This window comes from Schistocerca nitens, chromosome 3 (assembly GCF_023898315.1).
Source record: "Schistocerca nitens isolate TAMUIC-IGC-003100 chromosome 3, iqSchNite1.1, whole genome shotgun sequence".
Classification (NCBI taxonomy): Eukaryota; Metazoa; Arthropoda; class Insecta; order Orthoptera; family Acrididae; genus Schistocerca; species Schistocerca nitens.
This window is the reverse complement of record NC_064616.1, coordinates 676,635,862-676,707,950: the sequence shown is the minus strand read 5'-3', so window position 1 is coordinate 676,707,950 and position 72,089 is coordinate 676,635,862.

Genomic DNA, 72,089 nt, shown 5'->3' with positions numbered 1-72,089 from the left:
CAAGCTTTTTTTTTTTTTTTTTTTTTTTTTAAGTAGCAAGTCACTGTACCTTGTGCAATGGGGGAACAGATGGTAATAATAGCAGTTCGCTCCTTCATATTCCGTTTGCAGATGGAGCGACAGAAGAAATACTGTTGGTAGTTCTCTGTATGAGACAGAATTTCTCTAATTTTAGCGTTACCAGATGTATATTTCAGGAATAATGTATTTAATTTCCGATCATTTTGAATACGAGTCTAACGTCATAATCTTTGCTCTTTGCTCCATGGTAAAATTGGAGAAAATGGGATTTACTTGGAGGCGTAACAACAGCTATTCCTTTACTATATTATCTACGAATGGAACAAGCAAGACGAAAAATAAAGCTGGTACATGCACTATTCGTCGCTCATCATATTTTGGTTTACAGTACACAGATGTAAATGTAAATGAAATTAGTATAACAGACTTTTGAACAGTGCTTATATTGCCATGAATATTAAGATGTTGAAAACATTGTCGATGATGCATCTCTCTAACGAAAAAGAATACCATACTCCATTTTTCTACAGAAATCTGATTTGTTATAGGTAACATTTACATGTGACCTCAGCTTTCCTTCGATTTCGGAAATTTTGTTTGTATGAGTTTGTTTGCTTGGAGCCACACAATTTGATAGCGGAATTCTGGTTCTTTACTGCTGCTGCCAAACGTTATTGAATAGGTGTACACACTGCTGAGCGAGAGAACATAACTTGAGGCAGCTGAGTGGGGGAACACCAGGAAGTGAGTACTGGCGGTGTTTGGCGGCTGGGATCGGCTGGCCGAGGCGTCTTCACACGTGCTGCCCCTCTCATGTTTTATTCAGCATCCCTTTTACAATTTAATTCTCAGTCAGCCACAACAAAATGTAACTATGCAAAACCTTGGCGAAATTGATTTTTTCGGCTAATACATTCTTTTTACGCCTCTTGCACCGTTTGCCTGTTGAAGGGAGCTGTTATTACAAAAGAATACTGAGATATTAGAACTCACTGCTGGCCGTGGTATCCATGAAACACATTTCATTATATCCTTCAGAGGGCAGTAAAGTTAAAAGCTGTCGTACATTTCGATAACAAGATGCTTCGTGGACAGAAACTCAACGTTATAAAAATAAACTGTTGGACATTAAAAAAAAAAACATACGCATCCTTTATACATCGTGTGCCAGTTGTTTTGCCCAGGAGATGTCACGAGGAAAATGATAATACCTATTTATTTATGTACTTGCAGCTATTCTTATATCGCATAAGCAGAATGTTAGACACGTGGGTGCGTCTGAAATGATAATAACTGGTATATTTTATTCTTCTCCATATGATGAACAAAGCAATGAAACTAACAGATGATGAATCTGTTGTGGGCTGGCAGGAGAGCCAACCCGTATAAATAGAGAAAGCCGAAAGGCACGCGTTTTAGCTCACGCAGGCTGGCGTGAGGTCTGGAACAGGACAAGGAAATTAGAATATAGAAAAACGGACGTAGCTGGTGGACTACTTAACTTTAATCCGTTAAAGGTGAACGTCGGTCTGACGGTACATGATTAACAAGATCAATAGCAACTGATAATGGCGCCTTGCTAGGTCGTAGCAAATGACGTAGCTGAAGGCTATGCTAACTATCGTCTCGGCAAATGAGAGCGTATTTCGTCAGTGAACCATCGCTAGCAAAGTCGGTTGTACAACTGGGGCGAGTGCTAAGAAGTCTCTCTAGACCTGCCGTGTGGCGGCGCTCGGTCTGCAATCACTGATAGTGGCGACACGCGAGTCCGACGTATACTAACGGACCGCGGCCGATTTAAAGGCTACCACCTAGCAAGTGTGGTGTCTGGCGGTGACACCACAGAATCTTCGTAGCTGAAAGTATGTTGTACTTGCTCATCCGTTACTAGCTGAGTGGTGACTAATGTCTGTGTTTTTTAATACTAGTCCTGCCGAATAGGCAACTGGTAGACGTCGATTGCCAGTAGGCAGCATCTACGAACTCAATTCATCATTAGTGATAGGCCAGTCACATAACAGCTGCCGTCTACTATTATCTCCGTTCTTAAAATACCACACAAAACGATTCAAGCACTGTAAATGTATCAAGCGCCACACTTGTATCAATATCTTGGAGTGTTGAAATTCTTGTACAGCTTCTCGATGGCCAGCATTTAGTAGCTAGACGAATGGTCTCTTCGTTACTTACCCTACGTTGGACCTGTCTCCCCGGCGCAATACAAATTCTGGGAACATGCATACACTCGCCAGCGTGCCTAACAGATTGGAAATCGTTGTTCAGTGATACATTTGCCACTCAGAAATCGTCGTTGGTATTCTTAAAAGGAAGCCGTATTATTCCCATTGCAGTCACCGTCGGTGGACATCATGTCAACACACACTGCACGTACACTGAAGAGCCAAAGAAACTATTACACCTTCATAATTATAGTGTATGGCCCCTGCGAGCACACAGAAGTTCCGTAACACGTCGTGACATGGACTCGACTAATGTCTGAAGAAGTGTTGTATGGAACTGACACCGTGAATCCTGCAGGGCTGTCCATAAATCCGTAAAAGTACGAGATGGTGGAGATCTCTTCTGAACATCACATTGCAAGGCATCCCAAATATACTCAATAATGTTCATGTCTGGGTAGTATGGTAGAGAGCGGAAGTGTTTAAATTTAGAAGAGTGTTCCTGGAGCAACTCTGCAGCAGTTCTGGATGTGTGGTGGTGTCGCATTGTCCTGCTGGGATTGCCCAAGTCCGTCGGAATGCGCAATGGACCTGAATGGATGCAGGCGTCATCTGTCAGAGTCATATCTAGACGTATGAGGGGTCCCACCTCACTCCCAACTCCACACGCCCCAGACAATTACAGAGCCTCCACCATCTTGAACAGACCCCTGCTGACATGCAGGGTCCATGGATTCATGGGGTTGTCTCCATATCCGTGCACGTCCATTCGCTCGATACAATTTGAAACGAGACTCGTCCGACCAGGCAACATGTCTCCAATATCAACAATACAGTGTCGGTGTTGTCGGGCCCAGGTGAGGCCATCATCAAGGTTATACGAGTGGGACTTCGGCTCCAGAAGCCGATAGCTATGATGTTTCGTTGACTGGTTCGCACAATGACACTTGTTGATGGCACGGCATCGAAATCTGCAGCAATCTGTGGAAGGGTTGCACTTCTGTCACTTTGAATCATTCTCTTCAGTCATCATTGGCCTCGTGCTTGCAGGATCTTTCACCGGCCGCAGCAATGTCGGATATTTGATGTTTTACCGGATTCCTGATATTCACGGTACACCCGTGGAATGGTCGTACGAAAAAATACCCACTTCATTGCTCCCTCGGAGATGTTGTGTCCCATCGCTCGTGCGCCGATTATAACACCACGTTCAAACACACTCCAATTGTGATAACCTGTCATTATAGCAGCAGTAACCGATCTACCAACTGCGCCAGACACTCTTCTTATACAGGCGTTGCCGACCGCAGTGCCCTATTCTGCCTGTATTTGAATACGTATGCCTATAGCAATTTCTTTGGCGCTTCTGTGTATAAAGACCTTCACAACTTCCGACTTACTTTCTTCCACATCCAACTGAAATCGAACGCTTTCTGCTTAGAAATGACACAGTTAGACATTGATGTGCGCCAGTGGCAACTGTTCATATCATTTGGGCTTCTCTGGTATTCATTCGTATGTCGAATACAGAATGAGGACAGTACAATTCAGTATCACTGCATTTCCCAATTTTGATCAGTTTAAATGAGGATTATCGAACTGCGACAGAAAGGAATTAAATTTTCTTGTGGGTAGATAAAATGCCGCATTGCATATCAGCTAGGAACTTACAGCAGAGTAATGCTTCTCCAGTCTTCGGTACTAGACGGTGAATTTTTTCCTTTCTGAAACATAGGAAGTGTGACCGACGGTTCATTAATAGCTACACCCAACGTAAGGTTTTGTCAGACATAACTGATGATACCATATAATTTCACAAACCTGAAGTTCTCATTATCTTCCTTTGGTATTATTATCAGTTATACTCTTTTTCAAGACTGACAACCATATTAGCAACTCATCTCTTTTGTTGTAGCTACTGCTTTACTACTCCCTTTGTTTCCTCTGTATTTGTCGGTCGTGATGCTCATTATCAGTGGCCTGGAGCACATGGTGAAAATTTTTTGTGCTCTACCTGAATCATAACATGTCGTTATTGTTTGTCAGTGAAGTTGTCTTAGGCAACAGGACCGCAGGTCTTGTATCCACTATTAATTAACGGCTTTAAAAATCATAGTTTGCGAATTTTCAATTTTTTCTTTTCACAGGAATCGTAACTTCTTATGTTACAACGGAAATGGCTTTGGTGAATGCTCTCGACGGAATATTCGTATCTTAAGGCTGGAAAGCTGCATTGATCTCATAAACAAACAAGAAATTAAACAGAAGTTATTCGCTGAATCATAACATTGACATCTATTTGTAATATTTTGGAACATAAACTGTTTTCAAAAATAGTAAATAGCTCGATGAACACGATCTATTGACACAGAACGAGCAAAGATTCAGAAAGTATCGTTCCTGCGAAATGAAACTAGCTCTCACTGCAATTGAAAGGACGTCATTGAGTGAAACAGAAGTAATATCTGGGGTTGCACAAGGACGTGTCATTGCTCTTTTGCCGTTTTTAATCTACATAAACGATATGGGAGACAATCAAACCAGTCCTATAAGATTATTAGCACATGACGCATGTGTTTACAGCCTACTAAAATCACCAGACGATCAAAACAAATTACAAAACGCTGCAGACAAGATACCTGCGTGACACAAAAAATGGTAACTGGCCATGAACAATAAAAAGTTTGACGTCCTCCACATGAGTACGTAGACAATTTTGTTAAATTTAGATTACAAGATAAGTTTTAAATACATTTAAAGGTTATCATTTCAACTAACAACAATTACAAGCAACTTAAATTAATACCATTAAAACGAAAATATTTTGGGGAAGGTGGACCAAGGAGTGCGTTTCATTGGCAGAACATTAACAAACACCAATCTACTAAAAAATCCACTTACACTACGTTTTTGCGTCCTTCCCTGTATGCTAAAATACACTACTGGCCATTAAAATTGCTATACCATGAAGATGACGTGCTACAGACGCGAAATTTAACCGACAGGAAGAATATGCTGTAATATGATTAGCTTTTCAGAGGTTGGCGCCGGTGGCGACACCTATAACGTGCTGACATGAGGAAAGTTTCCAACCGATTTCTCATACACAAACAGCAGTTGACAAGCGTTGCCTGGTGAAACGTTGTTGTGATGCCTCGTGTAAGGAGGAGAAATGCGTACCATCACGTTTCCGACTTTGATAAAGGTCGGATTGTAGCCTATCGCGATTGCGGTTTATCGTATCGCGACATTGCTGCTCGCGTTGGTCGAGATCCAATGACGGTTAGCAGAATATGGAATCGGTGGGTTCAGGGGGGTAATGCGGAGCGCCGTGCTGGTTCCCAACGGCCTCGTATCACTAGCAGTCGAGATGACTGGCATCTTATCCGCATGGCTGTAACGGATCGTGCAGCCACGGCTCGATCCCTGAGTCAACAGATGGGGACGTTTGCAATACAACAACCATCTGCACGAACAGTTCGACGACGTGAGCAGCAGCATGGACTATCAGTTCGGAGATCATGGCTGCGGTTACCCTTGACGCTGCATCACAGACAGGAGCGCCAGCGATGGTGTACTCAAAGACGAACCTGGGTGCACGAATTGCAAAACGTCATTTTTTGATATGAATCCAGGTTCTCTTTACAGCATCATGATGGTCGCGTCGGTGTTTGGCGACATCGCGGTGAACGCACATTCGAAGCGTGTATTCGTCATCGCCATACTGGCGTATCACCCGGCGTGGTGGTATGGGGTGCCATTGGTTACACGTCTCGGTCACCTCTTGTTCGCATTGACGGCACTTTGAACAGTGGACGTTACATTTCAGATGTGTTACGACCCATGGCTCTAACCTTCATTCGATCCCTGCGAAACCCTACATTTCAGCAGGATAATGCACGACCGCATGTTGCAGCTCCTGTACGGGCCTTTCTGGATTCAGAAAATGTTCGACTGCTGCCCTGGCCAGCACATTCTCCAGATCTATCACCTATTGAAAACGTCTAGTCAATGGTGGCCGAGCAACTGGCTCGTCACAATACGCCAGTCAGTACTCTTGATGAACTGTGGTATCGTGTTGAAGCTGCATGGGCAGCTGTACCTGTATACAACATGCAAGCTCTGTTTGACTCAATGCCCAGGCGTATCAAGGCCGTTATTACGGCCAGAGGTGGTTGTTCTAGGTACCGATTTCTCAGGATCTATGCACCCAAATTGCGTGAAAACGTAATCACATGTCAGTTCTAGTATAATATATTTGTCCAATGAATACCCGTTTATCATCTGCATTTCTTCTTGGAGTAGCAATTTTAATGGCCAGTAGTGTATTTTGTGGACTGTCAACTATATAGGACGAAATAACAGTGTAGCAAGAGCAACCGTTCGCTTTCGCCTGCCCCAGCCATTAACGAGTTGGGAGATGGAGGACGAAACTAGTAACATTAGCACCTGGCCGTCAACAGCAAAAGTTATTAATACTGCATAGGAGCATCTGTATCACTTTTATGATTGTGATGGTTGTGTGATATGTATCAGCGTCCCATAAGATACTAAACTAAGAGGACGTGCTGAAAATTAATGCCTCCAAATTTTTTATGTGAGAACTGTTAAAGATTTTGAAATAAAATTAACGTTATTAACATTCTACATATTTATTCTTCGTGTCTATATATTTATTTCTCGGTGTAGTTATCGTGACAATGAACATATTTCTCCTAATGAGAGACCAGTTTGTTAATATCCGCAATGTAGGATGTTTGAGTTTGTTTACTGAGCCACATCATCATCTCCTCTTGCACCGCTTCATCACTTTCAGAGTGAAGTCCTCGAAGGCGTCTTTTTAAGTTTTGGAAACAGATTAAAATCGGATGGGGCCAAATTGGGAGTGCATTGAGGATGGCCGATGACAGTGAACCCGAGGAGACCGACTACTGCAAGTGTCGTAGCGCTCCTGTGTGGTCTGGCATTGTCGTGCTGAAGGAGAGGGTGCTCCATGTGTGGACGAACTCTTCGAATTCGAAACTCGATTACAGCATACTGTCTCTCACGCACCGACATAGTTACGTTGCAAACCGCCATGTTGCACGCTACATTTTGGAGCTCTCTAGCGACAGAGGGGTACAAGTATGTAGGTATGAAGTACAAAGATGTAGAATACTAATAGCATAAAAAATCGGAGGCATTAGTTTTCTTCACGCCCTCGTATATCAACAAATTTAGATTTGTTAAGCAGTTCACCTGGCAACCTACGACAAATTCGTCGATGGCGAACTTAAGACAGTAAGCTCTTGCCTCAAAATCAGTTCGTAGCTATATAAAACACACTGTATTCACAGTTCAGCAAGTATGAAAAAATTAACGTATCAAACTACTAATTCTTGCAGGATGTTTCGTCTTATTAGCAATACAAGACAACTTCGGAGGATCCAAAGCGCAAACGCGTCCCGAATTCTGTCATAAATAAATACAGCAATCCTACAATCAGTGGCTAAAAACTGCTTCGCAAAAGGTTAGGTAGTTGTGTCAAATTTTTCTATACGTTTTTCGGTTTTCTTTGTGTAACCTCAGAACTTACTCACTACCATTTCTGAAGCTGTGTCTGTGGTAGCCCTTTCTTCCTCCCGCCCCTGTTGTACAGTCCTTTACTGAGGATAGATACCTGCACATCTTCTTTTCATGTACAGCATGTTTGGAGCCCAAATGGGAACGAGCTCGACACGCTCCAAAATAGGCGCGCATCCTAAAAGCCTCTCACGTGCCGCGGCTGTGGCGGACCATCGTTAATGCAGCGAGGCGATTCGATCCGTAACAGGGGCAACATGCCTGCGTCTCAGGCTATACACTCAAAGTGCTGCTTCTGGAATGAGCATTCGTTTCGAGTTCTGGATATTTTAGAAAGAATATTACATACAGGAGAAGGATGCTGAACACCGGTTTGCTGGACGGCGAAGGTATGGCAGAAACTGAAGTGCCCCACGTGAATGTTAAGGGGCGCAGATTGCTCATTTACGATACGATACTGTTGTCTACAAGAAACAAGCGTCACTCGGTAATCGTTAGGAAGTGCTGGACGACTTAAACGTTACAGATACGCCAAGTACTAAATAACAGTTGTTCTTAAGTAAGGATATTTCACTACATCCACTTTTGGATGACAAACTGTAACTGATTTTGTGTTTACTGTATTACAGAGTTCACCCAAATAATCTCTCTGTCTCTCTCTCTCTGTGTATGTTTGTGCGCGCATGTGTTTGTGCGCGTGTGTGTGAAACCTGGTGAAAAGCAAAAATCTACGTTATCGGGATAACCTTGTCAGAAATATTACGAGGCAGTGCAATCACCATACCCTAGCGTCTAACTCCACATGATCCATAAAATAGTGCACATGTAACACTTTGGTCTGAAGATGAGACTACAGTGGATGGAAAACTTCTTAATGGTACAATAAATCGTATCAGATTCAAAAAGCGATTGGTTGCATATTATATCTACATAAAATGTCAATTTAAATGGGGATTAATTACAATGTAATGCGCGTAACAAGAAAGAAACATCAGTAGAAATCTTCGGAATCCTTGTTGAACACGTTATTACGCGATTTGAACTGGAACTGGCTTGTGAAATTACTAGTGGCGAGAGCGAATGGAACACAGGTTCAGAGGCAATACTTGTACCCTTACACAGAAAATGCATGCAAGACGGTAGTGAAACCTGTTATATGATACACTGTTTGGTGTTGTTGTCTTAGGTAATGAATCGGCATCCGAGGTAAAATATAAAACAATTTTTCTGCCAATGACGTAGAGATAATGAAAATAAGAAAAGAGTGCGTACGAATGCATACAGTCATTAAATCTTTCGTTCCAAATACGAATCGAACTGAAGATGGTGTCTAATGATAGCACGAGCACCCTTCGTCATTCACTGGAAATTGAGAGATTGAGTATATCAATGAAATCAATGGTAGATTAAGGGAAACAGGCAGATTCCATACTCTTACATTTCCGGAAAACGTTTGACACGGTGCCCCGCTGTAGACTGTTAACGAAAGTACGAGCATACGGAAGAGGTTCCCAGATATTTGAGGGACTCGAAGACTTCTTACGTAATAGATTTCAGTGCGTTGTCTCGACGGCGAGTGTTCATCAGAGGTCAGGAGTGGCCCAGGAAAGTGTGATATGACCGCTCTTATTCTCTGTACACAAAATTGATCTGACGGAAATTGTGAGCAACAATCTGCGACTGTATGGTGATGTTGCTGTGGTGTACGGGAATGTATCGTCGCTGAGCAACTGCAGGAGGTACGAGACGACTTAGGCAAAATTTCTAGTTAGTGCGATGAGCAGCTTGATCTAAATGTAAGAAATTCTAGGTTAATGCAGATGAGAAAAAAAAAAAAAACAAAAAAAAAAAAAAAAAAAAAAAAAACAAAGCCCGTGATATTCAAATACAGCATTAGTAGTGAGCTTCTTCACAAAGTCGAGTCGATTAAACATCTAGACGTTACGTTGCAGACCTATATGAAAGGGAACGAACATGTAAGTACGGTAGTAAAGATGGCGAATGGTCGACTTCCGTTTAGTGGGCGAATTTTAGGAAAGTGTAGCTCATCTATAAAGGAGATCGCTAGTGTGACCCATTCTCGATTACTGCTCTAATGGATGGGATTCCCGCAAGGTCAGATAAAGGAAGACACAGAAGAAATTCAAAGCTTTCTGCTATATTTGTTACTGGAAGGTTCGATCAGCACATAACTATTACGGAGATGCTTCGTGAACTCAAATGGGAACTCCCGGTGGGAAAACTATGTTCTTTTCGCGCGGCACTATTAAGAGAATTTACAGAACCGGCATTTATGGCTGACTGCAGAACGATTCTGCTGCCTCCAACACACATTTCGCTCAAGGACGAGGAATATAAGAGTACATCAAAAAGGTGTATCGTGTTTCTGCGTGTATTTACACAAAAGATCAACATGCAAATTTTTCGGTATGCCCGACGCTTATGAGTCCACTGGATCTGCACACCTCGTTGTGTAGTCTGTGGGAGATGAAATGGCACAGTACGATTACCCATTTCTTCCGAACGGACCAGTCTGTATGTTTCGCACTTACGAACATGGTTATATTTTTGCTTTTGGTAGCGATAAGACATAATTACACTTGCTTTCTCGTTACCACTTAATATGACGGCCCTTTAATGAATACGGCTGTCATACTTTCCGCCAACGGCATTGCCGCAGCGATAACACCGTTTTCCGTCAAATAAACGAAGTAAAGTACCGTCGGGATTGTTTAGCACTTGGATAGGTGACCGTCCAGGTCTGCTTAGCGGTGTGCAATCACACCTGTGAGGCCCATTGAGGAGCTACTTGAATGTGAATCAAGGGCTCTGGTCGCGAAAACTGATAACGGCTTGTGCTGACCACATTCCCCACCACGTACGCATTCAGTGTCGCCTATCAGCTGAGGATGAAATGATGATTGGTCGGTAACGTTGGGCCTTCTGTCCTGTTCGGACGGAGTTTAGTTTTACAAGTAATTATACGTTTCAGTTTTCTTATTCGCGTTTACTCTGTACGTTCCTTCTTCCGTATGATTTGGACCAAAATTTTCTCTGATTACTTTTAGTTAATTATTTAAGTAATATATCACCTTGCACATTTATTATCACACAGAAAACGAAGCCAAATACAAAAAAACTGCTACACGTACAAACGATTCGAAGATAAAGGGTGTGTGTTTCTTGTGAAAACCAACTCTGACGTAAGTAGGTCATGTATCGTATCCAAATTAAAAATACAGAAGGAAATTCAGACTGCTTACAATGCTAGTATGCTATTAACTTTATGCTTCAGGCAAAGAGTTCCAACTGCAACTGAGTTGACACACAAAGGCTAGTTTCTGCTCGATTCGACGAAGCAAACGGCGATTGTGGCTGGGATATCTGGCGCTACTTTCATTAGATGGGCGGGTGGGGCGGACGGACTGCGGGGAGATGAGCACATATTGAAGGACGGGCGCTGAATCGCCGGCTGACGAATGGGCCGTATGTGCCGCGCCTCCGGACAACTTTCACCTTCTTTCCCTCGCAGTCTGCTCCCAGCCGTCCCATTCTGCTATCCTGATGTATTGCCGAAACATCGCGGGCCTGCCAAGTGTTACAGTAAAACAAAAACGGGAAATCTCATCTCATATCATCTCGCGTCGGCACCCACGAGGAGGCTGCTGCGTTTCAAGAATTTGTATTTCGGTTGTATTGTAGCACATGCCAGTTGATGTTTGTAGAGGATGCTTATAATGGAAGTACCTAATCTGCTCCCGTTGATCGTTCTATAACTGCAAGGATTCCTTTTTACCGTAACATGCCAAACATAATTATTTCCTGTGACGCTTTCCGGTTACCGTAAACCGGAGGACTTCGGCCGTTTTTTATTTAAATATTATTATCGTGACTTTTTTTAACTTCTGTGCTATTTATGTTAGTGAACATAGCTACTTGTATGAAATATTACATACTAATTCGTACGATATATTTTATAAAATGCAGAGGAAGTAATGGAAAAAGATGGGGCCAACGTTAACTTGAATTTGGTGATACATCGACCGGCCTATACTTCAATCTGTCAACTACCATTCCATTTGTGGTCAATGTTTCAGAAACACAACAAAACTTTGACCAACCCAAAATAAATACATTGATCTAAAGTTTGTGAAGTGTTTTATTTTGCCTCATAAAAGAAGAAACGCCTAGTGTGGCACATAAATTAAACAATGTGATCTATCACAAAAATTGTATATCTAATAAAAGGTATCGAGATTGAGTATCACACATAGTTCCAAATGTAACTGAGCGTAATACCTTCAGTATCGTCCACGCTATGCAAGTTACTGTAGGTCCTTGCGTTGTATAGTTAAATTTCTTTGCTTAACTGTCAAAAGAAAGTTGTTAATGTGAACAAATTGCTAAAGTAAGTTTGTTGTAATGACGTGGCATGACAAAAGTTAAAAAATTCCAAGCCATTGAGTAATATCATCTGTACAAACGTTCCTAAGTTCAGTCCGTCCCCGAGAGTATCGTAAATATAGAAACACAACGAGCAAGTAAATCATTTGGGGGTACAGAAGTGTCCGCTATTAGTTTTCGTGTAGTACAGGTATGTTCGACGACCGAGGCTGGATAGAAAGGATGCGCATAGCTACTGACGTGTGCTTATGCTGAAGTGAGTAGGGTTCGCTTATTTATATGGACTAAGAACAGCGGCACCGATACGGGCAACATCGACACATCAATCACCGCTATACTGACGCAATCAATAGCTAAGCCTGGTTTAGAGTTGAATATGCCTGGAACTTCTGACTTAAAATCATCTGGAAATTTAAATATAATTTAACCATAACAGTTTAATTCTCCCATCTAACTGTCTCAGTTCTCCATTGTGTGAAAATTTTGATTGTTATAGTGCGGTAACTCTGTTATAGTATCAACTAGACAAGCAACAGCACAATTGAAAGTCACTATATTCAGCTGCTGTTTCTGAAAATTTTTACATTATTTCAAATTTACAGTGTCGACAGCACTGCACCACATTGTCAGTCATGTAGCCAAAAACGTAAACTATTTATGGATTTGTTTATTGTTGCAATATGACAATTTTTTGTTCTGTTGGCTAGCACTGCATGACTGTATGGAAAACAAACGACATTTGCGCTGCTATAACAACAGCATTGTCCAAATTCGTTTGGGGAATAATAATAATAATAATAATAATAATAATAATAATAATGATACTGCAATCACGTTCATGTTTAAAGATTGGGCGGTAAAAATGAAAAGGACTTACTTCACAGTTACCCATGGGAAAGCTTAAATAGATACGTGAATGAAGGCAAGAGTACAGTGTGCTGACCACAATTTGCGTTGTGGGTTTATTTAAAATTGGACAGCGTAAACGTAACTATTAAAAGTTACTAACGAAATTCTGTTATTCTAATTCCAAAACTTTGCCGTATCGGCCATATGCTCAGAGCATTATTACCTTAGTCCTACAAGCAACGGCTGAGTCAATTATAATATGTGTCAACTGCATCGCAAATAAAAATGGCAGATAATGTATTTCGGATGGTTAGTGCTGGCTGAAAAACTGCAGCGTTCGCGAGTGTCAGAAAGTCTGCTTTCGTAATTACACTCTTGTCATGTGACATACTGAATCATCCAATTACAAAATAAATCATACGCTAATTAGAAGTCGAACTGAGAAAATTTCTTTCTACAAACCGTGTTTACGTGTATCACAGATGTAGCTCTCTACCTTAACAAACTGCATGTAGGAGATACTGGACACCTTATACAGAGAGGTTAACTGATTATATGAATCACAAGGTTTAAAACGTGTCTAATGAAATCAGTATTGACGTAGACTGCGGAGTGTATGTGGTCATATATTGTCAATAATGTTTTGAGAAATCTGTTTCTTCGATGACGGGGTTCATTTCAAATGGAACTTGGAAGAGCGTGCTAATTAATGCAAGAAGTACTCTCTTCCATTATCTTTCGGAATATATGTATACCTATAGACGAAATAATTGTGTACAAGATGCGGGGACTTCTACGGTGTTGCTATAAGCCCTAAAACGAATTAGATACCTACCAAGTATTTCCTAGAGGCGGTGAAAATTTGATTATCGGAAGAAAGCTTTAGAATACGAATCCAGGAAATTACTGTCAACAAACATTCGATTCAGAATGAATATTAGGAATGTGTGTCAGGTACAAAATGCTTAGCAAATTTGAACTAGTTTGTTCATGAAAGTCTTATGATCATATGTGTTCTAAGCTTCTAGTAAAATTCTTAATGATTAAATTGTTTGAATTCTTTCCATACGATATTATGCTATAAGGAACACGATAACTTTGAAGAAATATGTTGATAAAGCAACGTTTTTTAAAATGTGAATTGTTGCGATGTTCGCACTCTGTGAGTCACGCTGTGATTACACAAACTCCACCCGTAACAATCAATAACAAGAGTTACATTTTTTCATAATTTTTGTTTTGAAGCATCTTAACGAATTGACTGGATAGTTCTAAACGTTGAATAAAAACAATCACGATCAGATCCTTAAATGAGTGCAAATATTTAACAATCTGATAATAATGTTTTGTCAGATTCACAGGTCGATATGATGAATTCCAATTCAATGTGCTACTGATACGTAATACATAGTGATATTATAAATTAATAATGTTATAAAGTGCATTTTACGCTGTTACCCTGTGCACTCAGTTGTCAGTGGACATGGAAAACCATACTTACGTCATCGAAAACCCGTTTAGACAGTTTAAATCTGTTAAATCATCAATTTCCACTACGCTGGAACAGTTAATTTTATTATTTTTGACATCTGAATTTTACCTCCGCGAGTGCGCTCTTAATGCTGGGAAATTTTGAAGAATCACATCAAATACACTGTTCATCATTGAAAGTGCAACACAATGAGCGCTGCAAGTAAGAAAATGGGCGTTCAAGAGTACGAGGGAATAAATTAACTTTTGATCATTTTTGGCTTATTCTACTTTTAAATACTCTTTATGCTTTCAGATACTATAAATAAATGCTATGGAATTGGCAACACTTTTGAGTACGGAGGGCAGCAGGCTTTTGTTCAGAGCACAATGGAAACATGTCCATTGTCATAGTTTGCATGGTTTATTTTGTCACTGCGTGAGCTCTAAATGGAGTGAACTGATGATTATGAGTGATTAGTCTGAAGATATGGAAGATAACGCATCGTAATATCAGTATTCTAGCTCAGTAAGCTAATAATTGCGTTCTAAATTTGATAAATAAGAATTAACTAACGAGTTCATGATCAGAGTGAACTGTTGACCTTAAATGTATGATAACAGCATTTTATGGTACTCTCATAGTCATTGTATGTTGTACCAGGACATTTATCTTTTAAGGCAGGAGACAATACAGCTGCTCAGGAAGGTTGAGTTTCTCCATCAGCCGACAATACTGTCTGGAATAGATATGGAGCAGAGAGCGGAGGAAAAGACGTTCTCGATATCCTGAGAAGTGGTAGAGTTATATTAGGCAACGGCAGTGAAACTGTGGGCGGAAATGTACTACAAGGAAGGACATAAGAGTTCCAGCTAAAGGCCTTCCTGCTAACTCCCCCTGCTGCAAGCTGCTATGCCACAATCAACTTAAAAAAGAAGAGAGAGAAAACATATTCCATTCCTTTTGGAAATTTAGTGACTACAGTTGGCAAAATGTGTACCTTCGGGGACTTGTTTAGTCAGGTCCGACTATAAGGTCTCGAAAAGAGCTGGTTCCGGAAATCCTAAAGGCGTTAGCTTGAAACATTTCTGAAGGATTGGAATGAGATCTGTAAGGATGTCTATCCACAACAACAATATAATAATCTTATATTCAGACTATTTTACCGACCAAAACAAGATATCAAAGTGTCGTTGTCTCTTAAGAAGTTACGCCAAGATCCCAGCGTGAAGTTCCAGCCATTGATCACAAATTATTAGTATAAGGAAATTCTTACTTACTTAATGAGAGTGGTTTTGGTCTAATGGAGAAAGCCTGTACGAAAACGTCTCAAATTTACCATCAAATGACTGAATGGATGTCGTTAGACAAGCAAAGAAAACATCCCCCAGATTTAAGGCCACTGAAATGGAAGCCTCTATTATACTCCAGAAACTTGGAGAATTCAGTAACGAAAAATAAAAGAAATAAAGTAAAAATGATGGTTATTGCATAAAATGCCTAACTATGATATGGTTACAGTGTTCAAAAGAGCCTGCTTGTATGCTGTTGTTTAAATGGACTCTGAGCCCTGATGTACAGTTCGAGGAAGCTGATTCAAAAGAGAAGCAGCACCGCCATCTTATGACATAAGAACATGGATGATTTACTGCTATACATTCCACCTGTGTATCACCATTCTCTCAAGAGCCTACTGTGTGGAACTGCCAAGAGAGCTTACATAGCTTTCCAAGAGGAAGTCGACGACGGTAAGTACAATTATCTTCGAATCTGAATTGCATGACAGACGTCTCTCTTGACTGCACATTCACAAAGTGTTGATGTTCATCATCACTGATAATGTCTACTACAGCTGCAAAATGTTTTATATCTTAAAACGAAAGTACATATCAGTTTCGGGATCTGTGTCATATCTTCAGGTGCATCTGCAAAGTTTTAAATAAATAATGACACGTATCAAAATTGTTAGCATAAAGAACTTCTCCTAAAATTCTTTGAAAAAAAAAACCTCCATATACGTAGACAAAATATGAGTCCATAAAAGTCGAACAATAGAAGTTAAATGAAGTTAAAATAATTCATCCCTGGTATACGACATAAAACGGGAGACCCTCGCAATTCCTAGGCCTGCCGGAAAGCTTCTCGCAGAACAGGACCTATTTACAAAGACATAGGTCCAAAAATTAAACGAGTGGATCCACCGTAAACAAAATCAAAATAGAAACTATTACACAACCCAACATCCCATAATCCCCATTCGAAATCTTACAAGGGTGGTCCGGGCTAAAGGGCATGCCAGACAAGGATTTGCATAAAGTTAGGTAAGTGGTCGTTCAAACACTGAAACAAACAAAAAAGATGGTATATAGGCTGTGCACATGCAGCCAAGTGTGAATACACAATGTGATCCCTGAGTAAAGGTTGCTTACAGAGTGACAATTATTGAACTATGTGAGATAAAATCGTCAGAAACTCTGAACAGTTCGCGTTACGACGTTCAAACTACACGGTTGACCGCGGGGCATTATTGGAATTAGAATGCGCTGTATGATTTGATTTAGCGACGAATCCCACTTTCATTTGTATGGGTTCGTCAATAAGCAAAACTGACGCATTTGGGGGGGGGGGGGGGGCAGAGAATCCGCATTTCAAGATCGAGAAGTCTCTTCACCTTCAACGGGTGACTGTATGGTGTGGAATGTCCAGTCACGGAATAATCGGTACGATATTCCTTGATGGCACGGTGACTACCGAACGATACGTGAAGGTTTTGGAAGATTATTTCATCCCCATTATCCAAAGTGATCCTGATTTCGACAAAATGTGGTTCATGAAAGACGGAGCTACAAACCATCGAAGCAGGAGAGTATTTGATGTCCTGGAGGAGCACTTTGGGGACCGCATTCTGGGTCTAGGTTACCCCGAGACCACTGGCTAGACCTCGATTGGCCGCCACATTCTCCGGATCTCAACACATGCGGCTCCTTTTTGTCGGGCTATATTAAAGACAAAGTGTACAGCAATAGCCCCAGAATCACTAATGAGCTGAAAACCGCCGTTCAGGAGGTCATCGACAGCATCGATATTCCGACACTTCAGCGGGTCATGCAGAATTTCCCTATTCGTCTGAGCTTCATGATCGACAATGATGGCAGGCATATCGAACATATCATAACCTAAATCCAAATATCTGTAGTGACCTTTACAAGTTGAATAAAGTGTGTGCTCGCCGTAGTTTGTAACTAATTTACTTTTTTTCGTATAGTTCAGTAATTGTCACCCCGTAGCAGTGCTACTTACACACCCATGAGGCCCGTGCCAAATACACACCAAAATTGAAATGCCGACGGCGGAGGCCATGTAGACGCGACGTAAGCGAGTGCACTCCTCGCACAAACTGATGGTCAAAATCTGAGATATTATACCGTTATCGTCAAGTGATGGGGTTGATGCTAGTCTGTTAGTTCTTAGACCTGATTTTATTAATGGTGGTTTCTCTCTTTTAATGTGGGGATCTTTTTATGTAGGTTCTGCTCTGCGAGAGGCTCTGCGGGAGCCATAGGAATTGAGAGGGTCTCCCTTTTTATGCAATGTGCGAGGTATTCACTATTTTAACCTGATTTAACCTCTGTTATTTGACTTTCATGGACTCAAATTTTATGTATTTACGTGGGGTTTTTCCTTAAGAATTTTATATAAGTTCTATTTAGTTTTTTTTATTTTTATATTAAAATTGGATGAGTACAATTATTTATTTATAACTTTGTAGATGCGTCTGAAGATGAAACACGGATCCCGAAAATGGGTTGTGCTTTCGTTTAGGAAACAAAAAATTTTACAGCTGTAGCGGATCTTATCATTGATGATGATTTGCGTAAATTTCTGTTTACTGAGTAAGATGGAGCAGTGGCTAGCACACTGGACTCGCATTCTGTCGGACGACGATTCAAACCTGCGTCCGGCCTTTCTGATTTAGGTTTTCCATGATATCCCTAAAATGCTTCAGGCAAATGCTGGGATGGTCCCTGTGAAAGGGCGCGGCCTATTTCCTTCCATATCCTTCCGTAATCCTTTCCATCTCTAATGACCTCGTTATCGACGGAACGTTAAATACTAATCTCTTCCTCTCCTCTACTTCAAAATTGGAAATATTAGTTATAAGCACACACACATAATGAATTTATAATTGTATATTCAAGAAGATTATTTTTATTCCCGGTTCCTTAATAAAACCTGGCTGCTAGAATAAAGAGAAAGACACAAGTGCAATACAATCAGTGCACAAAAGAATCAATACCAAAATTTTACCTTTCTATTGAAATTAGTACGTAACAGCAGTTAAATTTACTCTTCTTAAAAAAAATGGCTCTGATCGTAACGGCCGCGCGGTTCCAGACTGTAGCGCCTAGAACCGCTCGGCCACTCCGGCCGGCCTACTCTTCTTAAGTGTGTGAATACATTATATAAAACATCTATCATTCAAACATTTTAAAATCGTGTCAACTTTTTCTTTTTTTCTCAAAACTCTCTTATTGTGACTTGAGTCCTTTGTGCGCTGAACGCCCCAAATGTCAAACTGGCATGAAATTACATGTTTGGATATGCAACTGATAAGGTTATCAAAGCAACCATACAAAGACGCAAGGATTAACACTGTCTACTTTCTGTTAATACGGAAAGAATGTGCGTCGGCTTTATCATTTAGAAAACACATTTGAATGTTGTTTGTTCGTGAGAAAACCGTTTTATGCCTTGTGTGTTAGAGAGAAACGTCTGCGACTACCAACACGTGCCGGTGTTCGGCAGCTGCAGGATCGTTGCCTAGGTTGACTGCAGTTAATTTTTCTGGGACAATGCTGCTAGCGCTGGCCGGGATCCGATGACTTTAACGCGAATAACGCCACACTAGATCTAAGCAGCCCCTGACGTCTGGCGACCTAGAGGACAGACATATTGTTTGCTCAGCCGTGTCACGTCACGTAAATTGAGTCAGGTAATGGGCTTGTTTGTAGCAAGAACAATATCCACACGGTCAGTGGGACGGCGCCTGGAGTATCACGGCCTTTCAGCTCGGCCCCCATTGTTAGGGCTTCGCTTGATGTGACAGCAGAAATAGAGACGCCGGCAGTAGTGCGGAAAACAACAACACTGAATGCGAACGATACCAGGTCATCTTTTCAGAAGACTCATGCTTCTGCGATCAGTATCAAGATGGACTTACCAGTCTGAGGAGGCTTCGAGCAGAACAAAACGTCGCCATCGTCATCGTCATACGGGTCCAGCATCTGGCATAATGGTAGAGCGTGCCATTGGGTACACAACACGAGCACCCCTGGCCGGTTGTTTGTGACGCAATAAGGCTCTATTTTCGGGGACTACCTGACGTTATCACTCAACAAGATGACGTAAGACCGCATGTTGTGCACCTCAGTCTACATACATACTCTGCGAGCCAACGAACGGTGGGTGATGGAGGGTGCCCTTAACCACTACTAGTCATTACCTTTCCGGTTCCAAATTCAAAAATTCAAATGGCTCTGAGCACTACGGGAGTTAACTTCTGAGGTCATCAATCCCCTAGAAATTAGAACTATTTAAACCTACTAACCTAAGGATATCACACATATCCATGCCCCAGGCAGGATTCGAACCTGCGACCGTAGCGGTCGCGCGGTTCCAGACTGTAGCGCCTAGAACCGCTCGGTCAGCCCGGCCGGCTTTCCACTTCCATTTGCAAATAGATGCGAGGGAAAAAACCACTGTCTGTATTCCTCGGTAAGACCCTAATTTCTCTTACCTTACCTTGGTGATACTTACGTGAAATGTCGTTGGCGGAGGTAGAATCGTTCTGCAGTCACTTTCAAATTCTGGTTCTCTCGCCAGCCACTGTAACTAATAAACTCTGACGTGGTGTGGAATGACGTGCCCGTATCTATCATATAAGCTCAGTTAGACTCGATTAGAGCCATTGTTGCTGTCAGAACTCTACTTAATTTCCTCCCTGCACCTCCCCCTCCCCCCCACCCCCAAAAAATTCAACAAATTTGAATATGTATTATACCTGGTATGCGGTATACTCACAAAAAGTGTAACTCCATTCTTTGTTATGCTTCTTGATGTGTGAATGCTAATAGGCAGCAGTGCGGTAACCTAAAGGAGTAAAGGTGCGGTATGGTCCGCTTTCGTGCATTCTCGTATTTATCCCATTAATGGATCCAAAATGTTCAAATGTGTGTGAGTTCCTAAGGGACCAAACTGCTTAGGTCATTGGGCCCTAGACTTACACACTACTTAAAGTAGTGGGACTCGAACCTTCGTCGGGAGGGGCCGCGTAGTCTGTGACATAATGCCTCAAACTGTGCAGCCACACCGAGAGGCATTAATGGATCCCTCAAACGTATTCTAACATCAGCGTTTTACCAAGATGAAGTATGTAGTATTTTTTTATCTACAGTTTAGAAGTCCGTGTACAGTGTTATACCAAGGTGAAGTATGTAGTATTTTTTATCTACAGTTTAGAAGTCCGTGTACAGTGTTATACCAAGGTGAAGTATGTAGTATTTTTTATCTACAATCCGTGTAATATTTGACTCTTGTGTCTACAATTTAGAAGTCCGAATAGTATTTAACACAGCACCCAGCGGTTCCTATATGGTACAGCAAATAAGTGGCCCGGATTATTGGATATGATTGGACGTGAATGCATTCATATAACCATACCCCATTACTTCCAACAGGATAGAGCAACTGACTATACAGCCGGCCGAACATTGGAGCACATTTAAATAATCTTCACGCGTGACAGATTTGTTAGCAGAAGTCAGTCTGGTCGCTGCCCTAGCTGGCAACTCAGATCACCTGATCCGTCTGTGTGCGATTACTCGTGTGTGGGGAGCCCTCAAGTCTAAGGTGTGTTGCAAAAACCCTCATAGTCTTCAAGAACTGCAGCAGAACATTTCGGATGAGACTGCAGCAATTTCAGCAGTCCAGCCTAGATCCACCTTCAGCAACTTGCTGACCAGGGTTCAGAAGTGTCAAGAGATGAATGGTGGTTACTTTTAAAATCTGCTATAGGCAGGTTAGTACTATAGTTCCTGCTGCATTTCTTTGTACCCTGGAAGTCAGTTCTCTGGGCATCCCTATTATCCCCACGAGAGAATCAATATCTGGGTTAAAACTGGTTAATTTTGCCTCAGATAATTGTCTACACTCAGTCTACACCTGTACTTACTTTTCATAAAATTAAGTAAGTACATTATTTATCAAACAAAGCATTACTCATTACTTTTGCTGCGGTTGTAATACGTCCTTCGCCCATGGTGTGAGGTCTCCCCTTTTTTGCAATTAGCTGAGAAAGCTCGTAAGAAACTCTGGTGCTTGGTATGTTGTATTCTGAAGACTTTTCGATGGTGGATTTACTAGCAAGGAAATTTCATGTCTTGATTTGAAACAAATCGTGAAGCTTTTTTATTCATTAAGAATATTTAGTTCCTTGATGTATTCAAGTTTTAATAGTTTCATATATTCATTGGGTAACGTTTCGAAACAAAACACTCATTAAAGCATAGGTTCTTCCTCGGCACCAGGAAACACAAGCCAGAGTTTTAAAAAATCGGTGTTATATTTACGAAAATTTGTTTTAGTCTTCTTTGCTATTTTGATACTACTTAGACTGACATTGACTTCTTAACAATCTCACTACTTACAGAATATGATATGGAAGTTCCTTTATTACTTGACTGCTTCGCCTTACGGCAAGACCCCATCCGAAACCAAACATCCGTATTGCTGCAAAGCAGTAATAACCAACAGCAGGCGCAACGCTAAAATATAACACACAGTCACAGACTAAAGGTGGATTTACGCAAGTAAGTTACGGAACAGCGCCGTGACTGGCATATTTAAGACAATTAACAAAGAAAGTAGTATTTACAGATCACTAGAACGTCAATCATTACATTCATCCACAAAGTTTCTATTCATTATATCTCTGCATTTTTCAAGTCTCATTAAGTCCGCATCTGCATACAAAATAAGACAGCGTTAATGATTCCTCTGTTGCAGTTTTGTATAAAACTGTCGAAGACAATGAACGATACATGTAGGTGTGGATGTCAACTATAACAATGTATAAGTAATATACAAACTGACTTTTCGATGTACTCTGAACTTTTACCTACGAAAATTACAGGCAATACACAGTAAAAATTTTCTCTTATTTATCTGTGTTTGTCTTGTAAAGACTTAGCTATAAAAATTATTGTTCATGGCGAAATACCAGTATCTCAATATCAGTTTGCAAACCTGCACAAATGCAATTTCTATTAGCAGCTACATACGAAAAACACTCAGTGCATACTAACGCAGCACTAGCTCGACGGGGACTGAGCGAGGTGACATAGTGGCTGACTCCCTCAACTCGTATTCGCGAGACCCGCGTTCAGTTCTCGAGTCAACCATCCAGATATCGGTTTTCTTCCGTCACTCAGATAATTCCATGAAAATGGCGGAATGGTTCGTTAAACGATCCATGGCCGTTACCGTCTCCTCTAATCGTAATAAATTCGAGCAAAGCTTCATCTCTAATAATCTTAGCAATGGACGGGGCGTAAAACACCAATCTTCGTTCCTTCTTTCTTGTTGTGTCTGCACATTAAATGAGCAAGTTTAAGCAAGTCGTCCTACTGAGCAATTGTGTCCGAGAAACTACCAGCTCTACAAGCTACGATCGCATTGTAGCGTGTTACGTGTTTGGGCCATAATCAGGGAGCCAAGGCCGCGCCAGCACTGTAGTGCAATCCATAGGGGTATAGACTTGCAGCCGCTCCCAGCATTAAAAAAAAAAATACTTTTGGCCCGTCTTAGCAGCTTCTTTTGATGTGTTATTTCTGTGTAGAAAAAGAAATAGAATGGACCATTCCAGTGGTACAGAATAACGAAAGGAGGGTTCAGCTCTTATTTCATTCTGTATTCAGTAACCTTGACAAATGACGAGTGCAATCCCTCAATGTACCGATAATTTTTATCTTGACTCCGACTTCCCACCGGCGCTCACGGCACTGTGCCACGCTGCCCGCGACCCTCAAGTGGACCGCGGGCGCGGCCTATGGGTTGGGAACCGCTGCTGTAGGCCATTAGTACCCAGAATTTTTAAGTTCAGATTTTATACCTGAAAATAGCTGTAGGAAGTTGTTTTATAACAGGTTTACAGAAAGAAGGTGATTCAAATTTAATTTTTACTTATACACGCCGGACGGAGTGGCCGAGCGGTTCTAGGCACTACAGTCTGGAACCGCGCAACCGATACGGTCGCAGGTTCGAATCCTGCTTCGGGAATGGATGTGTGTGATGTCCGTAGGTTAGTTAGGTTTAAGTAGTTCTAAGTTCTAGGGGACTGATGACCTTAGAAGTTAAGTCCCAAAGTGCTCACAGCCATTTGAACCAACACTCCTGAGAATTGATGCCGAGAGAAGAGAACAGAAAACATGAAAATTGGTGCTGGTATAACAGTTGCATTATTATTGAAATCCGTGATGGGTAAATATACACTATGTGATCAAAAGTATCCGGACACCTGGCTGAAAATGACTTACAAGTTCGCGGCGCTCTCCATCAATGTTGGAATTCAATATGGTGTTGGCCCACCCTTAACCTTGACGACAGCATCCACTATCGCAGGAGCCTGAAGGTTTCTTGGGGAATGACAGCCCATTATTCACGGAGTGCTGCGCTGAGGAGAGGTATCGATGTCGGTTGGTGAGGCCTCGCACGGAGTTGGTGTTCTAAAACATCCCAAAGGTGTTCTATAGTATTCAGGTCAGGACTCTGTGTAGGCCAGTTCATTACAGGGATGTTATTGTCTTGTAACCATTCCGCCACAAGCCGTGCATTACGAACAGGTCATCGATTGTGTTGAAAGATGCAATCGCCATCCCCGAATTGCTCTTTAAGTGTGGGAAGGAAAATGGTGGTTAAAACATCAATGTATGCCTGTGCTGTGATAGTGCCACGCAAAACAACGAGGGGTGCAAGCCCCCCCCCCCCCCCCCACGAAAAACATGACTACACCATAACACAACTGCCTCCGAATTTTACTGTTGGCTCTACACACGCTGGCAGATGACGTTGCATGGGGGCTTAATTATGAAATGAAAATAATTCTAATTTTAGTAGCTGACTGTCCGGTTACGCAGTCTCGTAACCGGTTGGCCCTGACTAGTATTACTCCGCAATCTGTCTGCATAGAATAACAACAAAGAATGAAACGAAATTTCCGTTAACACAATTAATTAATTAAGTCCCCAGCAACTATAGAAGCTACGAAACAACAAGCACAAGTGTAACTGTTCTGTGTGTAGAAGTGTGATTCAACGTACACATCTGGCACGGTTCTTCCTAAATACGACAAGATGCTTTACACGCCATTTACAATGAAGTAATTAAAAAAAACCAGAAATACTATGATTGCACATAGAAACCAGAATTACACTCTAATACATGAACACAAGCCAGATGCTTTGTTGACTGAACCTGTGACCAAGAGACATTGTTAGTTAGGAAATTTGAAATAAAAAAAATGTTTTTTTACCTTCATATATATTGACGAAATATACACTCTGATCATTACAACATCCCCATTCGAACAGCATCGGCTGTCTAGCCCATCAGAACAACTGCACACGACATTCTCACAACTAGTACTGCTATCGACATCCTCTCAACAACCACTGACTACGCCAACCTCAGAACTCCTACTGCCCACAGCAACTTCTGAACAAGCACTGCCAGTGGAGGCGGCGGAATAAAACTCTATGGCGCAATCTCTGGCGCTGTGACTCAGTGTAGCCACCTTTCATATGCCCCTTCTCCACGGGCTAGAATTTGATGGTATTTTTGCCAGCATTGGTGGTGAAAATACCACTAAATTCGTCAAAACAAAATACAGACAAAAATAAAAGATAATATTAATAAGTAAATATCACATAACTAGAAAAATTTTGGCTTTGCACTGGCCCTTCAATAACCTAACATATAAAATAGAGTAAGGAATACAAATGAATTCATACATGTGATTTTACATAATAGTTTACACAAGTATCCTGTGGTGAAACAATTCAATCAATAGCATCAGTAATGACGAATATGTGCAGATAAGAGTCTCATAACATTTCATAAGCAGTAAATACACAAAAAATCAGTTTATACAAGTATTCACATAAAATCTTGTCAATAGTTCAATAAACAAGTAGCACTCCTAAGAGTAGTTGACAGTTCCAACAGTAGCACCCAGCAATGGTCAACAGCTGGAAATAGCAGTCTCATAACATTTCATCAGCAGTATTTAAACAGCTCCAACAGTGGCACCCAGCAATGTTGAACAGGTGCAGACACCAACAAGTGATATCATTTCAGTAGAAGCAGTTCCATCAGTGGCACCCAGCAATGTTGAACAGGTGCAGACACCAACAGGTGACATCATTTCAGTAGAAGCAGTTCCATCAGTGGCACCCAGTAATGTTGAACAGGTGCAGACAGTAACAAGTGACATCATTTCAGTAGAATCAGTTGCAACAGTGGCACCCAGCAATGTTGAGCAGGTGCAGACACCAACAAGTGACATCATTTCTGTAGAAGAAGTTCCATTAGTGGCACCCAGCAATGTTGAACAGGTGGAGACACCAACAAGTGACATTATGTCAGTAGAAGCAGTTCCATCAGTGGCACCCAGCAATGTTGAGCAGGTGCAGACAGCAACAAGTGACATTATTTCAGTAGAAGCAGTTCCAACAGTGGCACCCAGCAATGTTGAACAGGTGCAGAAACCAACAAGTGACATTATGTCAGTAGAAGCAGTTCCATCAGTGGCACCCAGCAATGTTGAACAGGTGCAGACAGCAACAAGTGACCTCATCAATAGTAGCAGTTCCATCAGTGGCACCCAGTAATGTTGAACAGGTGCAGACAGTAACAAGTGACATAATTTCAGTAGAATCAGTTCCAACAGTGGCACCCAGCAATGTTGAGCAGGTGCAGACACCAACAAGTGACATCATTTCTGTAGAAGAAGTTCCATTAGTGGCACCCAGCAATGTTGAACAGGTGGAGACACCAACAAGTGACATTATGTCAGTAGAAGCAGTTCCATCGGTGGCACCCAGCAATGTTGATCAGGTGCAGACAGCAACAAGTGACATTATTTCAGTAGAAGCAGTTCCAACAGTGGCACCCAGCAATGTTGAACAGGTGCAGAAACCAACAAGTGACATTATGTCAGTAGACTCAGTTCCATCAGTGGCATCCAGTAATGTTGAACAGGTGCAGACAGCAACAAGTGACATTATGTCAGTAGAAGCAGTTCCATCAGTGGCACCCAGCAATGTTGAACAGGTGCAGACAGCAACAAGTGACCTCATCAATAGTAGCAGTTCCATCAGTGGCACCCAGTAATGTTGAACAGGTGCAGACAGTAACAAGTGACATCATTTCAGTAGAATCAGTTCCAACAGTGGCACCCAGCAATGTTGAGCAGGTGCAGACACCAACAAGTGACATCATTTCAGTAGAAGAAGTTCCATTAGTGGCACCCAGCAATGTTGAACAGGTGCAGACACCAACAAGTGACATTATGTCAGTAGAAGCAGTTCCATCAGTGGCACCCAGCAATGTTGAGCAGGTGCAGACAGCAACAAGTGACATTATTTCAGTAGAAGCAGTTCCATCGGTGGCACCCAGAAATGTTGAGCAGGTGCAGACACCAACAAGTGACATTATGTCGGTAGAAGCAGTTCCATCGGTGGCACCCAGCAATGTTGATCAGGTGCAGACAGCAACAAGTGACATTATTTCAGTAGAAGCAGTTCCAACAGTGGCACCCAGCAATGTTGAACAGGTGCAGAAACCAACAAGTGACATTATGTCAGTAGACTCAGTTCCATCAGTGGCATCCAGTAATGTTGAACAGGTGCAGACAGCAACAAGTGACATTATGTCAGTAGAAGCAGTTCCATCAGTGGCACCCAGCAATGTTGAACAGGTGCAGACAGCAACAAGTGACCTCATCAATAGTAGCAGTTCCATCAGTGGCACCCAGTAATGTTGAACAGGTGCAGACAGTAACAAGTGACATCATTTCAGTAGAATCAGTTCCAACAGTGGCACCCAGCAATGTTGAGCAGGTGCAGACACCAACAAGTGACATCATTTCAGTAGAAGAAGTTCCATTAGTGGCACCCAGCAATGTTGAACAGGTGCAGACACCAACAAGTGACATTATGTCAGTAGAAGCAGTTCCATCAGTGGCACCCAGCAATGTTGAGCAGGTGCGGACAGCAACAAGTGACATTATTTCAGTAGAAGCAGTTCCAAAAGTCGCACCCAGCAATGTTGAACAGGTGCAGAAACCAACAAGTGACATTATGTCAGTAGAAGCAGTTCCATCAGTGGCACCCAGTAATGTTGAACAGGTGCAGACAGCAACAAGTGACCTCATCAATAGTAGCAGTTCTATCAGTGGCACCCAATAATGTTGACAGGTGCAGACAGCAACAAGTGACATTATGTCAGTAGAAGCAGTTCCATCAGTGGCACCCAGCAATGTTGAATAGGTGCAGACAGCAACAAGTGACCTCATCAATAGTAGCAGTTCCATCAGTGGCACCCAGTAATGTTGACAGGTGCAGACTGCAACAAGTGACATTATTTCAGTAAAAGCAGTTCCACCAGTGGCACCCAGCAATGTTGAACAGGTGCAGGTAACAGCCCATAATATTCACTATCACTAATTAGACAGTTCATCAGAGTTTATCAGCAGAAATTAAACATTTCTAAGTGGCACACATCATGTTGAACAAGTGCAGGTAACAGTCCATAATATTCACTATCACTAATCAGACAGTTCATCAGAATTCATTAGCACAAATTAAACATTTCCAAGTGGCAGCCGTCAGTGTTAATACGTGTAAGCACGAACAACAGTTTGAACGCACACACAATTGCTTTTACAAAATTATCAATGCCCTTACACTACACATACAAATTATAACAAACACACAAATGATATCAGATAATTGTCATATTAACTATTACAATACACATATAATAGTAAACCTATAATATTTGTGGGTGTCAGTGCAAGCCACAACAAACACGTAAAATAATATTTAGGAGATAGGTCGGTACCAATTATTTGGGATTAGGAAAGGAAAACACACAAAACACACTCACTCATCTATCATCCACATTAAGTGCTAATATGTAATTGAATAGTGTTAACTGTGTAAATGCAATTCTGTCAAAGATTTGATGTTCGACATGTGTATCAAGTAGTAGTGGCAGCGATGTATAACAGTCAATAATAGTTAGTCAACGTCATAGTCATCATGTCAAGACCAATGTTTGCCAAGCCAAATCAAATGTACGGTTGCTGAACAACTGTCAGTGTGCCAAGATATGCAAATACTTTCCCTCTCAAAAAAAAAAAAAAAAGTATATACTGCTTATTGATTTAAAAAAAGTGTGTGTGTAGACAATCTTCCTTCTACTTGAGTGTTCTAGTCTGCCATCTTCATCCTCCTTGTTCCATATAAACAAAAAAAAAAAAAAATGCTCCTCACTTACTTTATCTCTTATCCACCAAAACTCCAATAATCATCAGCAACACATAATCTTAAAACTTCAATAATACCTCTTACGTCGATATATATAAACCTTATCATCAAAATCATTTACCTTACCTCTTGTCCACCAAAACTCAAATAATCATGAACTTCACACAATCTCAATACCTCAATAATACCTCTTCAATACGTCGACACATATAAACCTTATCGCCAATATCATTTCACTTCCATAACAACTCTTTCCTCTAGTCAGTCTCCTCGAACAAGTACAGATAAAATTCTAGTGCAAACTTCAATTCATCATCCCATACAATCCGAAGACATAATGTCCACACACAACTTCTGTGTAATCCATCTGACCCAAATCTTCTGCTCATTATGAATTATAAAATACATTTTGGTTACCTTGTCCATCATTAAATAAAAGAAATGCATACATGACCTCTAACAGCCTTTAGTTTGAATAACTTTCAGTAAGCAAGTACGAGTACGGAGTGTGAATGATCATAATATTTCACAGTGTGTACACCACTTCAAGAATCATGGCAAAACAGAAGCAAACATGTGGAGTATTTCTTGTGTCAAGTGTCACTTGCTATTTCAATTGCTCACGAAGAATGCAGTGTAATAGCTGTCAATGGTCTAAACCTAGTGTTGGTATGTCATGTCGTTAGCTTCCTTCCTATTAGCATAAATTTATACAGCTTCCATAAAACCTCCAGCTCATGTGACTTCAATGAAGTTTCTTGTACCAATATCGTTCGTAGAATTATAGCAGTTCATTTTCTTACCTTAAAATATAAGGCACTGAGCGTAAGCAAAACATGCAATAGCGAGTAAATATACCGGTAGAGAACAGAATGTTAGGAAGTGGATGTAGCACAATTCCTATAACGAGGCTCTGTCAAGCGAACAATCTATAATTAATACCATAGTGTGACCTAAACTCCATGTTTGTACACCGTATATCAGCATTTCTATATACCAAATTAAAGAATAGTTATGACAACAAAACAGAAATGTGTAAATATGCAATCCATACGCAAAGCGGCAAATATATATCTTACATAATAAACAGGTCATTAGCATCATATCAACACAAGCAAATAAATGTTCATATGTAATCTTAATAAGTAAACATGAAGGCGCAAGCAGATACATCACAAAGTATAACCTAAATACATAACCATATCAACACAACTAATTAGGTGACAATTATAATTTAAATAAATTGGCACAGCAGGCACATAATAAAAAAATATAACATCAGTGAAAAAGCAGAGCAGCCAAGCGATGCATAATATACATAAGTAACAACCCTGTTCATTAATCAATCATTGTCAAAATCAGTTAACACAAAGTATAAATCACGTAATCGCGAGCAGCAAATTACGTATAAAGTACATACCTAAGTAAAAATATGTTACCTGAAAAATAAACTCAATTAATAGTTACCTTTTTAGTTTACTAGTTTCTTCTTCGAAATTACATTCTTCCTGAAATTTTCTCGATAGCAAGTCCTCTTAACGTCGGACACATATAGAATTTACCTGAAGTTCTTAAATATTTTATACAACTGTATCCTGAAAAAAACTGAACGTTAATAACATAATTTATCAAGTCACTATAGCTTTATACTGAATTTATTCGGAGAAATTAGACTGTGTATTTGTTTACGGCTGTCAGTGCATTCGCACTGAGCGCTCAATCAGCTGTAGGTACGCGTGACGTAGGAAGTAATTGTTTGCGGTCAACGACTGCCTTGTGCGGCGCGCAGACTTGCTGTTGCTTCGAGTATGTGCCGCCGCCAGAACACGGCGCGGTATCCTTGCCTTCTCTGTGTGTTTACGTATAACTGTTAGTTTCTCAAAAGTATGTCATTCCATAAAAATTTTAACGTTCGATATATGATGTATTCCCTTAGAGCGTCGAGATTTAAGAGTTTCTACTTCGACAGTGTTATCACGAATAATTTTGCGAACTCTATATGGACCGTTATAAAGCAGAAACAAATTACAACACAAGCCCTTTCCTTTGTGAGACAAACGATGAGACTTAATTACCACCTTTTGACCAACTGACAAGGTTTTTAAATGACCAGGACGTTTAGCTGATTTCTCTCTTCTAGCAGCCGCAGATGCAATATTTTGTGGAGCCAGGTTAACAACTTCAGAATGCCGCAGTTTCCGTGAAGGCGGAAAAGGAACGATTTCAGAAATGCGATTTGTCGGTGCTTTATTTTTTAATATCAATATAGGGGGTAAAGAAGTTGAATCATTAGGGAGTTCATTCAGAATGTTTTGAAAAATATGAAGATACTGATCCCACGTTCTAGATTCTGATGACAATAAAGTCTACACAGTTTATTGATTTCCTTCATCCATCTCTCTGAAGCGTTAGATTGAGGGTGAAAAAGTGAAATGAAAATTGGTTTAATCTTACGACGCCGTAGAGTACGAAGCCAAATTTTAGAGCGAAACTGTGATCCATTATCTGATATAACCTCATCAACATGACCCACTTCTTTAAGAAAATGTTTGATGAAAGCATTGGATACTGAACGAGATGTTGCTTTGCGTAAAGGTGTAAAACACACATATTTTGATGTCAATTCCACTGCTACCAAAATGTACGCAAAACCATTAGTGGAACGAACCACTGGACCGAACAAATCGACTGCAGCCATGTCCTTTAATTTCGCTGGAATGATAGGAAACAACGGTGCTCTGTGAGAAATAGTTGGCGGCTTAGCCTTTTGACATAATTTGCATTTGGCAAGAACAGATCGAATACGTTTTTCCATATTACTGAAGTAGCAATTTTCTCGTAATTTATGAAAGCATTTTCTGGGACCAAAGTGTGCATAACTGAAATGTGTGTACCAAATCAATTTATTAACCCACTCATCAGGAATGCAAACTAACAAAACAGAGTTGTCGACCGATTTTCGTTCAAAAAGAATATCATTGCGAACTAAATAATACTGTCTAATCGCTACGCTTTCCTTTCTCCTCCACTTCTCCTTAATGTCCTTCCAGATTGGACCCTTATTTTGCTCCTTAGCGATGTCCTGGAGCGAAGACGAAATAAAATTTTCAAACGCAACACCTTGAATATACATCAAACAATAATTGTTTTCTTTGCAGTCCTCTTCAGCACTTTGTTTCAAACCCATAGGTGCACGTGATAAAGCATCAGCAATAATACTTGAAGAACCCTGTATGTAAACAATACTAAATTCAAATTCCTGTAGATACAGCGCCCATCGTGACAATCTTCCATGTGTTAATTTTGTTGACATAAGAAATTCCAGAGCTCGATGATCGGTGTAAACCTTACAAGGGAACCTCCCCATCGCACCCCCCTCAGATTTAGTTATAAGTTGGCACAGTGGATAGGCCTTGAAAAACTGAACACAGATCAATCGAGAAAACAGGAAGAAGTTGTGTGGAACTATGAAAAAGTAAGCAAAATATATATAGTCCATGTGCAAGATAGGCAACGTCTAGGACAATCTGCGTTCAGGAGCGCCGTGGTCCCGTGGTTAGCGTGAGCAACTGCGGAACGAGAGGTTCCTGGTTCAAATCTTCCCAAGAGTGAAAATTTTTCTTTCTTTATTTTCGCAAAGTTATGATCTGTCCATTCGTTCATTGACGTCTCTGTTCACTGTAATAAGTTTAGTGTCTGTGTTTTGCGACCGCACCGTAAACCCGTGCGATTAGTAGCCGAAAGGACGTGCCTGTCCAATGGAAACCGAAAACATTTGATTTCAAGGTCATAGGTCAACCGATTCCTTCACAGGAAAACACGTCTGATATATTCTATACGACACTGGTGACGGCATGTGCTTCACATGACAGGAATATGTTGTCGACCCACCTAACTTGTACACTTGGTGAATGGGTAAAAAGATTCTTCTACCTTGCCCAATTTAGGTTTTCTTGTGGATGTGATAATCACTTCCGAAAAAGTGTGAAAACATAAGAGTTTGTCACATAAACTGCAACAAATGAATGCAACAGTTTCACAGTCGCACAGTTTTGTCTGTGCTCTGTCAAAACATATGTTTTTAACGTTTTCAAATTTTTCCGTATGTAAACCGTCAAATCCTGCAATGTCCAAGCAAATCTGAACATGTCCTGGAATTTTGGAGAGCGAAGATGATTATATGTGAGTGCCTGAACTTTGATAATTGTCTGAAAATAAAAATAAAAAGTTTCTCCCGAGGGAAAACTTGAACCAACGACCTATCGCTCCGCAGCTGCACACGTTAACCACGGGACCACGGCGCTCATGTGTTTACACCCACCTGGATGTTGCCTATCTTACACATGGACTACTCAGTTTGTATATTTTGCTTATTTTTTCATAGTTCCATACAACTTCTTCCTGTTTTCTCGATTGATGTGTGTTCAGTTTTTCAAGGCCTATCCGCTGTGCCAACTTATAACTAATTCTGAGGGGGGGTGCGATGGGGAGGTTCCCTTGTTAGTATGTCTCCCACACAAAAATGTCCGAAATTTTGTGAAAGCCCAAACAACAGCCAAGGCTTCAAGTTCCGTAATCGAATAATTCTTTTCTGATTTAGAGAGAACACGACTTCCAAATGCAACAGTTTTCTGTACTGCAACGCCGCTTTCTTCTATCTCTTGAAATAAGTGTGCACCTAGGCCTTTGTATGATGAGTCCGTCGCCAAACAAAAATCTTTAGATAAATCCGGATGTGAAAGAAGTGGAGCAGCAACTAAAGCATCACGAAGTTGTTCAAATTCTGATTGAGCTTCCACATCCCAACACCAATTAGAATTCTTTCCAGATAGTTCACATAAACGAGGTGTGGCCAAATTGTCCAATCTAACAAAGCGTCTAAGAAAATTACAGACACCAAGGAAACTACGAACATCACGCCAACTCTTGCAAAAATACGTAATAATGAATCCAACATTTTGTTATGCTCACTCCAAGAACGTTTAGCAATAAGAATATCGTCAACATATGAAGTAATATTGTCACGATGATAAACAGGTAAAATTTCGTTTAAACCACGAATGAATGCTGCTGAAGTTACAGTAAGTTCAAACGGTAATTTTGCGAAGTTGCTTTTGGGTAAAATAGTCATAGCCGGTTATTCTTTACCGACTCTCTAGATAGATTGATAGTTGAAGAGTTGTTTTGATAGATACAAAGAATAGTAAAAGAGTAGGCAGCGGTGCAGAAAACTAAAAGGGAAATAGCACCACTACAGCTCGGGGCCCTGTGCACGCTACGGCACATATTCACCTAGTGTAGCGAATCCCCTGAGGACTTAAATAGCCGCACATAAATTCCAGTTTGTGACTTAGTGGCCAATTTGGTAGAAGTGTGTGTATAAATTGATCTAACCATGAACATGGATGTATGTCATTCTTAGAATTGAGAAAGATCTTAAATTTCCGAACAGTTAAAAAGTGTTTATAGTCAAAGTTTTCGCCTCGTGGCGACAAAGACCTACCGCGTCTATCCCAGTCCGAAAGTCGATTATTGTCAAGTTCGCGCGCCTGGCGCTCTCTTGTTGCATCTCGTAAATGAAATAAATTATTTTCTTCAAAACCCGCTGTTATCGGTGATTCCCAATTTCTTCTACTGTCTTTTCCTACGATTTCGCTTTCAATTTGTTCAGCTTGCTTTCGTAACGCCTCAAATTCCCTTTAAACGCGTTCATTAAATTTTCCTTGATTTTCAACATGTTTATTTATGTTCTGGTACTCTTCGGTTTCTGCAAATAGCAATGGAGCTGTATCATCTGAATCTCTGTCCCCATTTAAACTAAGACTTGTCAATTTATCTGAAATCTCCTCAACTCTTTCCGATAAGTCACCTATTTGTTCTTTCTGTTTATTTACGTCTTCCGTAAGTGTTGCGACTCGGGTTTCAGTATTGACACATTTAGTAGTTAACTGTTCATACTGTTGTGTTAGGTTATTTATTCTGTCATTTGGTACGGATTCCTCGATTCTTACAAATATTTCTTCCTTATCGTCTGCACGTTGTAAATTTAACTTTGAGAATTTTTGTACTATCACGCGATCTCTTTCTTCCTGTTCTGTATCCTGTTCCTTTCGTCTATTTTCTATTGAAATTAATCTATTATTGTGAGAATTCAGAATCGGCTGTACTTCTTCTCTAATTTCTCTCTTTAATTCATCTTTCATGTTTTTAAAACATGTCCCTATTCGTGAGTCTAATCGTGTTTCCATTGTTACCATATCAGTTTCTAACCGTGCTGCCACTGTTTTTAATTCAGATCCTAACTGTGATCCCAGTGAGTCTAACCGTGTTTTCATTGTTCCCATATCAGTTTCTAACCGTGTTGCCACTGTTTTTAATTCAGATCCTAACTGTGATCCCAGTGAGTCTAACCGTGTTTCCATTGTTCCCATATCAGTTTTAATTGTTCCTATTTGTGATCCCACTGTTTTTAATTCAGATCCCAAATTTAATATTGCACTTATCAACTGCTCCATATTAACTGGTTCGAAGTTCCTTTTCGCCCCTAACATTTCGCGCAAAACCAGCTTCCTTTGTCATAGCTGTAAAGCTATCTGCGTTCGATACTATTCCAGAATCTTCTGTCGTTAATCTCGTATTCTGAAAATTTTTTGATTGTGAAAAGTTTTGAACTGGTTCCGGACTATTTTCCCTGCTTATTAAATTACTTTCTACTTCATTATTCATCATACTGTTCTCCTGTGTTGGCGAGTTCGCCATGTTAACAATTTCGTCATTCTGACATCCATCATTTTTGCCTTTTTCATCGATCGCGTAATCATTTACAAAACATACAAAACTCGTCACTATACGAAAATTACACACAATATGACACTTTATCACCAACAATACTATTCACACGAAATGCTTCCCGACAAACACGCCTAACGAACAATTAAAACCTTCACAATTGCACAAAATTGTCAAACCCGTATACAAGACATCAAAAATTAAATTCTGCAAAAATACCATTAGAAGAAAGACAAGACAACTACAAATGTTCAATTACCACATCTACACATGCAATATAGACTACAATTACTAAACTACAAATTACTACAACAATACTACTATCTGCTATTTTTACTATCAAAAGAATTCCAAGGGACGATCCGAAGCAGCGGTCGCCACGTGCATGGGGGCTTAATTATGAAATGAATATAATTCTAATTTTAGTAGCTGACTGTCCGGTTACGCAGTCTCGTAACCGGTTGGCCCTGACTAGTATTACTCCGCAATCTGTCTGCATAGAATAACAACAAAGAATGAAACGAAATTTCCGTTAACACAATTAATTAATTAAGTCCCCAGCAACTATAGAAGCTACGAAACAACAAGCACAAGTGTAACTGTTCTCTGTGTGGAAGTGTGATTCAACGTATACATCTGGCACGGTTCTTCCTCAATAAGACAAGATGCTTTAAACGCCATTTACAATGAAGTAATTAAAAAAACCAGAAATACTATGATTGCACATAGAAACCAGAATTACACTCTAACACATGAACACAAGCCAGATGCTTTGTTGACTGAACCTGTGACCACGAGACATTGTAAGTTAGGAAATTTGAAATAAAAAAAATGTTTTTTTTACCTTCATATATATTGACGAAATATACACTCTGATCATTACAACATCCCCATTCGAACAGCATCGGCTGTCTAGCCCATCAGAACAACTGCACACGACATGCTCACAACTAGTACTGCTATCGACATCCTCTCAACAACCACTGACTACGGCAACCTCAGAACGCCTACTTCCCACAGCAACTTCTGAACAAGCACTGCCAGTGGAGGCGGCGGAATAAAACTCTTTGGCGCAATCTCTGGCGCTGTGACTCAGTGTAGCCACCTTTCAACGTTCACCGGGCAATCGCCGCACCCACACCCTGCTATCGGATCGCCACATTGTGTGCCATGATTCGTCACTCCGCACAACGTTTTTCTACCGTTCAATCGTCCAATGTTCACGATCCTTACACCAAGCGAGGCGTCGTTTGTCATTTACCGGCGTGATGCATGGCTTGCGAGCATGAAATCCATGTTTTCTCACCCGCCACCTAAGTGTCATACTACTTGCAGGGGATCTTGATGCAGTTAGGAATTCGTGTACGATGGTCTGCATCGATGTCTGCCTGTTAGTCCACAGACGAGGTCGGCCTGTACTTTTTTGGGCTGTACGTGTCCCTTCATGTTTCCACATGACTATCACATCGGAAATACTGGACGTAGGGATGTTTAGATGTGTGGAAATCTCGCATACGGACGTATGACACAAGTGACAGCCAACCACCTGACCACGTTCCAAGCCCGTGAGTTCCGCGGAGCGCCCAATTCTGCTCTAAAAAGTGGTTCAAATGGCTCTAAGCACTATGGGACTTAGCATCTGAGGTCATCAGTTCCCTAGACATAGAACGAGTTAAACCTAACTAACCTAAGGACATCACACTCATCCATGCCAGAGGCAGGATTCGAACCTGCCACGGTAGCAGCAGCGTGGTTCCGGACTGAAACGCCTAGAACCGCTCGACCACAACGGCCGGCCATTCTGCTCTCGCACGATGTCTAATAACTACTGAGGTCGCTGATACGGAGTACCTGGCACTAGGTGACAGCACAACGCACCTAATACGAAAAACGTATGTTTTTGGGTGTGTCCGGATACTTTTGATCACATAGTGTAACTAGGTAGTTACAATATTTATTGAGTACAGTAAGGAATCTTTCAATTTGCCACATTCTCACATTTGGCAAAGAAAATAAGTTCATTTGAGATATTAAAGCAGATTTGTAAGTGGACTAGCGCACTTTATTCTGAACTGAAGATCGTTCATAGACATTAAGACAGTTTCCAATGCGCTAAATTTAACTTTTATACAAGCACCGCTACTTATATCATACGTTAATGATTTTTCGTGTCATATTGGATATAATTTTGGAATTTTTGTTCTTGATGAGGCAAAAAATGTTCAGTTAGCCGATCAGATTTGGAAAATCGTTACGTATTTCATAAAAATAGAATGAAGAGCGTAGAATATTTCGATGTCTCACTATCATCTAAGTCAGCAAAGATTAATCAAGAGATCAGACGAATAAGGTCAAAATACATCATTTGCAGTCACCATATTGAAGGAAGCATTCCAGCATTCGCTTGATGAGCTTCAGATAAGCCATTGAACCCTTAAATCGGGATAGATCGACGGGGATTTGAACACATGGCTCAACCCTTAGCTGGTTCCAGTGTCTTAACCAGTTTGCCACCTCGTTCGTTACGTTTTAGAATAATGCTCCTTGGAAGTAGGCGATGTTATAGTCTTTTATGAATTATAAATGAAGTAAAATGTATTGTGCAAACCTCTGGTTACATTCATGTGAGAATCTTCTTATTACCTTCCAGGTATCGTTGTGATGATATTACCAACGAATGTTTTTTTTCGAATTTACATTTCAGATGGAATTTAGCCAATATGAGTTGAGACAGAAAAATGTAAGAAACATCTATTCTTCTCAAGATCTATCCCTGAAAGTGACAGGTGGAAGACCAAGATTCTTCAGTAATGTGACAATGATAAGCGCCCTGTGCTATGCGCTCTACCCTCAAACGCAGATTGTAGATGCAGATCTGTATGTGGACAATATCTAGAACACTTGACCGAAGGTATATGATCTACAGAATGACGGAGAATTGTGTGCTAATCCGAACAGATAAGTTGAGCTGTCTTAGTATTTGGAAATGCACGGTTTTGAGAGTGTTTTTGTTTCAAAATTGGTATTGTGACAACTGTAAACTCATAAAACACTGTTCTGCAGGGACGTACGTCGTGAATGGGGAGGGAGGCACTGCCCTGAACGCATTTAGCGCAGGCGCACGGGGGAGTGGCGACGGGGGTGAATCTTGCGCCCTCCAGATTAAAAGCGCGCTGTCCAATTTATCAAAAGGTGAGCGAATGTTTTTTGTTAATCAGTGCGAGGGCGGCGGAGCACAAAACCCGGCCGCAGGCCTGGCCTCAACACCTTCGCGCGGCCTTTCCTCGCCCCGATTTCTCGTCTCCTGCAAACATCGCTTTTTTTCTCTCCCCTTGAGCTTATCAATATGACTGTGCCATATTTATTGCCCCTAAATACTCCTGAAGTAAAAATGAGGTTACAGTTAAGACAGGTCGTGGACGGGAAAAGCAACAACTTCAGAAAAGCACATAATAGTCTCTTTCAGTTACCGTATCGATTAACTTGGCTTTGATTAGATGAGGTACGGGGCAAAGCTGGAACCAAAGCTTAGCACCATCTACATAAAAGAACGTAAGTCGATTGGTAAAGTATTTCAAACTCCCAGCTTTCGTATACAAAAAGATTATTAGCTAACTGCAATTCATCTACAGTCTGAAAGATTTGTAGGCGCCTTTCAAGAATATTACGCTCCGCCTTTGATGCCCCTAAAACACACTAACCCATTTACATGCTCATTCACAGTAAGATTCTGTAGATGGCTGTGAGGTGGATGGTTTACAGTGCTTTAGATTTACTACTTTATTCATTGTTCTCGCCGTTATATTCGAGAAGGAACACTAAAAAATTCGCCTACTGTGTTCCCCCGTACACGCTGCAAGTTTTTAATTTCACATTTGGAATTATTTGTGTTCGGTAACGTCTCCAACATATGCCTAGCGTCATTTTGAAACACTGGTATGGTATAATTTTTTAGCAGATAGAAGATTACGAGCACTTTCGTAGAGGCTTCTAGAACTACGGTGAGACCAATATTTCTACAGCTCTCCTCTTGACTCAACCAAAGTACTGGCTATCGAGGGAATTTTATGCTGTCATCCTCTTCGAATATGCAGTGTCATCCGTCAACCTATCTCAGACAGCCTAATGCAAACGCTTAACCCTCGAACCGACATTTTATTACCACTAAATTAGATATCTTGTGGTTGTTACTTTATTTTTACTACTTCCATTTTTTTGGTTGTTGCTTCATTTTCCACGAGTGTTTAAAGAACACAGAAGGAGAAAAGATAAAATACATGCGCCACCGCCCTAACATATATTTTTCTTGGTTTTCCAAAATTAGATAAAACCCAAAATGCTGTACCTAGTGAGGCGCAATGGTAGACACTCAACTCGCTACTGGAGGGAGCGAGGTTCGAATCCAAGTGCTGGCACTCAAATTTAGGTTTCTCCTTCCCCTTCTTCTTCTTCTTCTTCTTCTTCTTCTATGTGATCAGGCCCAGTGGACCGCACGCTGCTACAAGTTATTCTGTCCATTGCTGCTATCCACCATTCGTCCACATCTATTGGTTCAAATGGTTCAAATGGCTCTGAGCAAAATGGTTCAAATTCAAATGGCTCTGAGCACTATGGGACTCAACTGCTGAGGTCATAAGTCCCCTAGAACTTAGAACGACTTAAACCTAACTAACCTAAGGACAACACACACATCCATGCCCGAGGCAGGATTCGAACCTGCGACCGGAGCGGTCGCGCGGTTCCAGACTGTAGCGCCAGAACCGCTCGGCCACCAGCGGCGGCTCTGAGCACTATGCGACTTAACTTCTGAGGTCATCAGTCGCCTTGAACTTAGAACTAATTAAACCTAACTAACCTAATGACATCACACACATCCATGCCCGAGGCAGGATTCGAACCTGCGACCGGAGCGGTAGCTCGGCTCCAGACTGTAGCGCCTAGAACCGCACGGCCAGTCCGGCCGGCTCCACATCTATTGTTGCTTGGTTTAAATCTTCATAGAGGCCATCCCTTCAACGCTTCTTGGGTCTCCCTGGGGGTCTCTTTCCTGTAGATGTGAAATCCAGGAGCTTCTGAGGCCATCTGTGATCTTCCATCCGGGCCACATGGCCGGCCCACTGCATTCGTTTGGCTTTGACAGTTCCTGCTATGTTGGGCTGCTGGTATAGTTCCTCAAGCTCTTGCTTGTGTCTGATCCTCATTTCTCCTGTATCTGCAACCAGAACCGGACCCAAGATCTTCCGAAGCACTTTTCTCTCAAATGGAGGAGCTTATGGAAGTCCTGTTTCCGCATACTCCATGTCTCACAGCCATATAGAGCAACAGGCTGGATCAGCGTTTTATACGGTAGACTCTTGAACTGGAACTAAGTAATTGTGCTAGACTGTGGTAAGATCGGTTTCCTTATTCTGGCCTTGATCTCTGCTTCACATGACGAGTTCTCAGGTTTGCCGATGTTATTCCTCAGTATCTTCAAGAAAGGTGAGCATTCTGTTAGTAAAAGGGTGAACGGCCTTTCAGACCATGATGCACAAATTTTAACACTAAAAGGCTTTCGTACGCAAACAAATGTTATACGAGGGCTGGAACTTTAATAGTGGTAACTATTTATTTACAGCTCGTACAAAATAGATACGTGTTTCAAAGTTTTACTGACCTTAGAAGTAGTCACCAACATTGTGTATAACCCGTTGCCAGCGATGTGGAAGTCGTAGGATACTCTTAGCAGTGCCAGTTGTGTTGACAGTTCGAGCGGCGCGGTCTATTGCACGACGAATTTGTATCAGTTCTGAAGCGAATGCCTTGAAGTATTTCCTTCAGTTTATAAATCGAGTTGAACTTACGAGAGCTTAAGTCAGGAGTGTGCTGTAGGCGGTATAGCACATAGCAGACCCATCAGTCAAACAAATCAGTAACAGCTTGCACTGTACGTGAGAAATGATGGTCAGGTCCTGCAGAAAGTTTCATCATTTCTGTCTGTATGCTGTTCATTTTTGGAACACAATCTACGACCAGCTTAGACACAGAAGTGATGACACATTCTGCAGGACCTGACCATCATTTTGCAGGACAGTGCTCAAGCACGTACAGTGCAAGCTGTAACTGATGTGTTTGACTGATGGGGCTGCTAAGTGCTATACCACCTACTGCACTCCCCTGACTTAAGCCCTCATGAGTTCAACTCGATTTCTAAACTGAAGGAAACACTTCACGGCATTCGTTTCAGAACTGCTACAAATTCGTCGGGCAACAGACCGCGCCGCTCGAACTGTCAACACAAGTGGCATTGCTAAGAGTATCCTACAACTTCCACATCGCTGGCAACGGGTTATACACAATGCTAGTGACTACTTTGAAGGTCAGTAATACTTTGAAAGACGTATCTATTTTGTACGAGCTGTAAATAAATAGTTGCCACTATTAAAACTCCAACCCCCGTATATAACTAGAAACTATATGGAAAAGCCAATCCAACGACAATAGAGAGTTTTTTAAATCTCGTTAAGGAAAAGAGTGGCAGGATGTTTATAGTTCCGATAACATAGGTGAAAAATATAATGCTTTCATTAACACATTTCTCATGCTCTTTGAAAGTGGTTTTCCACAAGGACGTTCTAAACAGGGTATTAGCAGTAAAAGGCGACGGGGTGGCTGACTAGTGGGATAATGATATCATGTAGAACAAAGTAGGAATTGTATCAAAATGTTAGAAGTAGTCACAATCAAGCTACAGTAGTCTATTACAAACAGTATGTAAGGTGCTTAAAATATTATTAGGAAGGCAAAGAGTATGTGATACGCAGTTACAATAGCTAATTCACAGGATAACGTTAAAACCGCATGGTCAGTCGTGAGGGAAGTGTCTGGTCAGCAGCACAAGGCCTACGATGTAAAGTCAGTTCAAATGGTTCAAATGGCTCTGAGCACTATGGGACTTAGCATCTGAGGTCATCAGTCCCCTAGATTTAGAACTACTTAAACCTAACTAACCTAAGGACGTCACACATATCCATGCCCGAGGCAGGATTCGAACCTGCGTCCGTAGCAGCAGCGCGGTTCCGGACTGAAGCGCCTAGAACCACTCGGCCACAAAGGCCGGCATGTCAGTTCTGTTACTGATGAGTCAGATATATGTGGAGCATTTAACAATCACTTTCAGAGCATTGCTGGTTAATTAAATGAAAACTTAGCTTCTTCAGGGAATCATATAACTCTCTTGGAAAATTGCTTTCTGAGATTAATGTCTGAAATACTCCTCTGTGATATGGACATGGGGGAGAATGAGTAAATAATTAAATCACTGAAGAGTAAGGACTCTCATGGATATTAAGGTGGTGTCTGGCAGAATATTAAAGTACTGTAATGCACATGTTAGCCCTGTGCTTTTGTATTGTTTCCTTAAGGAATTGTCAGTTTCCTGAACGATTAAAGTACTCAGTACTAAAGCCGCTTTATACACTCCTGGAAATTGAAATAAGAACACCGTGAATTCATTGTCCCAGGAAGGGGAAACTTTATTGACACATTCCTGGGGTCAGATACATCACATGATCACACTGACAGAACCACAGGCACATAGACACAGGCAACAGAGCATGCACAATGTCGGCACTAGTACAGTGTATATCCACCTTTCGCAGCAATGCAGGCTGCTATTCTCCCATGGAGACGATCGTAGAGATGCTGGATGTAGTCCTGTGGAACGGCTTGCCATGCCATTTCCACCTGGCGCCTCAGTTGGACCAGCGTTCGTGCTGGACGTGCAGACCGCGTGAGACGACGCTTCATCCAGTCCCAAACATGCTCAATGAGGGACAGATCCGGAGATCTTGCTGGCCAGGGTAGTTGACTTACACCTTCTAGAGCACGTTGGGTGGCACGGGATACATGCGGACGTGCATTGTCCTGTTGGAACAGCAAGTTCCCTTGCCAGTCTAGGAATGGTAGAACGATGGGTTCGATGACGGTTTGGATGTACCGTGCACTATTCAGTGTCCCCTCGACGATCACCAGTGGTGTACGGCCAGTGTAGGAGATCGCTCCCCACACCATGATGCCGGGTGTTGGCCCTGTGTGCCTCGGTCGTATGCAGTCCTGATTGTGGCGCTCACCTGCACGGCGCCAAACACGCATACGACCATCATTGGCACCAAGGCAGAAGCGACTCTCATCGCTGAAGACGACACGTCTCCATTCGTCCCTCCATTCACGCCTGTCGCGACACAACTGGAGGCGGGCTGCACGATGTTGGGGCGTGAGCGGAAGACGGCCTAACGGTGTGCGGGACCGTAGCCCAGCTTCATGGAGACGGTTGCGAATGGTCCTCGCCGATACCCCAGGAGCAACAGTGTCCCTAATTTGCTGGGAAGTGGCGGTGCGGTCCCCTACGGCACTGCGTAGGATCCTACGGTCTTGGCGTGCATCCGTGCGTCGCTGCGGTCCGGTCCCAGGTCGACGGGCACGTGCACCTTCCGCCGACCACTGGCGACAACATCGATGTACTGTGGAGACCTCACGTCCCACGTGTTGAGCAATTCGGCGGTACGTCCACCCGGCCTCCCGCATGCCCACTATACGCCCTCGCTCAAAGTCCGTCAACTGCACATACGGTTCACGTCCACGCTGTCGCGGCATGCTACCAGTGTTAAAGACTGCGATGGAGCTCCGTATGCCACGACAAACTGGCTGACACTGACGGCGGCGGTGCACAAATGCTGCGCAGCTAGCGCCATTCGACGGCCAACACCGCGGTTGCTGGTGTGTCCGCCGTGCCGTGCGTGTGATAATTGCTTGTACAGCCCTCTCGCAGTGTCCGGAGCAAGTATGGTGGGTCTGACACACCGGTGTCAATGTGTTCTTTTTTCCATTTCCAGGAGTGTAGAAAGGGACAAAGGGATAATGTAGACAATTTTACAGCTATTTCTATGCCATCAGTGTTTGCTAAAGTTATGGAAAAGGCTGTGTATTTAAGGATAATTGGTCATTTTATTTCACATAATTTGCTACCAAATGTACAGTTCGGTTTTAGATGTGGTTGAACAACTGAAAATGCTATATTCTCTTTTATCTGTGAGGTACTGGATGAATTAAACAAAAGGTTTCGAACGCTAGGCATCTTTTTTTATTTAACTAAGGTGTTTGATATTGTTGATCACAAAATATTGCTCCAGAAGTTGGAACATTACAGAACAGGGAAGTAGCTCACAATTGCTTTACCTCTTACTGTAACAACAGACAGCAAAAGATCATTATCTACAGTTCTGAGAATGACTATGATGAGGGATCTGAGTGGGGCATGGTGAAACAGGGAGAGCCCCAGGGATCAATGCTGGGCCCAGTCCTGTTACTTATTTGTATAAATGATATGCCCTCTACAGGTGATTCTAAAATATTTCTTTTTGCTGATGACACTAGCTTGGTAGTAAATGACGTTGTGTGCAACAATGGTATTGTTTCAAATAGTGCAGTTCATGGCACAAGTTCGTGGTTTGCAGAAAATAAACTAAATCTACATCATAGTAAGACTCTGTTTTTACAATTTCCAACACACAATTCAACAAAACCCGACGTTTGAACTTCACACAATGGGCATATGATTAGTGAAACTGAACGGATCAAATTCTGAGTGTTCAGATAGATAGTAAACTGTCGTTGAAAGCCCATGTTCAGGATCTTGTTCAAAGACTAAATGCTGCAATTGTTGCTGTTCGAACGGTATCTGAAGTAAGTGTCAGTTCTGTCATTCGCTTATGACGCTTGGTACTATATTTTGGGTAAACTCTTCCCATTCTCAAAGTATATTTTTGGCTCGGAAACGGGCGGTTCGGACAATAAGTGATGTAAGTTCGCGAATCTTTTGTCGACCTCTGTTCATTAGTCTGGGTATTCTGACGTTGGTCTCTCAATGTATATATTCTTTACTGTCGTTTCTTGTTAGCAATATCAGCTTATTCCCAAGAATTAGCAACTTTCACTCAGTTAATACTAGGCAGAAATCCAATCTACATCTGGATTACACTTCCTTGACTATTGTGCTGAAAGGTGTGTAGTACAATGCTGCATCCAGTTTTAGTAAGCTAACACAAGAATTCAACGATCTTAGAAGCAATCCACGCGCTTTCAAATCGAAACTGAAGAGTTTCTTATGGGTCGCTCCTTCTATTTTGTCGAGGAGTTCCTTGAAAAATTAAGCTGATTCCTGTGTTATATTGTTGATTGCGTTTACATAAACTTATGGCTTGTCTTTTTTGAGTTCATAATCCTTTTTTTATCTGTTATTACTCTGATGTTGCAATTTCATGTGTTGACATGTTCAGTGACCTTGGAGATTTGCTTCTCAATTTGGTCCTATGGGACTAGACGTGTAAAATAAAATAAAAAAAGTACTCCGTCGTCAGGTCACGAGTGGCCTACCGGGACTACCCGACCGTCGTGTCATCCTCAGTGGAGGATGCGGATAGGAGGGGCGTGGGTTCAGCACACCGGTCTCCTGGTCGTTATGATGGTATTCTTGACCGAAGCCGCTACTATTCGGTCGAGTAGCTCCTCAATTGGCATCACGAGGCTGAGTGCACCCCGAAAAATGGCAACAGCGCATGACAGCCTGGATGGTCACCCATGCTCCCTGCCGCCGTTGGATAAGCAGCTGCAGCAGCAAGTCGTATACCCCTAACTTACTTATTTGTTTCATAGTTTAATTCTTAATTTCTTTGCGTTTTTTTGGGTACTTGCCTTGTTTAATTCATAAATTGCGGGCGTATTATAGTATCTGAGAGTTGTAGCATCGCGCTTTAGTGTTTAATTCGTAGATACTTACTTAAATTGCGTGTGAGTTTCGTATAGGAGGTGTAATTTCGAGTTTTAGTTACTGTAATCGTAAATTCAGGCAGATTGTAGCACAGTCGTTAGGCATTTGTACAGGTTATTTAATACATTCTTTGCGTGTTTCCCTTGCGTTATCTAGGCACGGACTCGTGTTTCAGTAACTGTTGTTCAACATCGATTAGAATGGACAGGGACTGTGATTGCTGTGTTCGGATGAGGGCTGAGTTGGCATCCCTTCGCTCACAGCTGCAAGCGGCGCTGACTTCGGTCGCGCAGATTGAGGCTGTTGCCAATGGGCAACACTGTGGGGAGCCGGACTTGGGTATCATGGGGATGTCAACCTCGTCCCGTCTGTCCCCAGATCGGTCTGCCGCTGTGGTTGCCCCGGTTGCTGCCCGCAGTGGGGCTGAGCCCTCGCCTGTGGTTGATTGGGAGGTCGTTCCAAGGCGTGGCAGGCAGCGAAAGACGTCCCTGGAGACTGATCAGAAAGCCTCCCCGGTGCGTCTGACAAACAGGTCTCAGGCACTGTCTCTGGCTGAGCCAAATGCAGCTGCCTGCCCTGTTTCAGGGGATGATTCTCAGCCTTCAAGGTCCGGGCAATCACAGAGGGTGGGCTTATTGGTAGTTGGGAGTTCCAATGTTAGGCGCGTAATGGGGCCCCTTAGGGGCATGGCGGCTAAGGAGGGGAAGAAATCCAGTGGGCACTCCGTGTGCATTCAGGGTGGAGTCATTCCTGATGTGGAAAGGGTCCTTCCGGATGCCATGAAGAGCACAGGGTGCAGCCAGCTGCAGGTGGTGACACATGTCGGCACTAATGATGTGTGTCGCTTTGGATCTGAGGAAATTCTCTCTGGATTCCAGCGGCTAACTGATTGGCTATCTGATTTGGTGAAGGCTGCCGGTCTTGCTTACGAGATGAAGGCAGGACTCACCATCTGCAGCATCGTTGACAGAACCGACTGCGGACCTTTGGTGCAGAGCCGGGTGGAGGGTCTGAATCAGAGGCTCAGACGGTTTTGCGACCGTGTTGGCTGCAGATTCCTTGACTTGCGCCATAGGGTGGTGGGGTTTCGGGTTCCGCTGAATAGGTCAGGAGTTCACTACACTCAGCTGGCGGCTACACGGGTAGCGGAGGCTGTGTGGCGTGGACTGGGCGGTTTTTTAGGTTAGAAGGCCTCGGGAAAGTATGGGGTGGGCTGCAATCTCAAAGGGTGCATGGCAAATACAGGACGTGCTTGGATCAAGGAACAGTCGGAATTGTAGTTGTAAATTGTTGTAGTTGTGCTGGGAAAGTCTCTGAGCTTCAACCGCTAATAAAAAGCACAGAAGCTGAAATCGTTATGGGTACAGAAAGCTGGCTAAAGCCTGAAATAAGTTCTGCAGAAATTTTTACGAAGTCTCAGACGGTGTTCAGGAAAGATAGATTACGCAGAATTGGTGGTGGAGTGTTTGTGTCTGTCAGTAGTGGTTTATCTTGTAGTGAAGTCGAAGTAGATACTCCGTGCGAATTGGTATGGGTGGAGGTTATACTTAACAGCCGAACTAAGTTAATAATTGGCTCCTTCTACCGACCCCCAGACTCCGATGATATAGTTGCTGAACAGTTCAGAGAAAATTTGAGTCTCGTAACAAATAAATACCCCACTCATACGGTTATGGTTGGTGGGGACTTCAACCTTCCCTCGATATGTTGGCAAAAATACTAGCTCAAAACCGGTGGTAGGCAGAAAACATCTTCCGAGATTGTTCAAATGGCTCTGAGCACTATGCGACTTAACTTCTGAGGTCATCAGTCGCCTAGAACTCAGAACGAATTAAACCTAACTAACCTAAGGACATCACACACATCCATGCCCGAGGCAGGATTCGAACCTGCGACCGTAGCGGTCGCTCGGTTCCAGACTGTAGCGCCCAGAACCGCACGGCCACTCCGGCCGGCTCTGAGATTGTCCTAAATGCTTTCTCCGAAAATTATTTCGAGCAGTTAGTCCACGAACCCACGTTCGTTGCGAAAACACACTTGACCTCTTAGCCACAAACAATCCAGAGCTAATAGAGAGCATCATGACTGATACAGGGATTAGTGATCACAAGGTCGTTGTAGCTAGGCTCAATACCGTTTCTTCCAAATCCACCAGAAACAAACGCAAAATAATTTTATTTAAAAAAGCGGATAAAGTGTCACTAGAAGCCTTCCTAAGAGACAATCTCCATTCCTTCCGAACTGACTATGCAAATGTAGACGAGATGTGGCTCAAATTCAGAGATATAGTAGCAACAGCAGTTGAGAGATTCATACCTCATAAATTGGTAAGAGATGGAACTGATCCCCCGTGGTACACAAAACAGGTCCGAACTCTGTTGCAGAGGCAACGGGAAAAGCATGCGAAGTTCAGAAGAACGCGAAATCCCGAAGATTGGCTAAAATTTACAGACGCGCGAAATTTGGCACGGACTTCAATGCGAGATGCCTTTAATAGGTTCCACAACGAAACATTGTCTCGAAATTTGATAGAAAATCCGAAGAAACTCTGGTCGTATGTAAAGTACACAAGCGGCAAGACGCAGTCAATACCTTCGCTGCGCAGTGCCGATGGTACTGTTACCGACGACTGTGCCACTAAAGCGGAGTTATTGAACGCAGTTTTCCGAAATTCCTTCACCAGGGAAGATGAATGGAATATTCCAGAATTTGAAACACGAACAGCTGCTAGCATGAGTTTCTTAGAAGTAGATACCTTAGGGGTTGCGAAGCAACTCAAATCGCTTGATACGGGCAAGTCTTCAGGTCCAGATTGTATACCGATTAAGTTCCTTTCAGATTACGCTGATACAATAGCTCCCTACTTAGCACTCATATACAACCGCTCGCTCACCGATAGATCTGTACCTACAGACTGGAAAATTGCGCAGGTCGCACCAGTGTTTAAGAAGGGTAGTAGGAGTAATCCATCTAACTACAGGCCTATATCATTGACGTCGGTGAGCAGTAGGGTTTTGGAGCATATACTGTATTCAAACATTATGAATCACCTCGAAGGGAACGACCTATTGATACGTAATCAGCATGGTTTCAGAAAACATCGTTCTTGTGCAACACAGCTAGCTCATTAGGCCGCTATCGACAGGGGATCACAAGTTGATTCCGTATTTCTAGATTTCCGGAAAGCTTTTGACACCGTTCCTCACAAGTGACTTCTAATCAAGCTGCGGGCCTATGGGGTATCGTCTCAGTTGTGAGACTGGATTCGTGATTTCCTGTCAGGAAGGTCGCAGTTCGTAGTAATAGACGGCAAATCATCGAGTAAAACTGAAGTGATATCAGGTGTTCCCCAGGGAAGCGTCCTGGGTCCTCTGCTGTTCCTGATCTATATAAATGACCTGGGTGACAATCTGAGCAGTTCTCTTAGGTTGTTCGCAGATGATGCTGTAAATTACCGTCTAGTAACGTCATCCGAAGACCAGTATCAGTTGCAAAACGATTTAGAAAAGATTGCTGTATGGTGGGGCAGGTGGCAGTTGACGCTAAATAACGAAAAGTGTGAGGTGATCCACATGAGTTCCAAAAGATATCCGTTGGAATATCGATTACTCGATAAATAGTACAATTCTCAAGGCTGTCAATTCAACTAAGTACCTGGGTGTAAAAATTACGAACAACTTCAGTTGGAAAGACGACATAGATAATATTGTGGGGAAGGCGAGCCAAAGGTTGCGTTTCATTGGCAGGACACTTAGAAGATGCAACAAGTCCACTAAAGAGACAGCTTACACTACACTCGTTCGTCCTCTGTTAGAATATTGCTGCGCGGTGTGGGATCCTTACCAGGTGGGATTGACGGAGGACATCGAAAGGGGTCAAAAAGGGGTAGCTCGTTTTGTATTATCACGTAGTAGAGGAGAGAGTGTGGCAGATATGATACGCGAATTGGGATGGAAGTCATTACAGCAAAGACGTTTTTCGTCGCGGCGAGATCTATTTACGAAATTTCAGTCACCAACTTTCTCTTCCGAATGCGAAAATATTTTCTTGAGCCCAACCTACATAGGTAGGAATGATCATCTAAATAAAATAAGAGAAATCAGAGATCGAACAGAAAGGTTTAGGTGTTCGTTTTTCCCGCGCGCTGTTCGGGAGTGGAATGGTAGAGAGATAGTATGATTGTGGTTCGATGAACCTTCTGCCAAGCACTTAAATGTGAATTGCAGAGTAGTCATGTAGATGTAGATGTAGATGTAGATCCTAGTGCCGACAACGCCCGACAGCGCTTAACTTCGGTGATCTCACGGAAACCGGTGTAAAATAAAACAAAAATAGAATAAAATGCCACGACGGTTATTGAGAATAAGCAATGGCAGGTAATTCCGCATCCTTGTCCAACTGAACAAGTGCTCCCTTCTGACTACGCATCTCACCGGGCGTTGACTGTGACCTCCCTTGGAACATTTGGATGGCTGCTTCAAAAGCCAATACGTCTTATTTCCTCATCATTCTCTAACTGAAATAGTGCTCCGTGCTCTCGACATCGAGAGGACTGTGCTTCAGTTTCTTTTCATGTTTTTCTACGAACATAGATTTTCTGTAATGACTGCAACCAATCGCATTTTGTTCTTGAAACCAGTTACAGTAAAATAAAAAAAAAAAAAAATCCAACACAAAAGGTGACTGGTAGCAGTCATTTCTAAAAAAAATACAGACATTACAGTCGCAGTGTTCCTTATCTATATACAGTATACGCACATTCAACAAGCCACCATATACACTCCTGGAAATTGAAATAAGAACACCGTGAATTCATTGTCCCAGGAAGGGGAAACTTTATTGACACATTCCTGGGGTCAGATACATCACATGATCACACTCACAGAACCACAGGCACATAGACACAGGCAACAGAGCATGCACAATGTCGGCACTAGTACAGTGTATATCCACCTTTCGCAGCAATGCAGGCTGCTATTCTCCCATGGAGACGATCGTAGAGATGCTGGATGTAGTCTTGTGGAACGGCTTGCCATGCCATTTCCACCTGGCGCCTCAGTTGGACCAGCGTTCGTGCTGGACGTGCAGACCGCGTGAGACGACGCTTCATCCAGTCCCAAACATGCTCAATGGGGGACAGATCCGGAGATCTTGCTGGCCAGGGTAGTTGACTTACACCTTCTAGAGCACGTTGGGTGGCACGGGATACATGCGGACGTGCATTGTCCTGTTGGAACAGCAAGATCCCTTGCCGGTCTAGGAATGGTAGAACGATGGGTTCGATGACGGTTTGGATGTACCGTGCACTATTCAGTGTCCCCTCGACGATCACCAGTGGTGTACGGCCAGTGTAGGAGATCGCTCCCCACACCATGATGCCGGGTGTTGGCCCTGTGTGCCTCGGTCGTATGCAGTCCTGATTGTGGCGCTCAGCTGCACGGCTCCAAACACGCATACGACCATCATTGGCACCAAGGCAGAAGCGACTCTCATCGCTGAAGACGACACGTCTCCATTCGTCCCTCCATTCACGCCTGTCGCGACACCACTGGAGGCGGGCTGCACGATGTTGGGGCGTGAGCGGAAGACGGCCTAACGGTGTGCGGGACCGTAGCCCAGCTTCATGGAGACGGTTGCGAATGGTCCTCGCCGATACCCCAGGAGCAACAGTGTCCCTAATTTGCTGGGAAGTGGCGGTGCGGTCCCCTACGGCACTGCGTAGGATCCTACGGTCTTGGCGTGCATCCGTGCGTCGCTGCGGTCCGGTCCCAGGTCGACGGGCACGTGCACCTTCCGCCGACCACTGGCGACAACATCGATGTACTGTGGAGACCTCACGCCCCACGTGTTGAGCAATTCGGCGGTACGTCCACCCGGCCTCCCGCATGCCCACTATACGCCCTCGCTCAAAGTCCGTCAACTGCACATACGGTTCACGTCCACGCTGTCGCGGCATGCTACCAGTGTTAAAGACTGCGATGGAGCTCCGTATGCCACGACAAACTGGCTGACACTGACGGCGGCGGTGCACAAATGCTGCGCAGCTAGTGCCATTCGACGGCCAACACCGCGGTTCCTGGTGTGTCCGCTGTGCCGTGTGTGTGATCATTGCTTGTACAGCCCTCTCGCAGTGTCCGGAGCAAGTATGGTGGGTCTGACACACCGGTGTCAATGTGTTCTTTTTTCCATTTCCAGGAGTGTAGTTTATGGCGGAGGATAATGTACAAAATTTATTTTCTACATTTTTTTTTGAATGAAAATGAAGTGAATAGATTCTTCAAAAACTTCTTCGTTCAGTATATCAAGTTTGATTAACGGAACGACAGAAAATATTCAGAGTAGATTCTGGACAATTCGTCGCACAATATTCACTACTGCGAAAGGATTGCGGTACTGTTTAACACTTGCAGACACTAAAAGAAATGCTCAGTATCAAAGTTTCTGAAATTTATATGCAGAGGCGAATGCACAAACATTTTCTACTTGATACACTTTTCGTGAATCGAATATTAACTAAGGACAGTGATACTAGTAAGTTCTGTATCCTCCGCCACACACCTTATCGCAGACGTTTAGAGAACTGTTCAGTATCACCAGAGCAGGCTTCTGACTGGTGGGCTGAATAATGTACTGTGTAGAATCTCCCAAGTACATTCTTCTTCCAGTCCTAACTGTTTCAAGATATTCCAGGCGACAATACTTTTTAAAACAGACAAAAATGCGGCATCGAGTTAAATGACATTTTTAAAATGAAGGAATATTGAACGAACACATTTGGGAAATCTTGTCTTTGGAGTGTTGCTGGGTATCACATGGATGCTTTTGAAATGCATGCTGATTATCTAGAAGAAGAAAGACTGTATTCGAATTAAAATGTTCCCTACCATTCTGCTGTCAAATGCCTTGCCATTGTGGGTACAGTGATTTCCGTCAGATCATCGAAATTAAGCATCACCAGGGGTGACTTGGATGGGTGACCGTTCGGGCCTTCCTGCACTGTTGGGAAGCGGTGTGCACTAAGCCCCTGTGAGGCTAATTGAGGAGCTACTTGATTAAGAATTAGCGGCTCCAGCTAACGAACACTGACAACGGCCGGGAGAGCGGTGTGCTGACCACAAGCCTCTCCATATCCGCATCCAATGCTGAGGATACCACAGCGGTCGGACGGTTTCGCTAGGTCTTTCGAGGTCTGGTCGGGCGCGGTGTACCATATAGCAGTTGATAGATATGAATGACATAGGGCGGAAGTTTCACTTGTTGGTTATGACGATTACCTTGCTCGTGACTATGACTTTCCCCTTCATCGGGTTTTTAGAAGAATTTTCCCCTGAAGCGATTTTCTACAAATTATTGTTAATAGTTGCGCTAATTTAATATCAGATAGCATCGTAACTTCGTGATGAAAATTTTTTACAACCTTCATAACTCGCATAATTTACTTATATTTTGTTTATTAGAAACCTCTTCGTCAATATTCTTTTGCTCACAGAAAATCAGTATGTACAGCCATCCTGTGAGGGAGATAAAAGTAAACTTGCATTATCTGTGCAGTTTAGGAGAGCGCTCTGTGTCTCTAGCACGGCTTCTGTAAGCTGTTCAGTCTTACAGTATCCCTCAGTTAAAGGTAACCTACTTTAATACGCTGTGCATGCTAGTACGGTGACAGAACCCACGTGTGAGTGCTCGTCTTGTCATTTTACGTGTGAGCTTCACATCTGTTCTATGGTAATGAGAAACTCTTACCACTGCAATTTTGAAGGTTTGTGCTACCACTGCCGGCAGTTCATCTTTGACAGAAGCAAAAGACAAGTTTCCAACGAGTAGGCAGCGTTGGAATTAATGACTTTAGCACATTACCTTTCTTTTTCCCGTTTTCAGTTGGAATTTCCATTACGTTTATCTATGTCTGATCATATATTCCATATACATCATAAATACCACAATACACGAATATTTATGAATATGCTGGAGAGATCTTGAGCAGAAATTATGTTTAGGTACAGAATGAATACCGTGTGTACAGCCTTTCTTCAACCATACGTATTTTATTCAATGTTTTGTGATTTCAAGCTCTACATTTATTCACTGCCTTTACCCTTTCGTTATTTGTTACTACTGGCTGTGCAAAACTGAAGATTAAAATTGATTGAGAAATACTTCATCTTGAAATGTAAATAAAATACGCATTTGATACTAAATGTTTAACAGCGGCTGGACAAAAATATGGAAGCACCTCGAGAAACGCAGATTCTGGCCAAGCCGGCAGGTTCCGCAGTTGTATTTGACCACGAACGGCATTTTTGGAATGTCCTCAATACGATGTAAATGTCAGTCATGACGCTAATGTTGTCATTGTGGTTGAGAATGCTTTATCTCGGAGCTAAGTGAATTGGAACGCGGGTAAATTGCTAGTGCTCGTAAAGGTGATTCCGTAACCAAAGTAATCTAAGTATTTGTTGTTTTAAGAGGCACTGTACTGCGCATTTATACTGCATACAGGAAAGGCGTAGAGCCGCCATCCGCTAAGACCTAATGTGGACGAAAGTGTGTGTCGAGTGATAGTGACGAACGGTCATTGAAGAGCACCTATGAGTCAGAGCATTGTGACCACCCGCTCAATAGCTTGTTTGTCCGTCTCTGGAACGAAATACATCACTGATTCTCCGTGTCAAAGATCTGACAGTTTGTCGGCAGTTTTGTGGAGGAATGAGGTATTAGATGTCTGCACACTGGTCGGGCCCCTGATTTGCGTACGCGGTGATGGCGCCCGATAGCGACCCAGATGAGTTCCATAGGATTTATGCCAGGCGAATTTGGTCGCCGAGACATCAACGTATATTCACTGTAACGTTCCTCAAACCAATGAAGTACGGTTCTGGCTCCGAGACATGGACAATTATAGTGCTGGAAGACATCAAGCATGAAGGGATGCAGGTGATTCGCAGCTGTCAGCGTGTCTTCGATTACTACCACAGATCCCATGGAAGCACAAGTGAATGTCTCCCATAGCATAACACTGCTCCCACCAGGCTGTGTCCCTTGCGCGCTCCACGCTTCGAGCACCGCTCACTTCGATGACGGCGTGTGTGGAGACGACCAGCGACCTAGTGTAGCAAAAATGGGATTCACACGAAGAGCCACACATTTCCATTGACTGACGGTCGAATTCCGATGGTCCTGTACCCACTGCAATGGTAATTGACGATGTCGCTGAGTCAACAATTGAACACGCAGGTGTCGTCTGCTACGGAGCTCCATGTTCAACAATGTACGATGAACGGTGTTCTCCGAAACACTTGTGTGTGCACCAGCATTGCGCTCTTTCAGTGGAGAGACCATCGATCACCATCGACCCTACTTTACAGAGCAGACGGGCTTCCGAACCGCACATTCTGTGAAAATGGTTCAAATGGCTCTGAGCACTATGGGACTTAACTTATCGGGTCATCAGTCCCCTAGAACTTAGAACTACTTAAACCTAACTAACCTAAGGACATCACACACATCCATGCCCCAGGCAGGATTCGAACCTGAGACCGTAGCAGCAGCGCGGTTCCGGACTGAAGCGCCTAGAACCGCTCGGCCACTCCGGCCGGCTCGTTCTGTGAAGAGTCGTGGACGTCCAACCATGTATCTCCTAGTGGTAGTTGCACTGTCCTACGTCTTTCGGCGTTTTCGAGATACTCCTTCATGGGCTCTGCCTAATAGTAATCTGTCCTTTGTAAAAGTCGCTTGTCTGAATGGATTTCTACTACTGCAGCCGATGTCTTCACTAAGGTGATCCCCCGTCCGTTTCTGCTCAGCTTACATACTTCTGTTACCGCGTCACGTGTCCGCAACGCCACCAGGCGGCAGCCAACGCCGCGGTGGGCAGTGATCATAATGTTTTGACTTAAGAGAGTGGGTGGACGACAGCAACAAACGGCACTGCAGAAATGAATGTCGCATCATGAATCCTGTTGGCACCAAAATAGCACGAAGGGAGCTCCAGAAGCAGGGAATTGCAGGGCCAGCTGGAATTCCAAAACCACTCATCAGTGGTGCAAAGGCCCGTAGTAGAAAACGTGGTGCGAAGCCGTAACACCTGAACTACGAAACAATGGATGAAATTCATTTGGTCGGATGTGTCTCATTGCACACTGTTTCCAGCTTCTGTACGAGTTTACGTCCAAAGAATGAATCATGGCTGGGGTTCAGGTCCATCCCATGGTGATGCTGTGTTCCAATACGAAATGGCCCGTGTTCTAACAGCTCGCTTGTTCCAGGACTGGCTATTATAGCATGCGGATGAACTTTCGCATATCCCCTGGACTCCAGAGTCACCAAATCTCAATGTTATTAGGCCTTTGTGGTCTACTTTGCAGAGAAGGAGCGTGATTGCTGTCCACCTCTATCATAGTTACCTGAATTTTCAGCTGTTTTGTTATTTCCTTGAGAACCTACTGGATCTTTATTTATCCATTCCGAAACGACTGAAAGTTATTTAGAATGCTAACGCGTTTCCTACATCGTATTACGGATGGTAACGTGTAGTGTTTTTGGTGTTTTCACATTTTTGTCCACTCTCTTTGCGTATGTGTTGCAGATTCATCAGCAAAATATCACTTATGTTATTCTGAGTATCTTAATTTACTTGGAAATATGGTTCAAATGGCTGTGAGCACTATGGGACTTAACTTCTGAAGTCATCAGTTCCCTAGAACTTAGAACTACTTAAACCTAGGACATCACACACATCCATGCCCGAGGCAGGATTCGAACCTGCGACCGTAGCAGTCGCACGGTTCCGGACTGTAGCGCTTACTTAGGAATATAAATGGGTTCATATATGGCGAATTCAGGATGAAACAATTACTCTAAGGAAGAATGATAAAGGAACGAATCGAAATTAGTAGTTTCTCTTTCCATAATACTGCTTTTAGGGTTTATCTCATCGAAAATGATCGTCATCGAAAATGATCATCATCGAACATGTGAATCATATATTTTGGGCGAGGTGAAACTGGGAAACTTACACAGGAAACATTTAAATGAATGTGAAAAAACTACTGAAAAATTGATCAGAGCAAATAGAAGTTCCCACGCACGTCGCGCATAAGAGGCAGGCTTTACGCTTACCACTACTATAGACTGAATGTTTCAGTTCATCTGTAATTTTTGCTTTTCTGATGTTTCCTCTCGAGTTAAAACCGTGTTCCAAAACAGTGCTCGAATTAGAATCCGTGTGCATGCTCGGAATGTTTAAGGGCTAAAGCGTTGTCCGTCAGAGTCGAGGAGCATGCATGATTCGAGTCCGGACCAGCAGACTGCTTTATTGTCAGGAATTATCATTTCAGTGTGCACTCCGCTGCAGAGTGGCACCGCTACTCCGCTACTATTAGCTCAGTGAATCCTCTCAGCTGGCGCCGGCTCTGACGTAACGGCAAGCAGAAGTAATTTGGGGAATGCTGGTAAGGCTCAGAAACAAAATGCACGTTATGTGCGATAGAGCGACACGGAATTAACACGAGTGGAATTAACGTTACATGATTATTATAGCTACATGTAAGCTACAAATATTATTTGTTGGGAGGTTTTGTACGCAGTTGGAGAAGGTAAACTGGGGCTTCAACAGTGAAGCTGAAAACAGATCAAGGAGTTCAACACATATGACCTGATTCCGAGTAAAATCGAAATAAAACAGTAATAAAGTAGGTAGAGCATATATGAGGCACTTAATTATTAGGAAGCAATGATTTTTCACAACTAAAATAGAGAACAATAAAAATAGAACAGTTTCATTACATCATCTAGCAAGATGAACATTTGTTTATGCATTTTTTATGGTTAAGGCCATCTCTTACATATAATTACTCCACCTCCGTAGCCGAGTGGGAGCGTAGAATCCTGACATACGGAGGACGCTGGTTTGATTCCCGATACTGTCAAGGATTATTCGTTTGTGGACGACTAGTACGGGGTGCATTGAGCTTGATGATGCTAATCGAGGAGCTCTTTGACCGAGTAGTAGCGGCTCCGCAGTTGGGAAAGTAGTCTGCAAAACGGCCGGAAGAGCAGTGTGCTGAAGCTGGTCACCCCTCCTCCCCCCACCCCTCTGCCCCAAAAGAAACATGAAAAATCTCCCATTGGGGGTCAACTTTTATTTTCAAAAGTAATGTTTCTGGGAAAGAAACCCTAAGCTCTTGCATTGTCGCTCGTAACAACGTCCTTTCTTCCAGACGTTCAAGAGAGCTTCTGTGGGGATTGGGAGGTAGGAAAATTACTGTGGCAAAGTGTAGTTGTGAGACGTTTCTGGATTGCTATAACAGTGAGAAAATTTTTTACGATTCGCAAGCCCAGGTTCAGAAAGGTCATCACAATGTACTTTAATATTTAGAATGAAAACCCTGCATATGGATTATCCTCTGATGTGGCTATTTATTTTTGCTGTTTTGTTTATGAAATCATAAGTGCGGCATAACTGGGTGCTATTCACCAACATGAGATGTTCAAGGTAGCGTTTTATAAGTTGGACAATGTGTGTTTGCTGCTGGGACTAATGTCACATTAACTTTAAGCCATGTAATTCTATAGGGCAAAATAGATTTACATGGTTGTCAGTATGAGTAGGCTAGTACTGAGATTTAATGATTTGTGTTTCCTTTTATTACAACATTAGATAGTGGCATAATGTAGTCCCGAAACATGTTGTGGTAAATATATGACACATTTTCGACAAATGGTGCGTAACATTTTCAGCAGAGATTTCAGTACCGGCATAACTTCGAAGTATAGAATCAATGACAAAGTTTACTCACGCAGCCTGTTAGACTGAATCAGACAGCATATGTCTTTGTCAAGTCACGTAAAATAAGGCGAAAAGAAAAGATGAAATGAAGGAGAATGTGATGAGAACGATAACTAGAACAATGCTATGAAGGAGAGGAACAAATGAATTAATAGTAGCATTAGAAGAAGGAAGATACTCCAGCATGGAAACTTATTGTCTTCCATTATCCAGGGCTAAATTGAGTCACAATTTGCAGAAGCATTCAACAGCGGAGATCCCTTGTAACAAACTGTGATAAATTTACCGTGAAGTAGGATACAGAATTTTTAAGCTCAAAATATTCAATTAATGGACATACAAAATTGGTTAAAGCATTGCTACATGGACATAAATATTTTACAAAGATGGCACAGCTCCTTTTAGTGTAACTAGCCATATGCAGATGTACGTTTGCCCACAATGGCACTTCACTCAACTGCTTGGCATTTGTTCTCTTCTGCTATTTGCCGGCCGTGGTGGCCGTGCGGTTCTAGGCGCTCAGTCCGGAACCGCGTGACTGCTACGGTCGCAGGTTCGAATCCTGCCTCGGGCATGGATGTGTGTGATGTCCTTAGGTTAGTTAGGTTTAAGTAGTTCTAAGTTCTAGGGGACTGATGACCACAGATGTTAAGTCCCATAGTGCTCAGAGCCATTCCTTCTGCTATTTGGTTTGAGTTTTAATCAAGGACACTAGAACTAAGTGTTGTGAACAGGAACTTTACACCACCACTTCTTCACTCTGGTCGGGTTAATACAGGTAATGAAAATGCCTCTTAGAATCGAACCAGCTATCACTAGAGAATATGTCACTGTGCCAACTCCATTAGGGACTTAGGTTACGATAGTGACTTTGAGACGTAGGCTGAAAAAAATATCGTTTTTATTTATTCGCCCAGGAACCTGCACTCTCAGAAATGTATGGGAACGCCTTTCTGTGTTGCACTATCTATATCTTGTTACAGATTATTGGGTGTTTCTGTAATGCTAACAGAATCTCTGCTCTTTAGCATTTCCTGGAATATTATCTATCTTCTCAGGTAATAAAACTTGACAAGTATTTTAGACTGACTGAAAATGCCTAAGAGTAGAGCAGAAGATAGCAAGAATGACTGCTTGTATGTCGCTTTGCAAGCTTTTATATGCCTAAATTCATCTACAAAAGATTTTTCAAATTTTTGTACTATAACTGTCGCCAGTCAAACCGGTAGCATTCTCATCGGTCTTTGTGTACACTCAATATCACATGTTAGCTCGATATGGCATGGTTCTCACACACTTGAGCAATATTAAAATACAAGTTGTGCATGTGTTTGAACGCAATATGTTTCGTGGAAAAACTGCAGTTTTACAGTAACCTGTGAATGAATCATACTCTGTATTTGCTTTATCTACAGGTGGACAGACATCTTTATTCTACTTCCTATCTCTGCAGGTGATCCATGTACGATGTGTTAACTTTAGTTTGAATCGTTAATCCTTTAGTAAAAGGTTACCATGCTTTAAGGTTCTATGAAGCGCACAACTTTGAATTTTTCTGCATTCTGCCAATGTCAGCGCTATGCCAGGCCTGGCTAACATTTGGTATCTCGGAGTGCGCCAGAGCTCCGCGATCGCAGCTCAGTTTGCTAAGCCAACGCCTTCTAGATACAGGTGCTGCTGGCTCAGCGCTCTAGCTTCCACCACCACTGCGCTATTCCGAGAAGGTGTGTGAGTGAGACCACTTTAGACGGAAGGCTGCACACACAGAAAACTTAGGAAGAAGTGTTTCCGACACAGTACGGCTTCTTCCAAGAGGCGAATACCACAGCTTACATTTATCAGCAGGTTTACAACACTGGTGTTCATCTTCAACTTTTTATTTTTCTACTGAAGCAATACCTTACTAGTACGTCAATAAGTACACCACAAAGGGCTAATACAGTGAGCAGAACTACAAAAAGCTTTACAGCCAGGCATTTAATACTGAGTTGTGATGATTATAAATCTATACACATTTCAATTATAGAATATGTAATATGTTTGTTACTCCAGTCTTTGATCACAATACCAATCCTTCGACGATGACCGGTTTCAGTCCGTAATGACCATCCTCAGATCTACAATATAGAAATACTCCTAGTGAGCAATGTGTCTTTCAACACAATGCAGCAACGCGTATCACAATATACTATCATACAACCAGGGAAATGTACAGATAAAATCCAGCAAAACCTACCTTTTCTACACCATGTCCTAAAATGATAAGGCCATAATGGCATCGTCAAAACACATAAATATAGTTAGCATAGCATCGTCACATAGATCTAAAATAAGGTGTAGAGTAGGCCACATCGTCCACACAGTCATTATTGCTACTGGCTACTGAAGTACAGTAGCTACCAGAAATCTGTTTGCCTACATCCTACCTAGATGTCGATACTGTGGGCTTAGATGTAGTCATCATTCACGCAAAAAACATAATCTGGTAAAATCATATTAGGTAAAATACATGTAGCAGACTTTCAAATATTGATAACTATCAGGAAACCAATTGTGATACAGTAGAAGACGAGTACAGTTACCCATTTAAATTATTAAAAGGAAATATATGAAGAAAATAGGTCCGACCATTTCATGGTGAATTTATGGTCAAAAATTAATATACGTAATACATTGCCTGTAGCAGCCTATAAATTACCTATGAAAGATAAATGTCTATATGACAACTGTAAAAAAGACAGATCAATGATCAGCGCCCTCTGTTGGGTCGGCTGCCAGAATATTATGTAGGCGCGCACCGATTGTAAGAACTTAGCAACTACAGGGCTTCACCTGTTACAAAAAGGTACGGCCAAACTTTCAGGAAACATTTCTCACACACAAATAAAGAAAATATGTTATGTGGACATGTGTCCGGAAACGCTTACTTTCCATGTTAGAGCTCATTTTATTACTTCTCTTCAAATCACATTAATCATGGAATGGAAAAACACAGCAATAGAACGTACCAGCGTGACTTCAAACACTTTGTTACGGCTCAAAAAATGGCTCTGAGCACTATGGGACTTAACATCTATGGTCATCAGTCCCCTAGAACTTAGAACTACTTAAACCTAACTAACCTAAAGACAGCACACAACACCCAGCCATCACGAGGCAGAGAAAATTCCTGACCCCGCCGGGAATCGAACCCGGGAACCCGGGCGTGGGAAGCGAGAACGCTACCGCACGACCACGAGATGCGGGCCTTTGTTACGGGAAATGTTCAAAATGTCCTCCGTTAGCGAGGACACATGCATCCACCCTCCGTCGCATGGAAACCCTGATGCGCTGATGCAGCCCTGGAGAATGGCGTATTGTATCACAGCCGTCCACAATACGAGCACGAAGAGTCTCTACATGTGGTACCGGGGTTGCGTAGACAAGAGCTTCCAAATGCCCCCATAAGTGAAAGTCAAGAGGGTTGAGGTCAGGAGAGCGTGGAGGCCATGGAATTGGTCCGCCTCTACCAAGCCATCGGTCACCGAATCTGTTGTTGAGAAGCGTACGAACACTTCGACTGAAATGTGCAGGAGCTCCATCGTGCATAAACCACATGTTGTGTCGTACTTGTAAAGGCACATGTTCTAGCAGCACAGGTAGAGTATCCCGTATGAAATCATGGCGGTGAATCGAGGAAGTACGGTACATACTGACGAAACTAAAATGAGCTCTAATATGGAAATTAAGCGTTTCCAGACACATGTCCACATAACATCTTTTCTTTCCAGAATGAGATTTTCACTCTGCAGCGGAGTGTGCGCTGATATGAAACTTCCTGGCAGATTAAGTTTCATCTTTTCTTTATTTGTGTGTGATGAATGTTTCCTGAAAGTTTGGCCGTACCTTTTTGTAACACCCTATATAAGGCTCACTGGGCATTTGACCATCTTCTTCTGTGCGGATGCACAAACGGTGGCCGAACTCTTATGGGAATCGGGAAAAAGCCGCAAAGTATTGAGTATAATGGGCAGGGGCACTATGAATATAGTGCGGGACAATAAGTTGGGAATGTGGGTCTCACGGGAGGCGTGCCAGAGGTAAGTCCCTGCAGTCGCACTATCCTCTCGAGTCCCGGTCGGGGTACACATTTTCAACTGTCCCCGTTGGCTTGTATCAACGCCTGTATGCAGCTAGGGGTAATCATTTCGTTGTAAAATCAAATTCCCCGAGATTGATGTGATTTGCACGGTGATAAGAAAACAAGGTTTACTTTGTTTATCCAGCTCGTCTCACAAGAAATTCAAACTGTTTCTATGAGAGAAACTTACAAGAATAAATTGACAAATATTGAGTATACATGGACATCAGTCGTCAAGGATGATTCAGTCTGCTTTCACGCCAAAGGTGGCTCATCATCAGATTAGGTTGGTAATCGTATTATTTTGTCGGACCCCTATAATGTAGAGGAAGTTTTAAATCTGAAACACGTATGGCCCGGAAAAATGTTGCCTTTAGAATAGGTTTTCATTTCCTGAAAATAAAAGACTGAGACATGGAATGTGTATACGACCACATAAATTGAAAATTTTCTTCCAGCAATGCATCAGATGTTTCGCATTCTTCTTTTGACGTGGTCAGTCACTGAAAATAAATGCGATTTTCATCAACAGTTTGCGGGAGCGTGCTCAAAAGCAATGATCCCGAATATTTTTGTGAAAACTCTTAAATCTTTTTAAAATAAAGCAAACGTTATTAATATTCTACATCTTTATAATAAATGTCTACTCATTTGTAATCATCTGTCGATAGAGGGCTGCGAATTGTAGCATGTAACAAAGGCGATGTGTAACGTAACTATGTCGGTGCGTGAGAAACAGAGTGCTGTAATCGAGTTTCGAATTAGAAGAGGTCGCCCCACACGGAGCACCCTCTCCTTCAGCATGACAATGCTAGACCACACACGAGCGCTGGGACGTCTGCAACAGTCCGACTGTCATCGATCATCCTATATACTGTCCCAACTTTGTCCCATCCGATTTTCATCTGTTTCCAAAACTTAAGGAACACCCTCGACGACTTCACTTTGACAGTGATGTAGCGCTGCAAGCAGAGGTGAGGTTCTGGCTCCATCCACAAAGTCAAATATTCTGCCATGAGGATATCAACAAACTAGTTTCCCATTGGGAGGAATATATTCGTTGCCAGGATGATTATGTTGAGAAATAAATACGTAGACATAAAGAATAGAGACGCAGAATGTTAATAATGTTTGTTTTATTTAAAAAGCTTTACGAATTTTCATATTAAAAATTCGGAGGCATTACTTTTCAGCACGATCTTAAACAATGATATTTAATCTAATGTTAATTCGGAATGTACTCGCTGAAAGCTTCATTCAAACCATTCAGGCGCTGAGTAACTTCTTAAATAAACGTATTTCCTATTTCAAACCCTTCACTGTTTAAGAAGTCTTTTATTGTTCGAAAGCAATCATACTTACTGTAGCACATACAAATTATCGAACGCAATATCTTTTTCTTGCTGCTGCTGGTTGTGGGTTTTAAGGAGACTAAACATCTGAGACCCTAAGTCTCTTATTTACCCCCTGGGACGGTATCAGTGTCTGTGTCTAGAGTAAGCTCTATGTACAAATGTAAGAACGTATTCTAAATGTCTGCGCAGTGTGTATCTAAGGCTGGCCGCCGGTACCAGCCCAGTATTCACATAATAGTACGTACCCGTCCCAGGAGCGGGCAACTTAACGCACACAACTATTTGGGCGGGTATCTTTTTCTTGAAAGCCGTAAATTATTATGAGTATTAAATACATTTATTTGTTTGCCTTGAAGGGTCAAGTTAATAGTTACATTAATTGATTTTAGTAAAATTTAACTTAAACAGCAATTTAAAGTACCCACTTTCTACAAAAAAATCGAGCTTTCAATGCAAATTTGCGTTCAAAAAGGAAAGCACTCACCTCGTCCTTTGGTAAGAATTCGAGTAAGTAAGTAAAACACGAGATGTATGTATACTTTCCACGTCTTCACACAGTACTTTGAATAATCGATTATCTGTTATCTAGTGTCCAAGATTTAATGGAGTTAATGCTATTTATAATTTTTATTGCAGCAAATAACGGCCTATCGATCATACAGGGGTTACTAGAACAGTTTTTTGCGATATTTTGGTAAGCTGTACAGATACATCAGTTATTTCACTTATATCCATTGCTTCATCGGTACAGATATCATGAAGTTGTCTCATCGTATTTTATCCTCTACAGAAAAGAACTTAGGAGACACAGTATTTCAAATCCAGTAGTATGTGCCGGTGGAGACTGGCATAAAAAGGAATCCTGAAGTAATTCTTCTTTATGTTGATCCTTAACTATTAGACTTAATACTGCGAGTCAAGCTATTTCATTAGATTCATACCTTCGTAAAGAAAATTTAAATGATTTGAGGCAAAAAGTATGTTCATTCTTCGTTATGGTCACTGAATCTCTGATGTGCTGAGCTTCAGTGTCACTCGAAAGTAGGAGCTTAGTTATTTATCTTGTTGATTTTCAATTAATATATATTTAACACTTCCATAGCGTAAGGTTTAAGAAGATTTTCCGGAAATGACCATAATTTGCCGTTTTGAGCTATCTAATAGCTAAGAAGAAGCTTCAGTAGCTTTTCAATCCACCATTTTCGTAGTTTGAACCATAAACGTATTTAATTGTTACGTTATCGCACTTCCGCATGAAGGAGACAACATTTTGGTTGGTTGAATGATTTGGGGGAGGAGACCAAACAGTGAGGTCGTCGGTCCAATCGGATTAGGGAAGGATGGGAAAGGAAATCGGCCGTGCCCTTTCAAAGGAACGATCCCGGCATTTGCCTAAAGTGATTTAGCGAAATCACGGAAAATCGAAATTAGGATGGCCGGACGAGGGTTTGAGCCGTCGTCCTCCAGACCGCGAGTCCAGTGTGCTAACCATTGCGCCATTCTACTCGGTGTCAACATTTTTTGTTTGAAGTTTACCATGAGCTGATTTGAAATGATGATGCATTTTAGCTGAAGCCATAGACTTATTTGGGAGAACTTCGATGCATATAAAGCACTGAAAGCTATCATTACAGTTCATGAGTGCTAGACGTACATAACGTTCATCATACTTACCGAGTTTCCTAGTAACAGCTCTGGGTTTCTTACATGTAGAAGTCTTAGCTTTCCTAACTTCTTTTAAGGCGATGTCATTACTGCCATCACTACCTTCAGCAAAAGAGATTTTGTCAAATTACATCACTATCGTATGACCAAACCCTATAGGAGCCAAAACGCCACGGCATGAAAAATAAATTATTCAGACACTGAAATTCTGTCCTGTTTTAACCCTCCTGCCAGCTGATGTTACTGACAATTTGTCGCGTCATCATTTTTTTCGTCCGCTAAACTCTAGGTGCGATTAGAGAAGTAGTCGCGTTCCCATTCCCACAAGACTAAATATATCAGGGCTACTTGCGGATCGTCTCCCTTTAAGCAGGATCACTAATTGATGGTAGACTTTCCTACAGGTCCCATTGAGTTTGGCTTCATTCGGGCCATTCATTCAGGATACTGTAATTTAGTGTGGGTAATAATGCTTTTGTAACACTTGTTATACTCGCTGTTCAAATATACATCACACAAATAGCTTGTTGAAAGCTAATGACGAACCACATTCACCACGTTCTTTCTTTCAGTGTAGGCGTTCTACATTTTGAACACTTTCAAACACTATGTGGACTCGATTTAATTTCTTCGAAAAACAATTCAAGCAAAACGATTTCACTACTCGAATACTACTAGGTATGGATATGACAAAGTCGATTACAATTAATATCGTATTTAAACTCTAAAATGGGGTAATTCACAGATGTAAGCTCAACGTTAAGACGAACTGTGTTGGTCAGTTAGAGAGTGGTGAAAAGTATGGGAAGATAGTGGTTGTGATATCGGTCGTGGGCTGCTCAAGCCTATGAGGTGATTTTTCTCTTTACAGTTCAAGTAGAAATGGATTCATGCCACCGCTTATCCAGATCGTCTGCGATATTATTCACAGTAGACCAGCGATAGCCCCGTATGGCTAGTCGGAGGCAACGTGACACCAGTTCGTGATACACAGGTAGTCACCGTGTGTGTTGGTTACTCATGTGGAAATATTGTTTCTGCGATATTGAAGCCCATCCGAGATACCACTGGCCCCGAAAATTGAATTATTGTGTAATCCTCGATATGATATGGTCCACGCTTCTTGCACCTATTATCATCCCACCTTCAACGTCGGTTAACTCGCAACGTTCTTCCGTGTTCACACAACATCTGTCCGTAACTGGGTGCTCTGATATCGTATCTAGAGTTGTAAGACTTCGGTAGGCTACCGTAGACTATCGTAAGGAAGCGTAGACTACGGTAGTTTTCCTAGTCACTTTGGTCAGTTAAGGTAGTACCCGCGTTACCTGCACATCAGGTGTGTTGCGTACGTATTGGATGTTACCTCGTAACGGTCGCTTTCTTTGCGTATGCGATTAATGTCTATCAACGGCCTGATAAGCTACGGAACATTTGTGTTCTACATAGTTACCTTCCTGTTTGTTACTTACGGTAAAAGTCAACAGTATTTATAGCAAAATTGAAACTGTCTGTGTTTAATTCAGATTTTATTCGAAATTTGTTGATAAAAATAAAGAAAACGGTACAGACTTATTACAATTAAACGCCAAAGAAACTGGTATAGGTATGTGTATTCAAATACTGAGATATGGAAACAGACAATACGGCACTGCGGTCGGCAACGCCTTAATAAGACAAGTGTCTGGCGCATTTGTTAGATCGGTTACTGATGCTACAGTGGCAGGTTATCACGATTTGAGTGAGTTTAATCGTGGAGTTATAGTCGGCGCACGAGCGATGGGACACAGCACCTCCGAGATAGCGATGAAGTGGGGATTTTCCCGTACGGCCATATTGCGAATGACGAGAATCTTTCAACGTGACAGAAGTACAACCCTTCCGCAAATTGCTGCAGATTTCAATGCTGGGCCATCAACAAGTGTCAGCGTGCGAACCATTGCACGAAACGTGATCTATATGGGCCTTCGGAGCCGAAGCCCCACTCGTGTCTTGATGACTGCACGACACAAAGCTTTACGCCTCATCTGAGTCCGTCAACACTGACATTGGACTGTTGATGACTGGAAACATGTTACCAGGTCGGACGAGTCTCATTTCAAATTGTATCGAGCGGATGGACGTGTACGGGTGTGGAGACAACCTCATGAATCCATGGACCCTACATGTCAGCAGGGGACTGTTCACGCTGGAGGATGCTCTGTAATGGTGATGGGCGTGTGCAATTGGAGTGATATGGGACTCCTGATACGTCTAGATACGACTCTGACACGTGACACGTACGTAAGCATCCTGTCTGATCACCTGAATCAATTCATGTCCATTGTGCATTCCGACAGACTTGCCCAATTTCTGCAGGACAATGCGACACCCCACACGTCCAGAATTGCTACAGAGTGTCTCCAGGAACACTCGTCTGAGATTAAACACTTCCGCTTGTCACCAAACACCGCAGACATGAACATTATTGAGCATATCTGGGATGACTTGCAACGTGCTGTTCAGAAGAGATCTCCATCCCCTCGTAGTCCTACGTATTTATGGATAGCCCTGCAGGGTTCATAGTGTCGGTTCCCTCCAGCACTACTTCAGACATTAGGAGAGTCCATGCCACGTCGTGTTGCGGCACTTCTGCGTGCACGCGTGGGCCCTACACGATATTAGGCAGATGTATCAGTTTCTTTGGCTCTTCAGCGTATATAGCGCTAGACAATGCAGTTTCCTCAACAAAAAGGTAAAATTAAAAAAAAAACAAAATATGAAACAAATATATATCAATCATTGCTTCAATACTTCGGCGGGGTAGCGTCGCGCTCTAGGGCGCCTTTCCAAGGTTTCGGGTGGTTCCCCCCGTCGAAGGTTCGAGTCCTCCCTCGGGCATGGATGTGTGTGTTGTCCTTAGCGTAAGATAGTTTAAGTTAGATTAAGTAGTGTGTGAGCCTAGTGGTCGATGACCTCAGCACTTTGGTCCCATAGGAACATGGCACAAATTTCCAAATTTTTCCGTCTTACTAACATAACACATGTTTCTGTTATTCATAAATAGCTTTCGAAATTACCAACAATAATATGAAACTCTTGCCTTCGATCATGATGAAGAACGTTGTGTTGAGTACAGAATAACAGTGAAAATTATGTAAATAATTATTTTTTAAATGTAAACCGTACTTGCATCAAAAGTAATTGCTTTGGTTACACAAAGGCACAGAAATTACATTATCAACTGACCTTAATTACTTATAAAACGCAATGTATATTTTGTAATGAAATACAAAACACAGGGCACATACACTGAATGATGTGTGGAGAAAATTATGTGCAAAACAGACGAAGACAAGTCGTCGGCTCGCAGTTCCTTTCTTACATACACATTTACGTTTCTTTCCCTACCAAGTTACCAATACTACCGGTAATCGTACCATTTACTACGTCATTTATGTAGTGTACCAAAACTACCGAACCGTAGTTTTGGTACAGCGTAGCTCTAATCGTGTCTACGCCCGCACCATACGCCATATTCAACAGCGACATTCAGGTGCCATCCACGGCATCTCTTGAAATGGTAGAACCCTACTTTTGGCGTTCAGCCAGTCGTTTCAAATTCTTGCCAGGCGAACTCTCACTAGTGCAGACGACCATTTCTAATTTAGAGCAAACATGGAATACCGCAACACAGTGTACAATTTAAATATCTGTACTTAGAGTAAAAATAGCGCAAACAGCTTTAACAGTAGGTCAGTTTTCTGGTTCGTCAAGAACTTGTCAGGTTTAGTAAACCGTGTTGCACTGTACTCGGACACAAACAGTAAGTGTCGCCCAGGTTTCAGCTCGTTCGAACGTAATGATTAACTAGAATTGCGTCCGATCCGCAGCGTTTTAATGACAAAATGCACGCGAAACGGTAATGCTCGTTTACTTCACGGCCGGCAACTAACGTGTTAGACGGAAGTTGGGACATTAGTTATATGTGAACTGCCCGACAAGAAAAAGACACATCCGAAAAGAAAGGAGTAAACGAAAAGAAACGTCACAGATTGAGAGGTTATTTGATGTTACTTCAGTGCTGGCCGGGGTGGCCGAGCGGTTCTAGGCGCTTCAGTCTGGAACCACGCGACCGCTACGGTCGCAGGTTCGAATCCTGCCTCGGGCATGGATGTGTGCGATGTCCTTAGGTTAGTTAGGTTTAAGTAGTTGTAAGTTCTAGGGGACTGATGACCTCAGCTGTTAAGTCCCATAGTGCTCAGAGCCATTTGAACCATTTGTTACTTCAGTGATTACAAAACTGAGTCAGATTTACAAAGAGCTAGGTAGTATTAAGCCACTTATTATCACGTTACACCCCTTTCGGCGTGGATGCATGCACTGATTCTGTTGGGATGCCATAAAGCCGTAATGTACTCTCCTCGCACAAGCTGGCCCACAACTGTTGTACTTCGTCCTTCATATCCTGGATAATGATACTTTGATGGAGTTGATGACCGAACTGTTCTAGCAAATTTTCTATTGGGGACAGATCTGGGAATCTTTCCAGTCACGGAAGCATCTCAACATCAAGCACATAGTTCATAGCGACACGTGTTCATTTCTGGTCGAGCATTGTCATTTTGACAAATGGCATCACGATACTGCCGCATAAGAATTAACACTTGAGGACTTAGGATGTCCGTGACGTACCGTTGTCCCGTAGGAGTTCATACCGAAAGCCTTCCTACACCATGACGGCAGTAGCAGCACTGCTGCGCCCCTCCATATCATTGGAGGAATGGGACCTCACCTCAGGTCACCACCATACTCGCCGTCGACATCGTCCAGGTTAGTGCAAAACAGCAATACAGTGCGATGCCATTCACCAGGAGTCCATGTTTTTCGGTCATTGCACCACTCCACATGTAGCCGTTTGTGTTGTGGTTTTATCGGCAACCTACGCAAGGGACAGTAATTCCAGTTTTCGATTGCTGCTAGTTTCCTAACAAGAATGCGGGATGACACAGAATATTACGTGGAGTCCATTTCTTGTTCTCGGATGGCAGGCGCAGATGTGAAGGGATTACGATGTGTCTTGTGCACAACAGGACGATCCTCTTTTGTGTTAGTCAGACGTGGTCCACCGGAACCTTGAAGACGAGTGTGCATGCCCTCAGGTTCCCATGCAGTCCAATAATTGGCCTGTCACATCTGAATCCTCTACAAATCTCTATATTGCGTGATACGACCAGGCAGCCAAATGGAGACCCACAATGAGGCCCCTTTCAAACTCTGCCAGGGGCTGATAACGATTTCTCACACGTGTATGCGGCATCTCCGCGTTGTTTACAGAGATTGCTCAACATCTGACGCTGTTGACGCCCCTTATACGACGGTTGGAACCTAAATAGTGACAACTATATATATTCATAACCAATACAAAAGAGTAACATGTTTGCACCTGTTACTAGTCTTCAAAGTAGTCACCGGCGTTGCGTAGAACCCGTTG